A 72,089-nucleotide genomic window follows, 5' to 3' on the forward strand; every position below is an offset into this window, starting at 1 on the left:
TGAGATCATATAAAAAACATGGTTTGGATTGAGGTTTTGAAAAAATTTAGAGAGAGAAAAAAGTAATGATTAATGATGATTTTGAGAAAGTAATGATTATTTTTGGTAAAAAAATTTAAAATTATTAATATATGAATAAAATAAAAAAAATAATAATTTAAAATAAAAGATATTTTAGTATTTTATTTAATTAAATTAGTGATTAATGGTTGAAAAATGATTAATTAAAAAATTTATTTTAAATAACTTTTTTAAAAAATTCCAAAAGAACCGTGTCTAAATAATAGAAATGCTTATATTTTTTGTCCTACCCACCTTTCAAATAATTTTTCCCAAATTACCCACATTTTCATTTACATTCCCAAACTACCTACCTTTCTTTCTTTAAATCATTAATCAACCTTTTAATTACACATCTTTTACATTAAATTCACTAATTACTTTATTTTATAAATAAAAAATATATATATAATTAAAATTAAACATTATAAATATAATTCAAATAAATATTATAAATTAAAATAAAATATTATATTATTTATTAAAATAAAATAAAATATATATTATATAAATATTAAAATAATACATATATTACATAAATATTAAAATAACACGTATATTTTAAAGTTATTATAATTTATTTTATTTTAAGTTTTTTTAAATTAATACTTTTATAAATATTTTAAGATTTAGTTTATTTTATTTTATTTAAGGTTTATTTTATTTATTTAATTTTAGTTTAGAATATTTATTTTGATATTTAATTTAGTATGTTTAGTTTTAATTATATATATTATATTTATAAAATTAAGTAGAAATAAAATATATATGTTGTTTTAATATTTAACGTAGTATATGTGTTATTTTAATATTTATATAATATAATATATTTTATTTTAATATATAATATTAAAGGGTTAGGTGATATTTTTGTTTTAGTTTATAATATTTATTTGTATTATTTAATTTATAATGCTTTTTTTAATTATATATATTATAATTATAAAAATAAGTAAAAATAAAATATATGTGTTATTTTAATATTTATGTAATATATTTTATTTAATATATATTATTAATTTTAATTATATATATTTGTATTTATAAAATAAAGTAATTAGTGAATTTAATTTGAAAGATGTGTAATTAAAAGGTTGATTAATGATTTAGAGAGAGAAAAGTAGATAGTTCGAGAATGTAATTGAAAAGGTGGATAATTTGGGAAAAATTATTTGAAAATTGAGTAAAACAGGAAAGGTTCCCGAATCCGTCTCTCAGATTCATACTCACCCAAATCTGTCAAATTCACAGTTCACACTTACCAAGTCTGTGCAACCTATACCATCATCATTGCCTATCTGTATCTACTCTATATATGCAATATATTTTTTCTTTATCGATATTATTAACTATATATTATCTTACATATATATATATATATTTGTTTTTCGGTTTAGAGAGAAATAACAAAACAAAATTAAATAATCCCAAATATATACAAACAGGTAAAAATAAATAATAATAAAATAAATGACTATATAGATATTGTAATAGATATGATCATCAGTTTCTAGTTTCTTATGCTCGGATTTACAAATAATAGTTATAAATAAATCAAATAAAACCCGGTGGACAACGCGGGCACGCACATGAACGAGGTTGATTTAGTCTCGATCTTCGTTTTCATCGCGATAGTAATTAGATAAGCTCCTAAGAGTATATGCAGCGCATAAAAGGGCCGATCATTACTTTTTTTAATTCTATGCGTTGTATGTAAAAGCAAAAGGAGGGCAGTGCCCTCTATGCCGGACATGCCCAATTCTTATTTTTTAATTATTATATAATATAATATACTATATAATATATGAATATTAGTTATACATTTAATTAATAAATATATATTTTAAATAAATTAATATATTTTTTTATTAACATTATAATATACGTGGCGTCAATTTTTTTTTTTTTTTTATTTAAGGGCCTCAACTTCTCAAATTTTCCTATAATATAGTAATATTAATTATATATTTAATTATGAAAATGTTTTTAATATTATAATATATTTTAAATTATAAAAATATTTTATATTTTATTATTTTTAAAAATGTAATTTTATAATAATTTTTAAAATGTTTAATTTTATAATACTTAAAATAGTATAAATAAAAATAACATTTTAATTATTCGGAGAAAATTTCGGAAACATTGTAGTGTTTTGACAAAGTACAACATGTGTCCGCTTTCCTGAGGTGAAAGATTGTTTTGACAAAATAAATGGGCAGAGGTCTTGTGCGCTGGACATACTTTAAGAACCATATTGATTTTGGTTTTTTGAAACTTAGCCATTGGTAGACGGTTTTGACTGATTCAAAGTCAAGAATGAAAGTGATCATTCTCCCCTGCGAAAATAGGGATGAATCATTCATATTTCGGCGACTTCAAAACAGCCAAAAACCATTATTGGCTTTTGAACGATCCAGGCCACTTGAAGCAATCAACGAACTTAGCTTCCTTAAGTAATTTCGAGAGCAGAGAATCCAATTTCCACCTTCAAATCGGAAAATTTCATAAATCCGTTATTTTTGAAGTTGAAAACTTCTAAAATTTTCAAATATTCGTTTGAGACTTTAAAGCATGGAACCAAGTATTCTAACGGCTTTCCTAAGGTCAAAAAGCGTTTCCCAATCCACATTCACGTAAAAAAAATAAGGAGAATTAATATTTAATTTCAGCAATTTATTATATCGTTAGTCATTCGAATCAAAAACCAGTTTGGTATTCGAAGAAACAAAACAAAAAACAACTATAGAATCAGTTATCAATCCGAGTCACAAATGAAGCTTGACGTAGGTCGGTGATGGTTTCTCAAAGTAACCTTGTTTGACGTTCACTTTTCCAAACTAACCTAGTTTGTTCATTCATTCCCAACTAACCTAGTTTACTATTCAAATTCAGTTTTTTTTTTTACATTTAAAATTCATTATATATAAACTAAATTATTTATATTTTGATATATATTTTAAATTATTATTTATATAAATTAAATTATTTATATTTTGATATATATTTTAAATTATTAATTTTATAAATTTGATTATTTATATTTTGATATATAATTTAAATTTGATTATTTTTTTTATAAATTTCATCCCTATATATATATTTATATTTCAATTATTATTTATATAGTGTAATAAATATTCCCTTTAACATTCTAATAAATAATGGATAAATACTAATAAATTTAAAATATTTTAACCATAACAATATAATAATTAAATATTCATAAAAACGATTACAATCATCATTTATCTAAATTATTGACGATTTTGCTCAGGACAGCGTTGACTACGTCTCGTATAACCTTCTTGGCCACACCTCCCACAAATGATGATCCTTCGTGGGTTATCCATTTCGGTTCGAATACGTTGGCTTTGACCTCGTTAGTTTTTTTTTCTCAAATTTTCATTGGGAACAAGATTACCATATTTCTCCCAATCTTGTGCTAATGGGAACGTCTAATATAATTTATTAGGTATGGGGTGAAAATCATACTGCCACATCTCAGAAAGTGTTGTTAAATTGTGATATATATCGATGTATTTAACCCAATCGAGATCGCACACTATACAACCAACAACTATATGTGAACATGGTGATATCGGCACCATTTTCCACAAGAACAAAAACCTTTACATAGGTCAACGATATGTTTGTTGCCACCTTTCCAAAAACCATTATTTGTTCTGTAACGTGTAGTGTAGTCACCTCAAAGATTCTATTTTGCTCATTGTATGGAATAATTGTGTGTGCTGATGCCTTGCTTTCAATATTTTCAAATAATTTTCTTGACACATTGCAATAAGTATGCCCATTTTGAAGATCATTCAAAGTTTGAGTACACCTTTCTATAACAAATTTTACAGAGATAATATATATATTCAAATAATCAAATTTAAATTATATATCAAAATATAAATAATCAAATTTATAAAAATAATAATTTAAAATATATATCAAAATATAATTAATTTAGTTTATATAAATAATAATTTAAAATATATATAATTTAATTTATATATAATGAATTTTAAATGTAAAAAAAAGTTTGAATAGTAAACTAGGTTAGTTTGAGAATGAATGAAGAAATTATGTTAATTTGGGAAAATGAACATCAAACAAGGTTATTTTGGAAAACCATCCCTCTTTCCTCCCTCTATGATTTTTTTTTTCATAATTTGTGACTTGTTTAGTTTCGGGAGTCTGAACCAATTCCCAAAGTAACCTTATTTCTCGTTCAATTTTCTAAATTAACCTAATTTCTAGTTCAATTTCTTAAATTAACTTATTTTTTTATTCATTATTAAACTAACCTACCTACTATTCAAACTCAGTTTTTATTTATTTATTTATATTTAAACTTATTGTTATTATATATCTAAATTATTATTATTATTAAAATATTTAAATTATTATTTTAAAAAAAATTGATTATTTATATTTTAATATATATATTTAAATTAATATTTTAAATTAATATTTTTATAAATTTAATTATTTATATTTTAATATATATTTACTTTTAATTATTATTTATATAACCTTTTGTTTTTATTTTAAAATTTTTAATTCAATATTATAAAAATGAGAATTGTTTAAATATAATGACAAAATCATTATAAAAAAACACGATCATTTAAAGTGTCACCAAATAAATTGGGAAATAACGAGATTTAACATTTGAGGAATAATAATAAAAATATAAGTAAAATTTTTTTATCAACAAACAAACCTAACATAAAATATAGTGTTAACGATTTCAGATATGCTAAAAAAAATCAATATTGGACACTATCAATCGGGAGAAATATGATAATTTTATTCCACTAACGAAGTCAAAGTCAGTGTATTTGAATTGAGATAGATAACTCATGAAAGAGCATAATTTGTGAGAGGTATGACCAAGAAGATTATACAAAACATAGCCAAAGATGTATTAGTAAAATTGTCAATAATTTAGTGAAGAATGATTGTAATTATTTTTATAAATTATTATATATAATTATAGTTAGAATATATTAGTATTTATCAATTATTTATGAGGAGGTTAGAGTTAATATTTATAATATTATATTATATAAATAATAAATTAAATGTAAATATATATATTAAAATTAAAATTTATAAAATTTATAAAAATAATAATTAAAAATATAAATAATAATATAATATAAATAATCTAATTTATAAAATTTTAATTTAAATATTTTAATAAAAAATTAATTTAAATATATATATATATTTAATAATAAGTTTAAATATAATAAAAATAAATTAATTAATTAAATTAAAATATGAAAACTGAGTTTGAATAGTAAAATATATTAATTTAAGAACGAAGAAACAAAGTAGGTTAGTTTAAAAAGTTGAATGTTAATTAGAGTTAGTTTGAGAATTGATTCTTGGGAGTCTAGAGGTGTATTGCGCTTAGACCTCAATACAAAATAAATTAATTTATTTATATATTTAAAATTATAAATATTATGGTGCAAAATATTCTCTACACCATTATTAATATATAATATTTAAAAAAAAAACATTATCCCTCCTAAAAAAGAGATAAGATTCGCAAAGAGAATATCTGGACTTATACTCTATAAGTCTTCTTGTATTTATCATTTACTTTCTCGAAAAAAAAATGTTTTAGATAATCTTCTCAACCATCTTTCAGATGGTACATTAGTCTTATTTGTCAAAGCTAGACCTTTTGTCAAGGCATTAATTTTTTTTCAATGTCACAACATAGCCTGAATGAGGATTGTTAACTTTAAACCAAGATTATACATTTGAAAACATACATTAACAAAATGTTTCTTTTCATTGTGTTTAATTTTTTGATAAGGTGAATGATTTTCTACATTGACTGCATTTATATGTTATATTAGGAAATATTATAAGATAAGAATTTCTGAGTTATAACTTATTAATAGAAGATGTGTTTATGCAAATTGTAGTCATAAATTATCTCTTTAGTATATATATTTCTTGCTCCTAGTTTGAAAAAAGACAACAATAATAAGGAAAAAAATTATAATGATATATATAAGAAGCTCTTTCTTACTATTATTTCACACATATTTGTTCTTCTCTCCAACCAAATTATTTAATTTAAAGTTCACTACGGGAATCATCATCAAGATCCTCATCCGGTTACTCCAAGAGCACTGCTAGATCTTTGATAAACTTTTATGATAATCGGATTACAAACCGCATCCCTTCTTTAAGCTTTTCATCATAATCCTCATTCTCTATCAATTGTTTATCATCCAATCACGCAAGAGTCTCATTAACCACTACTTCAATATTCTATTTCTCATCGCTTTTAAACTTGTATATACGTTTTCAAATTGTTACAAGTAACGATTCTTTCTTTCACCTTCTTGTCTTCATCTGCAAACTCCTTCGCTTCCCTAACCACCATTAGTCTGGCTCAACTAACCCTTGTCGTGACTCGTGATGGTAATTTTTTCTGATTTCTCAAAAGTCTTATCCTCAACTTTCAACTCTTTTCTCTTCAATTGTACTTTGTTGATCTAAGATTATTTATATGAAGAAAATATTTAGGTGGAGAAGAGCATAAAAAATATGGTTGGTTTAATAGAGGTACGCTTCAACTTTCTCTTCATTGCCCTCTGTTGCAGTCTCAATCGTTTTTGAAGTATTGATTTCTTCCTCTTGTACATTAAAGAATCATAAGCTGTGTAATTAACTTGAGATTCATGACAGATTAAGCTTGGGAATGGAAAGAGGCGTCGGAGGTCGATTTTTGAGGATTTCTCTGCTGTTGTTGAAAAGATTAAAAGAAGATGAACCATTCGTAGGGGGAGGCTAGATAGGTAGAATATCAAACACTTCTTGAAACCTCTTGATCTAAGAGACTATTTATATAAATAAAATATTTGAGTGAAAAAGAAGATAAAAATCTTTGTACCATAAGTTCAGTTCATGTTGTTACAGGTTTTCATAATTAATATTTAATATTAAATTCAATTAAATTAATGAGAATTTATTAAATTTATTTTATAATACAATAACAAATTCTTGAATTAATATTTAATAATAAATTCAATTAATTCAGATAATTTTTTAGATTATATATGGTAATGATTATATATATATAATAAGGAAAAAATAATTAAGAAAAAAGAGTACGAAAGGAGAGAGAAAATACTAAGAGCATCCCCATCGGTAGGTACAAATCTGATGTGGACAAAATTTGTACCTGGGTACACTAATGGAGAGATGGGTACAAATGAGGAGAGAGAAAATTGAGTAGTAAAGTTTTGCTACTGGGTACAAATAAGAAAAAGTCAAAAAAAGTGGTCCCCACCCCCATTTTTTTATGAAAAAAAATTAAACATTTAAAAATTTTAAAAAATAAACCGTTTTATTTAATTTTTTATTTAAAAAATTGAACGTTTTTTAAAATATGACCGTTTTTTTAAAATTTTCAAAATATGACCGTTATATTATTTTTTTATACATATGATTATTTTTTTATTATTTAAATAAAATCTATAAATAGAGGTTAATACACTATCTAATTTATCTCATATTCCCTTCAAGAAATCCAAACATTCATGCCCAAAATTTATTATTTCATCCGAGCCATCAAATGAATCCTCACATATTCACCCCTCCTTACATGTATTCTGCCGAAATGTATCAACATCCATATATGCCATCTCCGATCTATGGAATGAGTCCTCCTAGAGCACCTGGGATGACTTTCATATCGTCTCCACCGGGTATTGATGCAATTAATCTAGATGCGAGTGAAGATACTGATGATGGAGAAAATGTGTCGGGTCCAAAGAGTCGTACTTATGCTGCAAGGTACACAGGTCCAGAAAATGAGATCCTTGCACAAAGTTGGGTGAATATTAGCGAAGATGCAGAAATCGGTAATGCTCAGAGATTGGATGCCATGTGGAAGAGGATTGCCGATATTTATAATAAAGAACGACCAGCAAACTGCCCAGTGAGACGTTGGGACCTTTTAAAAACGCATTTTTACACGCTGCAAAGGTTTGTGAGTGCCTTTAACGGATTGTACAATCAGATGAAGAGGGATTGGGGAAGTGGCCAAAGTGATGTTGACATACTCATGCATGCAATGAAAGAGTGGGCACAAACGCACAACAACTCTGCGTTTACTCACTTGGGCATGTGGAATATACTTAAGGAAAGTCCTAAGTGGATTAACCAGCAGGATCGTGATTATTGTGGCAGGAAGAAGACAAAAACATCTGCTCAAGGAGGATACATGTCTTCTTCTAATCCGGAAGATGCCGATGAAGAACGCGTACGTCCGATCGGGCAGAAAGCAGCGAAGAGTAAGGGTAAGGGTAAGATGAATCATCCCTCGAAGGATATCATGTACGAGGAGATGAAACAAAGCATCGACAAAAACATGGAGGAATACAAAAGGATAGCAAATGAGAAATTGAAGGAACAAATAAAATACAACAAAAAATGGGAGTATGATGTTATCATGAAGGATACCACGGGGATGTCGGCAATGCAATTAGCAGTACATCAAAAACTTTGTGACGAAATTGCAAAGAATTGGGGTGTTTGAAATTCTGTTGTAGTATTTGAAATTTTATTGTAGGGTTTAAAATTTTGTTGTAGTATTCGAAATTCTATTGTAGTGAAATTTCGTTATAAACTAGCCGTTATAAACTAGCCGTTATAAACTAGCCGTTATAAACTAGCCGTTGATGTATCATTATATATTAAAGTAGTTATCTCACACTTCTTCACAATACTTAAATCAATCTTCTTATACCATTTTCTCCTCATAGTAAAGACCACCCCAAACACAATGTCTTCAAATCCCAACCACAATGCCAACACCAATGTTGATAGTGATGAAGAGTTGTGGAATGATGACTCAGATGATCAAATGTTTTTCGAAATTCTTCAACAACAACAAATGCTTCTTCAACACATAGGGAGCTCTTCCAGTGTAACATATATTTGTAAATATATCAAGTATTTAAATTTATATAAATTTATTTATATAAATTTATAATTTATTTTGTGTGTATTTCAAAAATATTTAAAGAAAAAAAAAGCAAATATTTATTGGTAATCACTAAAAATCTACAAACTCAAATTATAAAATTAAAATAATTATTTTGATTATTTAAAGTAGATGATTCTAAGCTTAAATTTTAAGTATCATTATTTATTTATTTATTTATTTATTTATTTATTTATTTATATATATATATATATATAAAAATTTTAATAATAAAATAATATTAATAATTTTTCTCTAATAAATTCAAACATTATTAATAAGAAATTATTAATAAGAATGAGAATAGAAATAATTATACTCCTAAGTCTTAACCAAACACTGTCATTTTATCTATCGTATTCTTAATTTGAGTGGTAATTGTGAAATCCATTTCTATAATACTCTTCCTTCTCATTCAAATTATATTTTCATACTTATTTAAAATTTTCATTTTCCTCTCTTTTAATTTTTTTTATTAAATAATTTAAATATTATACATTAAAATAAAATATATTACATCAAAATAAATTATATCAAAACTAAATGTATTGCATTAAAAATAAAAAATAACTTATTTTATTTTAATTAAGAGAATCCTTTTTGTTGCACTGTTAATAATATAAACACAATAGAAATATTTAAAATATAACTATTGTTATTGAAATTTAATTAATTTTGAATTGATTTTGATTTATAAAAATTGAGTTTAATTTAAATTTAATAGTAACATATATTTGTAAATATATCAAGTATTTAAATTTATATAAATTTATTTATATAAATTTATAATTTATTTTGTGTGTATTTCAAAAATATTTAAAGAAAAAAAAAGCAAATATTTATTGGTAATCACTAAAAATCTACAAACTCAAATTATAAAATTAAAATAATTATTTTGATTATTTAAAGTAGATGATTCTAAGCTTAAATTTTAAGTATCATTATTTATTTATTTATTTATTTATTTATTTATTTATTTATTTATTTATATATATATATAAAAATTTTAATAATAAAATAATATTAATAATTTTTCTCTAATAAATTCAAACATTATTAATAAGAAATTATTAATAAGAATGAGAATAGAAATAATTATACTCCTAAGTCTTAACCAAACACTGTCATTTTATCTATCGTATTCTTAATTTGAGTGGTAATTGTGAAATCCATTTCTATAATACTCTTCCTTCTCATTCAAATTATATTTTCATACTTATTTAAAATTTTCATTTTCCTCTCTTTTAATTTTTTTTATTAAATAATTTAAATATTATACATTAAAATAAAATATATTACATCAAAATAAATTATATCAAAACTAAATGTATTGCATTAAAAATAAAAAATAACTTATTTTATTTTAATTAAGAGAATCCTTTTTGTTGCACTGTTAATAATATAAACACAATAGAAATATTTAAAATATAACTATTGTTATTGAAATTTAATTAATTTTGAATTGATTTTGATTTATAAAAATTGAGTTTAATTTAAATTTAATAGTAACATATATTTGTAAATATATCAAGTATTTAAATTTATATAAATTTATTTATATAAATTTATAATTTATTTTGTGTGTATTTCAAAAATATTTAAAGAAAAAAAAAGCAAATATTTATTGGTAATCACTAAAAATCTACAAACTCAAATTATAAAATTAAAATAATTATTTTGATTATTTAAAGTAGATGATTCTAAGCTTAAATTTTAAGTATCATTATTTATTTATTTATTTATTTATTTATTTATTTATTTATTTATATATATATATATAAAAATTTTAATAATAAAATAATATTAATAATTTTTCTCTAATAAATTCAAACATTATTAATAAGAAATTATTAATAAGAATGAGAATAGAAATAATTATACTCCTAAGTCTTAACCAAACACTGTCATTTTATCTATCGTATTCTTAATTTGAGTGGTAATTGTGAAATCCATTTCTATAATACTCTTCCTTCTCATTCAAATTATATTTTCATACTTATTTAAAATTTTCATTTTCCTCTCTTTTAATTTTTTTTATTAAATAATTTAAATATTATACATTAAAATAAAATATATTACATCAAAATAAATTATATCAAAACTAAATGTATTGCATTAAAATAAAAAATAACTTATTTTATTTTAATTAAGAGAATCCTTTTTGTTGCACTGTTAATAATATAAACACAATAGAAATATTTAAAATATAACTATTGTTATTGAAATTTAATTAATTTTGAATTGATTTTGATTTATAAAAATTGAGTTTAATTTAAATTTAATAGTAACATATATTTGTAAATATATCAAGTATTTAAATTTATATAAATTTATTTATATAAATTTATAATTTATTTTGTGTGTATTTCAAAAATATTTAAAGAAAAAAAAAGCAAATATTTATTGGTAATCACTAAAAATCTACAAACTCAAATTATAAAATTAAAATAATTATTTTGATTATTTAAAGTAGATGATTCTAAGCTTAAATTTTAAGTATCATTATTTATTTATTTATTTATTTATTTATTTATTTATTTATTTATATATATATATATAAAAATTTTAATAATAAAATAATATTAATAATTTTTCTCTAATAAATTCAAACATTATTAATAAGAAATTATTAATAAGAATGAGAATAGAAATAATTATACTCCTAAGTCTTAACCAAACACTGTCATTTTATCTATCGTATTCTTAATTTGAGTGGTAATTGTGAAATCCATTTCTATAATACTCTTCCTTCTCATTCAAATTATATTTTCATACTTATTTAAAATTTTCATTTTCCTCTCTTTTAATTTTTTTTATTAAATAATTTAAATATTATACATTAAAATAAAATATATTACATCAAAATAAATTATATCAAAACTAAATGTATTGCATTAAAAATAAAAAATAACTTATTTTATTTTAATTAAGAGAATCCTTTTTGTTGCACTGTTAATAATATAAACACAATAGAAATATTTAAAATATAACTATTGTTATTGAAATTTAATTAATTTTGAATTGATTTTGATTTATAAAAATTGAGTTTAATTTAAATTTAATAGTAACATATATTTGTAAATATATCAAGTATTTAAATTTATATAAATTTATTTATATAAATTTATAATTTATTTTGTGTGTATTTCAAAAATATTTAAAGAAAAAAAAAGCAAATATTTATTGGTAATCACTAAAAATCTACAAACTCAAATTATAAAATTAAAATAATTATTTTGATTATTTAAAGTAGATGATTCTAAGCTTAAATTTTAAGTATCATTATTTATTTATTTATTTATTTATTTATTTATTTATTTATTTATATATATATATATATAAAAATTTTAATAATAAATAATATTAATAATTTTTCTCTAATAAATTCAAACATTATTAATAAGAAATTATTAATAAGAATGAGAATAGAAATAATTATACTCCTAAGTCTTAACCAAACACTGTCATTTTATCTATCGTATTCTTAATTTGAGTGGTAATTGTGAAATCCATTTCTATAATACTCTTCCTTCTCATTCAAATTATATTTTCATACTTATTTAAAATTTTCATTTTCCTCTCTTTTAATTTTTTTTATTAAATAATTTAAATATTATACATTAAAATAAAATATATTACATCAAAATAAATTATATCAAAACTAAATGTATTGCATTAAAAATAAAAAATAACTTATTTTATTTTAATTAAGAGAATCCTTTTTGTTGCACTGTTAATAATATAAACACAATAGAAATATTTAAAATATAACTATTGTTATTGAAATTTAATTAATTTTGAATTGATTTTGATTTATAAAAATTGAGTTTAATTTAAATTTAATAGTAACATATATTTGTAAATATATCAAGTATTTAAATTTATATAAATTTATTTATATAAATTTATAATTTATTTTGTGTGTATTTCAAAAATATTTAAAGAAAAAAAAAGCAAATATTTATTGGTAATCACTAAAAATCTACAAACTCAAATTATAAAATTAAAATAATTATTTTGATTATTTAAAGTAGATGATTCTAAGCTTAAATTTTAAGTATCATTATTTATTTATTTATTTATTTATTTATTTATTTATTTATTTATATATATATATATATAAAAATTTTAATAATAAAATAATATTAATAATTTTTCTCTAATAAATTCAAACATTATTAATAAGAAATTATTAATAAGAATGAGAATAGAAATAATTATACTCCTAAGTCTTAACCAAACACTGTCATTTTATCTATCGTATTCTTAATTTGAGTGGTAATTGTGAAATCCATTTCTATAATACTCTTCCTTCTCATTCAAATTATATTTTCATACTTATTTAAAATTTTCATTTTCCTCTCTTTTAATTTTTTTTATTAAATAATTTAAATATTATACATTAAAATAAAATATATTACATCAAAATAAATTATATCAAAACTAAATGTATTGCATTAAAAATAAAAAATAACTTATTTTATTTTAATTAAGAGAATCCTTTTTGTTGCACTGTTAATAATATAAACACAATAGAAATATTTAAAATATAACTATTGTTATTGAAATTTAATTAATTTTGAATTGATTTTGATTTATAAAAATTGAGTTTAATTTAAATTTAATAGTAACATATATTTGTAAATATATCAAGTATTTAAATTTATATAAATTTATTTATATAAATTTATAATTTATTTTGTGTGTATTTCAAAAATATTTAAAGAAAAAAAAAGCAAATATTTATTGGTAATCACTAAAAATCTACAAACTCAAATTATAAAATTAAAATAATTATTTTGATTATTTTCGAATAAATAAGTTAAAATAATTAACCCCTAAACCAAAACCTAATTAAACAATTAATTGTAATAATTAAATTTTAATTAATTAAAAATAACGGTAAAATAAAATAAATAAAATAATTTAAGATAAATGTTATACCCATTTTATCTCAAATTAATTTTAGAAAAATTAAAGAGATTCAAATAAATAATTTAAGATAACTATTGTATCACTTTCATCCCAAATAAATTATTTATTGAACCCATAAATATACAAATTGACAAAAATAAATGCCATATTTATTTTTAAATATTCTGTGTATTTTATATATTTAAAAATAAAGTCAAAAGGGTAAAAGAAAAATCAATTTCAAATAAACCCTTAAGGTTTAAAAAAAATCGTAATCGAGTGTAGCCGAAACCGCGGCCTTCAAATGAGTGTTGGATTCTCATCCAACAACACTTAGGAGTTGCCCGCGTCGCCCGCTGTAGCAGAAGATGATGCACGCGCGAAGCATCGGATCATCAAATGACCGCTCTAATATCGTCTCCTCCAACGTAGACGGAACGCTCTGCGTTCGCCAAATCTGCCTGAAACAACGTTGTTTCGCTTGGATTTTTGTCTTCAACGCAATCGCCGGATGGATAATCATCTGTAACCATCTTTGATTTTTCAAAGATGGAACTCCACCGATAATCCACCATTTCGGCTAATTCAAAAGCTAAAATGACCACCCTACCACAGTGATCATTTCGCCTACGATCATAGGCTTTATTATGCCCTAATTGAGCAAGTTAAATCAAGAACATTCAAAACACCATTACGAGTGTTTGACTGATGAAAGCCAACTATCCCCTCTTCTAGCCTAGCGGCAACAAGAGGTGGATATTAACCTTAAAGTTCTGGGTTCGAGACTATCAGACGACAATTTCTATGTTTGGTTAGATGGTTAAGTGTGTTTGCGAGATACATACTTAATCCGTTATCCCATTTTTATCCCCTCTTCTAATCTAGCGGCAACAAGAAGTAGATATTCTCATCCTAAGATTTTGGGTTCAAACCCATCAGACGACAAATTTTGCACTTGGTTAAGTGTGTTTACGGGCTACATGTTTAATCCGTTGTCCCATTTTTTTTAATTAAAGGCATATTTATCCTCATACGACTTCGAGAGGCTATGAATAACATTTCTTGATAATTCTGAAGCCAAGAGATCTCATCTCAAACCTCAAATTGAAATTTATAAGAAATCTGACATTGAAGCTCAAAGCTTCTGGAATTTTCAAAATTTTGTTCCAAACCTTAAAACTCGGATCTAGGCATCCCAAAAGCTTCCATAATCTCTAAGATGTGATCTACAATTCTTGGTATACTTTCAATCTTCATTTAATTGAAATTTCTAGTTTGAAATTGAAATTTTTATATTTTAGTTTTCATAAATTTGTATACTGCTTGGTTGTTGAATTTTTTTGATTGGAAACCGATCTTAGGATCGTTTACAAGTTTTATGTGAAAACTAGAATTGATCAATCGATCTAAAACGAAAAAACTTAAATTTAAATTTAGAAAAATCAAAATTGGGTTTTCGGTTTTTGAGTTAATCCTTAAAAACAACAGCCCAAAAAGCTTTCCAAACATTTTCTAATGATGTTGGGCGTCTATTTGGATCATGTTTGATCCATCTCGATCATGTTTGATTAAAAATCAAAACTTTCAAAATAATTGAAATTTTTTGTTTTTGAGTTGGTCTAAATAAACAGACAGTGTTCATGTTTTGGTATCAATAAATCATATGGAGTATAAAAAAGATATTAGCAAGATCCTTACACTTCATTACAACTTAAAAACCAAAAACACGATTTTAGTCCCTAAACTGTTTTAAACGAATTGAACATCACCTATGTCAAATGATACATTATGATGATGTTCATAGTGTTCATGGGAGCTTTGTGAAGCTCCCAAGCCCTTGGATCAAAAGATTCGGGTCTTAAGCAAAATTGCCTGCAATATTGATGTTTTTCAGGACCGAGAGATTTGACCAGGACTGAGTGGTCCGACCGAGAAATTTAAGTTAGGACCAAGGGGTCCGATGAGGCTTTTCATCTAGGACCGAGAGGTCCGATCAATGTTTTTACATCGACCGAGAAATCAAATCTATGACTGAGGAGTCTCGCACCTCACCGAGAACTCCCGAACCCAAAACCGGTGATTTCCACACCTTGATCGAGGACTTCTACACCCCGACCGAGAACTATTGACCTAGGATCGGAGATTTCCGCACCTCGACCGTGAATCCTAACCTAAGAACGAGGGCATTTTAGTCCCAACCGATAAAATCGAACCCAAGATTGAAGACACCGATCCTAAGTCATGTTTGGTTCCAATTAAAAAAATTCTAGAATTATTTTTGTAATTTTGAAACCCAAATTATTTTCTAAAAATTCAAAAAAAAATAAAAAATTATTTCAAATTATTTTTAGGATATTTTCATAAAAAATATTTTGATAAAGGCCTATCTGAGATTTATTTTTAAATCATAATGCATTTTAAACTAATGTTCTTTAAGTATTTTTCTCCCTAATTAGCATTTAAGTATTGTTGTTATAATTTTTAAATACACGAAAAGTTGTGCATGTTTAAAACGGAGAATAATTGATTGATTAAAACGTTATAGAACCAATTTTCAAAAGCCAAAATTTATAAAGTAAAACGTTTTAAAATGGGTATGAAGCGCGAAAGCCCTTTTTTCAAGTATTACCAAACTTCGAACTAAACGAAACTATGGTAAAAAATATGTTTGTACACGTAAACCTTTTATTGATTTTTAAAAACCAATTACCGATTTTATTTAAAATAAATAATTTTTTAAATTAAGTATATTTAATTATTTAAACACAAAATTTTAAAAATCAAATTTTAATTTAATTATAATAAATCTAAAAATTATTTAGATTTGAACTCAAATTAATTATTTTATAATTAATTTTAAATATAATTTACTGAATAAGGGTTTCTACAATATTGCACCACAACCAATTATAAATAGACAACATAATTTCTAGAAAATAAATTAAATATTAAGTTTCAGATCAAATTTATTCGTCAAATTATATAAAGTTTTATTGTGATGCAATATTACTTAGTACTAGGGTGGAAATACCTAAAAAATATTAGTCATTTTTAAAGGCATTAAGATTTAAAAATAAACACCAAACGAGCCTTTATCGAAATATTTTTGTGGAAATATCCCAAAAATATTTAAAACGCATTTTCTATTTTTTCCGGATTTTTAGAAAATAATTTGGAGTCCCAAAACTACAAAAATAATTTTGTATTTTAAAAAGTGAAACCAAACAAGTCTTAAGAATGGAGTCCTAGATCAGGAGTTCATTTTTATCGGTCGAGGTCAAAAGACTCTCGGTCTGGATCAAGGAACCTCTCGGTCGAGGTTTGGGATCTTCGGTCTAAGAACCAAAGTCCCTCGGTTGATGTGCTAAGGACTCTTGGTCCTTGCTTGATCTTATCGGTCTAGGTGTAAAATCCTATTGGTCCTGGGTTAGCACGGGTCTAAGTTTCTCGGTCGAGGTGTATAAACCTCTCGGTCTAGGACTAGCTCTAGGCTAGGTCCTTCGGTCCTGGGTTTGGGATCCCTCGGTCCTAAGCTTGATATTCTCAGTCCCATATTTAGAACTCTCGGGCCTAAGGTTAGGGAGTCTCGGTCCCGAGGGTAGGATTCTCGGTCCTAGGGTTAGGGAGTCTCGGTCTCGAAGGTAGGATTCTTGGTCCTAAGGTTACAACCCTCAGTCCTATGGTTAGGGAGTCTTAGTCTCAAGGTTAGGACTCTCGGTCATAGGGATAGGACTCTCGGTCCTAGGTGAAAATTCTCGGTCGGATATCTCGGTCCTAACTCAAAAACATCGGTCCAAGGTTAATTTTTTTGGTCATAAGATTCGGTCCGGACCAAGGATCCTCAGTCGGATCTCTCGGTCCTCAAGAACATCAATATTCATTTTTTTAATTCGTGTTTTAGCTTTAATTCTTTTATCCAAGATCTTGAGTAGCTTCACAAAGCTTCCATGAACAACATCATCTCAAGGTATCAATCGATCTGGATGATGATAAATTTGTTCAAAACAATTTGTGATCAAAATTTGAGTTTTTGATTTTAAAATTGTTTTGAAGTGAAAGGAGATATTTAATATCTTCTTATATCACACATACTTGATTGGTACCAAAATAAGAACAATGGTGGTTCATTTTAACCAATTTAAAAAATCAAAAATTTCATTTTATTTTGAACATTTTAATTTTGATCAAACATAATCAGGATGGAGCAAACATGATCTAAACAATTGATCAACATGTTTACAATCATGTTGGGAAGCTTTTTAAGTTGTGGTCAACATAATTAATTCAAGAACAGCAAACTCATTTTATTTTTATTTTAAAATTCAAATTTGAGATATTATTATTTAGATCGATTGATTGGTTCTATCCTATTTAGATAGTTCCTAAATGATATTTTGAATGATTTACCTCCATAAAATCTAATTTTGAGTTCAAACTTGACTAAAATGAGAAAAAAATATTTAAAATTTTTTATGATTATACTCTTTTAAAATTATTCAGTAAGAGTTTAACATTAAATAAATAAGAAATTATGTTAAATGTTCTCATTGTTTAATTATATGATATTTTATTATTTTTTTATTAAATAAAAATTAAAACACCATACATATTAAAATAATTAGTGACAAAAAAAAAATGTAATCATTATCTAGATGTAATTGATCATTATCTATATGTAATTGTTCATTCTCTAAAATAATTGATCATTATCTGTATCAATAATTTAATAAATAAATACCCATCTTTGAATAATGTGATAATTACTAATTTAGAAAGTGGTCTTTAAAATTATTGTCATGATTATCCACTAATAGATTGCTATTAAGTTTATTTTTTGGATTGCTATAAGTATTTGTGGTATTTGAAGGGTATTGAAAATAAAATTTAGAGTAATAAAAAAGTGCATTTCTCTATTTTTGAATCCAAAAATATGATGAAAATAGTGACCTTATTCTTATGTCTAATACTAACGATTTTCAATAGCTCTGCTATACAGACACCCCACACACCCCAGACACCGTGGACACCCCTTACCCTGCTGAAGCCGCCTACCCTGCCGAAGCCGCCTACGCCGCCAACTCCGCCTACGCCGCCAACTCCGCCTACGCCTCCAACGCCGCCAACGCCGCCTACCCCGCCTACACCGCCAACTCCGCCTACTCCGCCTACGCCGCCAACTCCGCCTACTCCGCCTACTCCTCCTACGCCGCCAACTCCGCCTACGCCCCATACACCTCACACACCCCATACTCCGCCTACGCCCCATACACCTCACACACCCCACACACCCCATACACCCCACACACCCCACACACCCCACACACCCCACACACCCCACACACCCCACACACCCCATACACCGTGGAGACCCCGTACCCTGCCGACGCCGCCTACTCCGCCTACGCCTCCTACACCGCCAACGCCCCCTACGCCGCCTACTCCCCCTACTCCCCCTACGCCGCCTACTCCCCCTACGCCGCCCACGCCGCCCACTCCCCCTACGCCGCCTACTAATGTAATGGTCCTATACTTACTCTACCTTTTGTTAGAAAATTCTTCAAAAAAATGTTTTAATACCAAAGATAATTGTTATTTTAAATGCATTGTGGTTTATTGTGCCCAATATGGTTCAATTAAAAAAACATTTTTTAGATTAATAATTTATATTTCAGTAATTTTTAAAATTTTGAGAAGATGTCCTAAACTATATGATCTAATTGCAGGTTAACTAAATTTTACCAAGTGCCAAAATGGTTGTCAAACAAGTTGTGGCAAATGAAGATTTCAGACTTATTTATTTAGATATTTGGTTCAATATTTGTGCTTCTTTATTTGTAACAGAATATATGGATTGAACAAGAAAATAAAATTATTACATTGATGTGATATTGAGATTTATTATTCATTTTAGTGTTATTATTAACTTTTTATTGTTTCATTTAATATTTATCTATTAAATAATTAAAATACCTTAAAATGGAACAAAAATACAAAATAATTATAATTATATATACAATTAATTATTATTTAAGATAATTGATAATTACTTCTAACATTAATTTGAAAGTTAAAAAAATATAATCCAGATGTGAGAAGAAAGTTAAATTACATTAACTCAAAAAGTTAAGATTACATAAATAATATGCTTTGAAATTAGTGTCATAAATAATAATTAGCATGTATCCGTGCATTTGCATGAGTAATAATATAAAAACCGTGAAAAAAATATTACGGTAAAATTTTATGGGCAGGTGAACCCACAATCCGACCCAAGTATCCATTTACTTTCACATATATCCAAATTAACCACAACTCTCAACCCGGCAATCCGGACACTTTAAAAATTAAACATCATTATATATATATATATAGATTAGTTAGTTAAAAAGTTGAACTTATATGGTTAAAATGTCACGTGTTTATCAAATTTTGGGTTGAATTTAAAATATAAAGTGTTATTAACCTAGTTGTGTTAAAAGGTTGTACTTATTTTGTTAGGTTGTAAGTTCGAATCATACATATAGCATTTTTAATTTTATTTTTAACCGTTTTAAGTTTATGGACGGGTCAACCCACAATCCGACCCAAGTATCCATTTACTCTCACATATATCCAAATTAACCACAGCTCTCGACCCGGTAATCCGGACACTTTAAAAATTAAGCATCATTATATATATATATAGATATGGCGGGTCACCCACAATCCGGCCCAAGTATTCATTTACTCTCACATATATCCAAATTAACCACAACTCTCGACCCGGCAATCCGGATACTTTAAAAATTAAGTATCATTATATATATATATATATATTATATATATATATATTATATATATATATATATAGATTAGTAGGCTTGTTTTCATATAGTTTAATTACATGTTAATTTAGAATACATTAATTAAAACAACCAATCATAAATTTAACATAAAAGTTTACAATTAAAAAATAATTAAATACTTTGATTCATGGGTTTTAAGTCAAATAAATTTATTTATTTTTATTGGAATTTTGATTTGTTTTTTTTCTATGAAATACTTTTATATCTAGTCAAGATTTGAAGTATCTCACCTCTTCTAAAAATTATGCAATCTATTCATCTAACATTTACAAACAAAATAAACATGAAAAAAAAAATTAACATTCATTGATAGAAAAATATATAAATAAGATTCATCATCTAACTCCCATAAATAACATATTCATCCAAATATTTAAATTTATAAAAATTTGATAAGATAGTTATGATAAAAAAAAATATATCATGAACTTATATAAAAACATATAAATCTTAAAAAATAATTCACATTTATCTTTAAAACATATAGAAGCATCACAATATTTAATAAAATATGAAATTAAAAAAAAAAACTTAATAAATTTATTTTAAAAAATAATAAGTCAATAAAATTATTATTATTTTAATAGAAAATTAGACAAATGTTAGAAAATATTTAAAAATAATATAAATAAATAAAAAATATGTTGTATTTGATATTTACAATAAAAGGGCATATTGGAAAATATACCAAAACCCCGATTATCATTCCTCAAAGAAACTCATCAAAATAAACCACAGTTTTCCCTTCATAACTCTAAAGAAATTCAAGGGCAGTCTTGTTTTTTCACCAATACTTTAAAGGGCATATTGGAGAATTACACCAAACTGATTATCTTATATTCCTTGTCAAATAGGTTTCTTTCTTACGAAACCATTCCTCAAACAACCTCATCAAAGTAAACACGTTTTTCCTTCACAAATACAAGACAAATTCAAAGGACAATCTTGTCTTTTCACCAACAATTCAAATGGCATATTAGACGATACATAAAAATCCCGATTATCTCCTATTCCTTATCAAATAGGTTTCTTTCTTAATAAACCATTCCTCAAACAACCTCATCAAAATAAACATGGTTTTTTCCCTTCATAACTCCAAGGAAATTCAAAGGGCAGTCTTATCTTTTCACCAACAATTCAAAGGGCATATCAGACAATACACACACAAAAAAAAAACAACCCATAGAAAAGGTTTCTTCCAAAGGCTTCACTTCAGGTCCTCACATTTCCAAAAGAATTAATCAAGTCTTTCTCTAGACTTGAAACAATATGCTTCACCGGATAAATCTTGTAATCACTTAAAGAATCAAAAAACAGTGAAAATAAAAAAGGAAAATTTACTTACAGTTGAAAAACACTAAAATACCCATAATAGGTTTTGTGCAAAAACACCTTGTTTTAGCTGCTGACTGTCATCAAGCATTATATATGGCAGTTCAACTGATCTCTGTTGCTCATAGGATTTCAAGGTTATTGGTGGTTCAAGGCGAACTGAACTTGAAAACTGACCATCATCATCATCTAAGCCAACATAAAACCATGTAAATACCTAAACTTCTGAGGAATTCTGAACAATCGAAATAAGTGGAGTTTTGTAGAATATACAGCTGCATTTCGTTTTATGTGTATTTTCGATTTCATAAATTCTTCGGATTTTTCAATTTTTAAGGTTGCCCAAGAAATAACAAGGAAAAACATGTTTATCAATATCCCCAATTGTGACCATATGGCAACTATGATCCCTTTAACAAGTAAAAATGAAAAAGAACAAAAAACACAAATCTCCCATTCAATTTCCTTTCTCTTCTTCGTCTTCCTCTTGTGGGAAACGCAGGTGTTTCCCTTGAGGAGTCGGCAAACCCTTCAACTTCAATACACCTTCAGCCACAGCCTCTTTTTCTTCCTTCACCAGCTCATCCTCACTGTCGTATACAAATCTGGTGTGCATTCCGCCTACCTTCATCTTGCTTATCCCTTTGCACAGCTCGTCGAGAAGCTCTTCTTCGTAGTAATCATCTTCTTCTTCTTCTTCTTCATCATCCCTAATGCTTGCGTTCACTTGAAGAGACCAAACAGAAGAATTGTCATCCTCTGATGTTGATGATGGAGTCTTGATTCCTGTTTCTGATGATGAATAACCTTCTGCTTTGTCTGAAAATTCAGAAAGCAATGATCTACTAACTATGTCAGAACCATCCTGCTTCTTTCCTTCATCAAATATCTCACTCACCCACTGTGTAAACAACAGAAGAAGAAAAATCAATCAAGTTTTGTACTGGGTAAAAAAGAAACTTTATTTCAAAAGAACCCAGATCAAACCTTAGAGATCTTGGAATTTTCTTTGACAGGTGAAATCGTGACTGAACCAAAGCAAGCATCTTTGAAGCTGTCCTGATCTAAAAGGCGTGGAACTTGAGGGGTATTGGCTGGAGCTACAATACCCGAAGAAGTAGAGTTCATGACGAATCCATGGAAATTAAGTGAGATCTTAGTTATCTCCGCTTCTTCTTCCACTTTCTGCAAAAGGGTCTTAACTTGACCTCTCAATAAAGCTTCACCAGATCCAGGAGTTCTAATTTCCCAACATCGATTGACGTTCCTCTTCCTAGACATATCAGAAGACGGAGTTTTTAAGCTTCCGGCAGCAAGACCCACAATGGGAGAATCATTTGTTATGTCGAACAGCCCAGTTTTCTTTTGTTTCGATTCTTCAAATTTCTCTGAGAAAAAGAAAAGAAGGAAGACATTGAGTTAGTCGCTGGTTCAAAAGAGAATCAAGGAATCAGTTAAGTAATTATCAGATCTGAATACTAACTTGTTCCAGACAAGGCGGAGGCGGCGGCTTTGGTATGCGATCTTGTGGACATTCTTACAGATGATGGAGTTTCCATGAGAATTTTTGACAAAAAGAAAATGTAATAGAAAATATGAAGAAGAAAAGAATAGAAGATTGGAGGAATTGATTGAAGCACAGAAAACTGGTAGAGAGATAGTTGAGAGAAGGGTTTATAAGGAAGACGATTCAAACTGTGATGTTACCGTTATAAGGAGCGGCGTGGCTGTTGACAAAAAAACTAGCCGTTGGGAGTCGTTTATTGTAAGAAAAATGGCAACTCAGAGCCAGAGCTATCGTATCGGCCCATTATTTTTGGAATAAACAAATCGGCCTTTTAAACAATTTTTTTTTCCTTTGTGTTGTTGCTGGACCTCACTCACCATTTTAGATTAAAAAAAAATTAGTTTATGATTTTTTAGATAAACATGCCAGTTTTTAAGTACCTAAAAATTAATTTAATAACTAAAAATTATTAATTGCATTTATTTTTAAAGTGAATCCAATTAAATTTTTTTTTTGATAAGTCTCTTTTTTTTATTAAAGTAATAGAAAAAAAATGAGACAATACACATAAAAGAAAATAAAAAAAAAACAAAAAAAAAAACTGATGTAGTATAAGATCTTTGAAAAGATCCCATCAAGAATAAAAAATGTCCAGCACCAAGAGTTTTTACATAGACTCATAAAAGCTTTAAGGAGAGAAAACTCGAATAAACTCGTACGCGAAGAGACTTTCTCTGCATAGTCTTATGATTACACTCCAACCAAAATAATATACCCGACAATTGTCATAATAGTGGTCCAGAATTATCAAGAGCAATGACAGATTTATGTACAAGGCTACTCGGGTTGTCTAAAATATTATATATATGTCAATAACGATGAAAAATATCGTCGTTACGGATAGTTTTTTGTCACTAAAAGGGAATAACAATGGTAAACTATGTTTATTTTGTTTATTTGCTAACCCTGATAGATTTTGTAAAAAGTTTTTAGCCCAGATATATTTTAAATTCTGAATATGTTTATTTTGTTTATTTGCCTAATATATTATCAATCTAACCCTGATAAATTTTGTGAAATTTTTTTAACCCGGATAAATTTTAAATTCTGGATTTGTCATATCCTATAATCATGATAATCATTTTATAAATCTTGAAATTTGTATATGGAACTTTCCATGTGAGTGCAAAAGTCTATTAAAAAATAAACTCACGATAAATCATGGTTCTCAATCATCTCAGCATCCTCAATTATCTTGAACTATGGGTTATTTGAACTTGATTTAGTTAATAGGTTTTCCAGTTGTAATTAAATTTAAAAGAAGTATGTTTAATAAGACTAAAATTTATATTTAATGGATATTAAATGTCAAATAACTTCAACTTGTAAAATATATTGAATCCCAAATAAATAAATACACTTTATATTTAAATTAATTTAATAAAATGTAAAAATATTTTGAAAAATGTATTTAAACTATTTTACTAATCAACAATGAAGAAACTTGAGGTGCCAAATTTATATGCAATGTCAAGAAGGATAGTAACAAAATCATTTTTTACCTTAATTATATTGACATAATTTCATTAATTTTAAATTATAAAATTATCTTTGTTACACTATAACTTAATTAGCTCCATTAAGTCATTCTTAACTTATCAAATTAATGGTAAACTTTTGATGTTTTTCAACTTGGAACTTCTGTAAAATTTATAAAAATTTAAAAGACAATCAAACAAACTTAATCAAATTATAAATATTGGTTATTTAAAAACTAGTATTTTGATAGGATAACCATTTCAATTACTTGTGAAAATTATCAAAGTAAAAAGTGAAGTAATTTTACTTTTATTTGGTATAAAAGATGTGATTAAAATAAATGAATTTCTTTTTAATGTAAGAAGTGAATAAGAAATTTGATTTTTTTATAAATATTTAGATCAAGTTATAAAAAAATTAAACAACTTTTTCTAACAAATATGACTAATCATATTTAAAAAATAAAATTTAAAAAATCAATTCAAAGAGTAAAAAAAAGCTTATAGTTAATTAAATAAGCTCAATTAAAAAAAAAAAAATCAAATGTAGTCAATCATTTTGATTGATGAGAATAAAAATAAATCAATTGTATAGGAAAATATACTAAACTAGTCCCCAAAGTTTATAGTTAAATATTTATAAGCCCTTAAATTTAAAATACTCATTTTAAATTTTTTTTCTTGTTTTTAATTAAGATGTTATTAATGTAAATTAAACTCGAGAATTGAACTTGCAATTTTTTATTATTTAGTGACAACTTTTGCACTTCAACTATCTTAATTAATATAGAAGAAAGAAGAAGAACAATTCACATCATATGATCATAAGGGATCAAGTTAAGGGCACTTGCGAGCTCCATCATGAGTGGTTTGGCTGAAGTAACAAGGGCAGGATTCATAATTACCATAAGTACCCGGAGGAACACAACCGCACCTTATACAACAAGTCCCACAAGCCCTCTTGCAAAGGTTGGGTCTTGATGAATCTTTACATCTTTCTCCACAAGCCCAATCACAATCTTCATCATCAACATATATCAAGCAGTTTTATTTACCACACATGATCATTAATAACCCAATAATAAAAACTGAAAAACAAACAAATCCATTTTATTTACCTATGGATTGATTATTAGGAACAGGGGAGAGATCCACAATGGTTTGATCTGTTTCCAAGAGTTCATCCATCTGCATAAACACATTCATTCATGATGATCAGATGCAGGTTTCTTGATGATGAAGGGGTTATGAAAAACTATAGTCACCTGGATTTTACTGGCTTGAGTCAGTTGAGTGTGATGATCATGGATAAGAAGAATATAGAGAGACATGAGACATAGGATAAACAGGGAAGACGATGGTACTGATGAGGCCATGGAAAAAAATATTACAGGTTTAATAATGGGTTCAAAGTTTGTTTCTTGGATTTTGAAGAGAATATGATTTGGAATGGATAAGTTGTAATGTGTATCTATGAGAGAGAGAGATGATGGATGATATGATTTATATGAGGAATTTGATGAGAATTCATTTTAAATGTATAGAAATGGATTTATTTTAATATAATTTAGAGTAGTTTTATATATTTTTTCAAATTGAAAATGTCAAATATTTTAAATTTATTTAATATATATTTTAAATGTTCAGGTATATTACAAATGAAAAATATCCGGTAAGTTTAAGCACAACATCAAAATATTACATTAAAAAAACGGTACTAAATAAGTTATCGAGATCGTAAATCTTCGATAAGAACGATTAACCTCCCAGACTCTACTAACTTTTCTGAACGAATTTTATAAATCGTTATAGTAATAGAATTATTTTTAGAATTAAAAGAGAACTAATATGACACCCACAAACATGTTTCCCGTTTAAACTCAAAACACTTTCAGATGAAATCGATCATGTCATAATAATGGTATTATGAATGATACGCTTCGGACGACTATGATCGTTGAAAGTTCGACAATTTTTTTCCAACCAAATAGTCCACCAAAAACTAATTGGGATGATAACCAAAATATGTAGGTTTGTCATATCAGTCGCATTAATTAAAAAATTATTAACAACTACCCAAATACATCACTCAATGAATCTTAGTAACACTCCAAATACTAGTCACACCCTTCCATAGTGTAAAAAACTCTAAATATAGTCACTCATCCACAATATAAAAGTAAGTGAGTTGTCGATTTAATCTCTTCGTGACACATACGACAAACCATAATATAACATTTGTCATGCACATATCACCTATTAGAATTTCACCGCAAATAACGCTTCATCTAAAAAACGAGATATTTGATGGAATTTTTAACTCTCAAAGTTTTTCCCAACAAAAATTATATGAAATCATCTTAGCGAACAATTTGTAGCCATACCTCCAATGAAAACTATTCATATGTTGACAACACATAACGTCTTGTTCAGACGATGACACCTGTTTGCGTCCTACCAAAACTAAAACTTAATATAACAAAGTCTCTATAATTATAATATCTTTCTATACCTAATTCGATTAACAAAACTACTAGATTATTTATTTAATTGTGACATTTTTATATATAACACTAAAATTTAAAAACTATTTATTATACATTAATTATTATATATCAACAAATTTAATAATACAAGTTGAATACAGTTTTCTTCGACTTTAAATGTTTGAAATAACCTCATTATTAAACTAATTCAATTATCTCCAATTAGATTATATCAATTTATTAATTTTTGTCCACACTCAAATTCATGTAGTTGCAGATCTAGTTATAAACTAATTAAATTAAATTTTTTCACCCAATTAATATGTTTGCAAAATATTTAATGATTTAAAAATATCAAATATTAATTTACAAAGTATTTTGTATAACAAACTACTAAAACAATCATATAATAATTTAGATAAATATTATTTAGAAATAATAATGGTTACAAATACAAAAAAAAAAAAAATCACACTTAAATTTATAAAAATAGTAATATATCAGTTTTATTTTAACTTTTTTTTAAATGGAAAGAAATAATTAATATATTCAATTTGTAAATGCATGATGATCAAAGTGGGTGACAGCTTTCATTAGCATTTCCCTAGGAAGAAAAAAGTCCAAACTCTTTAATTTCTATGGTTGGCATTTAAATTTGGATTCCAAACAATTTCTTTTTTCCTTTTATTTATTTTTTATAACTCATTCTTTTTTGAAATATATTAGGTAACTCAATTGAACATTAGTCTAATTGATCTAAGATTTTGAATTTAGTTTTCAATTAAACATCTTATATTAGTTTTGTAGGTCTTGGTGATGTCTATACATTTTAACTTAATAAAAAAATAAATTATATATATTTTTTAATTTATTAAAGTATGACTATTTATATATAAGATATTTTTGTGAGTTAAAAATAATGTATATAGTAAAATATAAAAATAATAATAAATTTATCATTTTGAGTTACAATATTTTGTTTTTCACTTTTTTAAATCAATCAAATTTAAAATTCAAATGCATGTTATCAACTTGCAAGCTCTCTAAGAAAATTTTGATAAATTAGAAATATTTGCTTGTTTTTATGTATTTTGTAAAGTGGAAAGAGTTTGGTTATACTTTTATCCTTTTATTGTGTTTTTAATCTAACTATATCTTCTTTCATGTCTATGCATTAAATAATGTTTTTTTTTTTTTTCAATTTTCTTTTAAAAAGTTTAGGACAAACATTGAGTCATTGAGATAAAGCCTGTGAGAAACATAGAATGGAAACACAAAACACTACAAATACATTTTAACCTTTTTGGGATAAAAAAAAATAGAAAGAAGAAAAAGGCAACCAAAAGCATTAAAAAAAAAAAAAAAAAAAAAAAAAAAGAAAGAAAGAAAAGGAAACCATGATTGAGAAAAAAGAAAAAAGAAGAAGGAAGTGCATATGTTATTGTTTGAATTTAAGTTATTCAAATAATTTTTTTGAGTTAGATATTATAAAATTTTTAATTATTGGGTGATAAAGTTTAAAGAATATTAATAATATGTAATAAAAATAATAATTTAATAAATATATATTAATATTTTATTTGATGATAAAATAAGTAAAAAATAATGAATTATTTAAAAATATTTAAATAATCCAAACTCCAACTATGTCAAACTAAACAATAAAAAAAATTGTATTATGCAAATATCTTCAAAAACATAAAAATATAAGCTGAAGATTGATTATTGACATATTGTCTATCTTAACTTACAATTCTAATTGTTCTATGTTTGAAAATATTTAAAATTAAAGCTGAACTATATTTTTAAAATATATATTTAACTAAGATATCTAAATAAGTATTTTCGATTTTTTTTTTATTAGATATTTTCCCATTAAACTTTAGAATCGGAGTTTTAGATTATTAGAGGGTCAAATGTTTCTTTTCAAAAATTTTGGGAGTTGTTTTTGTTTATATTTTAATAGAAAGGAAACATCCCATGTTATCTATTTGACAGATTTCACGTCAAGGTTGGGTACTATCAATTATCAATTTTGGGCATACTTTAATATTATTATTATTATTATTATTATTATTATATATATATATATATATATATATATATATATATATATTCAAAACTCACATCTTTTACTATATTTGTTTTTAATCATTTAATTCATTAAATAAAAATAAAATATTATTATTTTATTTTTAAAAAATTTAAATTTTAAATACAGAAAAAATTATTATAATTAAAAAAGAAAAACTAAAAAAAACTTGCTTCTTCATTTTTTTTTTCTTTAAAAAAACCCAATAAAAGCTCTATCAAATAACTAACATCAAACCGTCTCATAAATGTTATTTTGAAATAACCTTGTTTACAGGGACGGATCCAGGATTCGGCGGTGGGGTGAGCTTAAATTTTTTTTAAGGTGAGTTAAAGTAAAAAACGATTTTTTTTTTTTTTGAAGAAAACAGGTAAATAAATGTAAGTTTTATCATTTTTTTTAATAATTAAATAAATAAAATAGTGAATTCTATTGAATTTTTTTAATAATTAAGAGGTAATGTCACATTTTAACAGTAAAAAAAATAAATTTCAAGGTGCGCTTCAGTCCACCGAGCCCCTATATGTATTCGTCCCTGATGGTCTAATAACCCAATATGGATATTTGAGTATAGTATTAAATAATATAACATTCCATCATAAATCATTTCATTAATCAATCCTATAATTTAACTAATCAACTCAACTATATTTATTTTATCTATATATTTAAAACTATATGAGATTTTGGTGTTGTCAGTTTCATGTGAGAATGAAAGTGTGAACAAATTATTGCAGTGGGTATTGGGCCCATTAGGAGCTTGTGGCTCTGCACCTGTCTGTCTGGGCCAAACCATCCTCTTCCGGCCCACCTCGTCTCAATATGGGCCAGCCCAATTTGACAACCGACGCTATTTTTTTCTTTGAGAAAACAATAGTTGAGAAACTTATTGAGCCTTTCTTTTATCCATTTTGTTTTTATCAAAGTGGTGAAAAATAAATAAAAAATATTTGACAAGATTGTAATATATATAGGCATGTTCTATCAATTTGAAAAAAATTAATGGTTTTTTTAGTTTTAAATCCATTTGTGTATGACATAATTTAAATTTTGTGATAGCTTGTCAATTTTGAAAACTGAGTTAACATTATATGACTTATTAAATACAATTAGAACAATTCGTTTGCATTCATTTAGAATATTCCTAATAAAACATATAAAAGCAAATAAATTATGATTCCATCTAGACTTTTTCATCTTGGTCTTAAAGCTTATTTAGAACTTTTCAAAAGTGAGTCACACATTCTATAATACTTTTCAATTTTATATTTGATGACTCTTCAATGAAACATAAATGGATTTATCAATCATACTTTATTGTTCATGAACTTTTTGGAAATTTTGTTGGAAAGAGTTTTTCTTTTAATGACATTTTCCTCTTGCATTGGGTTTACGGCGAATCCAAAAATTCGAGTTGGGGTCGGCTTAAAAAATATTTAGGGTGAACTTTAAAAAAATAATAGAAAAATTATAAATCAAACAAGTAAATAAACGTAAGTTTTTCTTAATTTTTTTTATGAATTATATAAACAAATAGTGAACTAAATTGAAAAAAAATCAAAAAATTAAAGAATTATGTCATATATTATTGTAATTTTTTTTCGGGATGGGCTGAGCCCTTAATCTAACCATTTTCTCAAACTAACAAATTGTTTTTTAAGACGAATAAAATCTTGTTCTTATCCAAATTTGGTTAGGTTTTCATTTGAGACTCTTTATTTTAAAATCATTCTTACAAAGAAATAAACATTTCGAACATTTGTACACCTTCTATCATTTTTATATCAATAATTATTCTTATCAGATTATGTGCAAATTGTTGAAGAACATTAGAAGTGTTCTTTACAAAAAAAATTATTTCATCTTAGTCATTGTATTCAAGCATAAAAACATATGCTAAGAATATGGAGTAATAATAAGTTAAAATCCAATAAAAAAAACTTTATTAATATCTATTTTTAAGCCTAGCAGAGTATTTTATTTATTTATAAATTTTAAAAATAAACTATTATTTATATATATTTAAGTCATTATATATTGCGGATTTGAGAGATACTTCTTTACTTTATTTTTTAAATAAAATAGATTTAACTATTAGGACAATGCCAACCCTAATTAGTATTTAGGGCTAACCTAATTAGCATTTACTAAGTTAGCTTGTTTCTAACCTCTTTTTATTTATTTATTTATTTTTATTTTTTTGTGATCTTCGGTTGGTTCAATGTTGGGATTTTTTATTTATTGTTATTATTTTTTAAACTTTTTTATGAAATGAATTTGGTTAAAAACAATATAATTTGAGGACAAGATCTGGTGAAACAAACAAATGAATACAATATTGATAAATAATGGAAAAATCCATCTTTGCAAAAAGATCTTTGATATATGTTTATCATTTTTAAACGAAATAATGATAACACACCTCATTATTACAAATTGTGTTGCATTAATGTATCTATTTGTTATTTCTAAAAAAGATAATTCGATGGATTTATATAATTAACATGATTAAATGTTAAACTTCATTATTGTGTGGTGGTTGTAATCATGAGGATGGGGAGTGGTGTTTTTTATATTTTACATATTTTTCTATTCCCCATTACTTTTTATTTTATTTTATATATATATATATATATTAAAAAATAATTTGTTATTTGCAACCATCTAAAAAAAGTTATACAAACTTTATACATTATATAATGGTACATCCTCAATCAAAATGATTTTATAGTTAAAAAACACTCCAAATATAACGAAATTAATTATTCAAGGAGTCATAATACAGAAAAATTTACTAAGATTTTAAAAAAAATATCAATGTTCATATAACCATATATATTATTTCTATCATAATATTATAAAATGCAATATTTCAAATTTAAAGCGAAGATTTTTTATTTAATCTATACAAAATTAATTTTCTAATAATTATTTATCATAAATCACATCACTTATTTCATTAATTAAAATATTCTTTATTTTAAATTATTATTTTTTAATTTTATTTATATATATAATACATTTTATAATCTTTTTACTAAATATAATTATCATTTCTTCAATATTATAACCATTATTATTTTTTTCTCTCTTTTAAAGTTATTCAAATAACCCTGTTTCAATAAGTCCTAACTAATATACCGAGTTATGTAATGATGTCATGCTCATCTCATCATTTCATCATTGATATAAAGGGATGGACGAAGTTTCACTTGTCCAAATTACACATGGAAAGTGGACCCATGAAAGCTAACTCCCATTCATATAAGATACACTTGTTGAATATTTTTTTAGCAAATTAAACTAAAAAACAAATATTTTTGAAAATATAGTTTCTATTTTTATGAACTCTATACACTCTGCATGATAGTTTATTTTGAAAAAAACTAGCCAATCAAAACAAAAAATTATTAACGCAGTCTAAATTTAGTGGAGATAAAAAAAATTAAATACATACTTGTTTACAAATAAAATCATTGTAGCAACTTAGATAATTATACTATATAATAGAATCTAAATGGCTAACTTAATTAGATTTAGGGTTGTTTGATTTGATTTAAGATTGTATTAACCTTCAAGTGGTTATGTAATATACAGAATTAACAATATTGGAAGTGGTTATGCAATGAGGGTAGGTTTTCTTTATTAATTTCTTATATTGAATAAATTTTCATCTAAGAAAATATATTCTTATAAATATATTAACTAAACTCTCATTCATCTCGTGCATTTGATAATATATATACAAAATATTATTTATCAATAAAAATTTTAGATAAAATTAATATTATTTAAATTTAATTAATTTAAAATTTATTATAGTTCATAAAAATTAAGTTTAATATAAACTTAATGTTAACATATATTTTTCCCCTCGCCACACACTTAACCTTTTAATTGATCATTATCTTGTGACTCACACCTTTTTATATGTCTCTTTTATTCCCTCAGAAAACCACCCATCAAGTCTTAGTCGACATCAATTGACGACACACCTCTTATCTTTAATCAAACTCAACCACTAACCCCCAATTGACTCTCATCTTGTGACTCACAAGTTTTCATATGCCTCTTTATCATTCGGCAAACCACCCACTGACCCTAATCTTGTAACTCACATTTTTTCATATGTCTCTTTATCTCCTCGACAAACCACTTACTGACCATAATCTTGTGACTCAGATTTTTTCATATGCCTCTTTATCCTCGACAAACCACTCACCAATCTTAGTCGACCCCTCTTTTACTCCCACTTCAACAAATCAACAACCAATCCCAATTGATCACAGACTTCTTATCCAACGTCAAACTAACCACTCACCCCCAATTAACCATCGTCTTGTGACTCACATTTTTCATATGTCTCTTTATCTCATCGGCCGATAAACCACCCACCACCCGACCTTTATCTCGTGATCTTACACTTTCGAATGCTCGTCAAACCAACCACTAATTTCGACATCATACTCGACAAATCACTCACCACCCGACCTCCATCTTGTGACCTTACACTTTCAAATTCCCGCCAAACCAACCACTAATTCTGACCTCACACTCGACAAACCACCCACCGCCCGATCTCTATCTCGTGACCTCATACATTCAAATGCTCGCCAAACTAACCACTAATTCCGACCTCACACTTGACAAACCACCCAACACCCGATCTCTATCTCGTGACCTCACACTTTCAAATGCTCGCCAAACCAACCACTAATTCTGACCTCAAACTCGACAAACCACCCACCACTCGACCTCCATCTTGTGACCTCACACTTTCAAATGTTCAACAAACCAACCACTAATTCAGATCTCACACTTTCAAATGCCTCGTATCTTTTGTTTAAAAGTTGTGTTGGGATTTGAACCCTAGTTTTAAGCATGAAATGTGAACACTTTAATCGCTAGACCTCTTAAGATTGTTAAAATAATTTTATTATTTTGTATATGTATATATATTTTGTATTTAATATTTATTACCAATTAGTTAATTTTTATATTAACATAAAAATATTTATATTCATAAAAAAATATTATATATATATATATAATGATTGAAAAAATGTATGATAAAAGATAAAATGTATTTATATAATATTAATGATGAAAAATAATATATATATATATATATCTATATTATATAAAAGGTAACTGCATTTAAATATATATATATATTATATATATATATATATATATAAATTATTGATAAAAAAAATATATTTTATATGATTAATGAAAGAGAAAATAGTTATTATTATTTATCATTTATAATTTATATATATATATATATTATAGTGTTATTATATATATAATTAGTTAAAAAGTTGAATTTATTGTTAAAATGTTCCACGTTCATCAAATTTGATGTTAAATTTAAAATATAAAGTTTTATTAGCCTAGTTGGTTAAAGGATTGTACTTGTTTTATTAGGTTGAAAGTTTGAAATATATCTATAGCATATTTAATTTTATTTTTATCCGTTTTAAGTTTATGGGCGGGTCAACCTATAATCCGAGCCAAATATATATTTACTTTCACATATATATCCAAATTAACCACATGTCTCGACCCGACAATCCAGACACTTTAATTTGAAGTTAAACATCATTAATTATATATATATATATATATAAATTCTAAAATAGATTGATTTCTTAATTAGTTTAAAACTACCTTAAAAAAATAATTTCCTATTAAAAATAAATAAATTGTACCAAATATCTCTCATAAAATGCACTTTCATTTCATAATTTATTAGCAATATGTTTTTAATTATTAAATCTAGTTAATTTAAAGATTTTAATAACTTAGTTAGCCTAATTAAAAAAAAATTATGTTTATCTTATATTTGATATCAAAGATTTGTTGACTTAGAAATTGGTTTATTTATGGGCAAAAGAGAAGACAATTGTAACTTTTTAATAAATTATTTGGAAATTTGAATTAAAAACTAAATTGAAAATATTTTTAAAATGAATTATATAATTATATTAAATTAATAAAAAATTAAAATAATAGAAAAATAGATTAAAGATATAATGAATAAAAAAAATTAATTATATAAATAATAAATATATAGAGAATGTATACCATTATTTTTTTCAATAAATATGAAGATTAATAATCTAAAAATAATTTTTCATCTTCATTAATTTTATTTTTTAGTTGGTGACTCTTTATATTATTTCATAACCCGTTTGCATGATTTAGGAGTTAATAGATTCTTTAACTCGATACGTTTAGTCTCATAAAGTGGGTCATGCATCGTGGTACAAAGACCCACTAATTTAGAGCTTTTTAAATTTAAGAGTTATTATATATATTAGCATGAATCCAATTCATTTGTACGGATAAGAACATATATTTAAAATATTATTTATCTATAAATATTTTAGATAAAATTAATATTATTCAAATTTAATTAATTTAAAATTGGTTTTAGTTTGTAAAAATTAAGTTTAATTTTAAACTTAATGTTAACATATATTTTATTCTCTCGACACCCCACTTGACCCCTCAATTCATCTTGTGACTCACACTTTTTTATATGTCTTTTTTTATTCCCATGGGAACCACCCACAAATCTTAGTCGACCTCAATTGATGACACATCTCTTATCTCTCATCAAACTCAACCACCAATCTTAATTCCAACCTCACACTCGACAAACCACCCATCACCCATCTGACCTCCATCTCTTGACCTCATATTTTTAAATATTTGCCAAACCAACCACTAATTTTAACATCACACTTGACAAACCACCCACCACTCGACCTTCATCTCGTAACATCACACTTTCAAATGCTCGCCAGACTAACCACTAATTCCAACCTCACACTCGATAAATCACCCACCACCCGACCTCCATCTCACGACCTCACACTTTTAAATGTTCGTCAAACTAACAACTAATTCCGACCTCACACTCACTAAACCACTAATCACTCGACCTCCATCTCGTGACCTCACACTTTCAAATGCTCGCCAAACCAACCACTAATTTCAACCTCACACTCGACAAAGCACCCACCACCCGATCTCCATTTTGTGACCTCACACTTTCAAATGCTCGCCAAACCAACAACTAATTCTGACCTCACACTCGACAAACCACCCACCACTCGACCTCCTTCTTGTGACCTCACACTTTAAAATGCTCACAAAACCAACCACTAATTCCGACCTCACAATCGACAAACCACCCACCACCCGACCTCCATCTCGTGACCTCACACTTTCAAATCACTAATTCTGACCTCACACTTTTAGATGTTTCGTATTCTTTGTTTAAAAGTTGCGTCACTATATATTATAGTTAATAATGCATACTTGAAAATCTAAATTTGCATGTATTGGGATTCGAACCCTAGTCTTAATCATGAAATGTGAACACTTTAACCGTTAGACTATTTGAGATTGTTGAAATAATTTTATTATTTTGTATATATATATATATTTTATAATTTATATTTATTACCAATTATTTAATTTTTATATTAACTAAAAAAATTTATTTATGCTAATAAAGAATATATATATATATATATATATATATATATATATATATATATATATATATATATATATATATATATATATATATATATATATATATATATATGATATATGATATATGATGAGAAAAAAAATGTATAATAAAAGATAAAATGTATTTATATAAAATTAATGATGAAAAATAATATATATATATATATATATATATAAATAAAAACGTAACTACATTTAATATATATATATATATATATTATATAAATTATTAATAAAAAATATATATTTTATGATTAGTGAGAATATATATATATATATAGAGAGAGAAATGATTAGGTGAGGGAATTTGGTGAGGGAATTTGGTGAGGGAATGACGTGGCATAATCTTATTCGTTGAAAAAATCAAATAATTTCTCTTTTTTCTCTCTTTCCTCCCACTTTTACATTTTTCAACCAATGAAGGAAGGTGTTGACACGTCATTCCCTCACCAAATTCCCTCACCAAATTCCCTCCCTCTATCACTCCTCATATATATATATAAAATTAAAAATATTTTTAAAATCTAATATATAATTATATAAACTTATTCAAAAAAGATAAAATAATGAAACAATAGATCAAAGATATATTGAATAAAAGAAAATTATTTATATAATTAATAAATATATAAAGAATATATAACATTATTTTTTTAATAAATTATTTAGAAATTTTTATTAAAAACTAAGGTATAATTATTTTTATAATCTAATATATAATTATGTTAAATTAAAAAGAGTTAAAATAACAGTGTATATAGTAAATGTGTAGAAAAAATAAAAATATATTTTAACCAAAATTTAAAAAAAATATTTTAAAATCAATTTAATAAATACTAAGATTAATAATTTAAGAATAAATTTTCATCTTCTTTAATTTAATTTTAGGTTGTGACTTTTCATATTATTTTATAACCCGTTTGTATTCGCGAGTTAATAAATCATGTAATCCGATTCGTTTTGTCTCATAAAATGGGTCGTACTGTATAGTGTGATGACCTGATAATCTAGAACTTTTTAAACTTAAGTATTATTATTATTATAATTATATATATATATATATAATAAATTATTGTTAAAATTGATAGACTAATAAAATGAAATTAATAATTAAATATCACAATTAAATAAGCATTAAATCTTTATTTTCTTATCCATAGTTGGCACATTTGGTTTATTACATATGCATACAAAATTATCATAATACCTATATATATTGTTAACACACTCGGGTAAACAATGATTTTTACAACTGCTATTCTTAAAACATGCGCCTTTGAAAATAGCGCTCTTGTTAAAACAAACCCTTGTCACTACTTTATCATTCTTTGTAAAAATAAATAACCATGCATGTTTTTATTATTAATGATATTATTAAATTTAGATTAATCATAAATAAAGATAAAATTATAAACTTACGAAAAATGAGAAGAGCTAACACCAACACAAGATTGATGAATGTTCATGGTGTTTGATATGACAACTTAAAGTTAATTTATTAAAAAAACTAGAGAGTATTTATATTCATTTAAAAGACTATGAATTTAAAAAATAATTTGTAAAATGAAATATTGGCTAGCAAACAAATAGTTGTTTAGAGTAATTAATATTATAGAAAGAAATTTATGTAAATAAAAAAATATTATATAAATCTCTTTTAAAAGAAAGAAAAACTATTTAGATATTTATTTAAAAAAATTCTAAAATAATCATTTAAAATTAATAAAATAATAAATTATATCAATATTTTTTAAAGGTAAGTTTTATGCAGATTTTTACCTTCTAAATAAATATTTCTTAAATAATTATTAAAATTTATGAAATGTAGATATTTAAAATTTAGAAAAGGTGTTTAAAGAAATTGATATTTATAAAATGGAAAAATTAAAGTTTAGACATCCATATTAATAATAAGCTTGTTTCTTGTGTTATTTTATTAAAATATTAAAATTATTAAAATTTTTAACTAAAATAATTTGATATTATTTTATTTTATATTTTATTAATTTAGGAAACTAGCATTATCTTGTAAACACTTATACTTACATTTTATGTTATGTTTTGTGGTTAAAAATTAATATTGTGTTATCTATTAAATTCTAAAATATATTGATTTCTTAATTATTTTAAAACTACTCTAAAAAAATAATTTCCTATTATAAATAAATAAATTGTACCAAATATCACTCATAAAATACACTTTCATTTCATGATTTATTAGCAAAATGTTTTTAATTATTAAATCTAGTTAATTTAAAGATTTTAATAATTTAGTTAGTTTAACTAAAAAAAATTATGTTTGTTTTATATTTGATATCTAAGTTGTTGACTTAGAAATTGGTTTATTTATGGGCGAAAGAGAAGACAATTGTAGCTTCCAACGATAAATTATTTGAAAATTTGAATTATAAATTAAATTAAAAATATTTTTTAAATTAATTATATAATTATATTAATAAAAAAAAGTTAAAATAATAGAAAAATAGATTAAAGATATAATGAATAAAAGAAAACTAATTATATAAATAATAAATATAGAGAATGTATACCATTATTATTTTTTAATAAATATAAAGATTAATAATCTAAAAATGACTTTTCATCTTCATTAAATTAATTTTTTAGTTGGTTACTTTTCATATTATTTCATAACTCGTTTGTATGATTGGCGAGTTAATAGATTTTTTAACTCGATAAGTTTTGTCTCATAAAGTAGGTTGTGCACTATGGTACTAAGACCCACTAATTTAGAGCTTTTTAAATTTAAGCTTTATTAAATATGCTAGCAGCATGAATCCAATACATTTGCGCGGATATGAATATATATATATTTAAAATATTATTTATCTATAATTATTTTAGATAAAATTAAAATTAATTTTAGTTTTTAAAAATTAAGTTTAATTTTAAACTTAATGTTAACATATATTTTATTCTCTCGACACCTCACTTAATCCCTCAATTGATCATCATCTTTTGACTCACACTTTTTTATATGTATTTTTTATCTCATTAAAACCACCCACCAATCTTAGTCGACCTCAATTGATGACACATCTCTTATCTCTCGTCAAACTCAACCACCAATCTTAATTTCAACCTCATACTCGACAAACCACCCACCTGACCTCCATCTCGTGACCTCACACTTTTAAATGATTGTCAAATTAACCACTAATTTCAACATCATACTTGACAAATCACCCACCACTCTACCTCCATCTCAAGACCTCACACTTTCAAATACTCGTCAAACCAAAAACTAATTCCGACCTCACACTCGAAAAACCACCCACCACCCGATATCCTTCTCGTGACCTCACACTTTCAAATGCTCGTCAAACCAACCACTAATTTTGACCTCACACTTTCAGATGCCTCGTATTCTTTGTTTAAAAGTTGTGTTACCATATATTATAGTCAATAATGCATTCTTGAAAATCTAAATTTGCATGTATTAGAGATCGAACTCTAGTCTTAAGCATGAAATGTGAACACTTTAACCATTAGATCATTTGAGATTGTTGAAATAATTTTATTATTTTGTATTTTATATTTATTACCAATTAGTTAAATTTATATTAATTAAAAAATTATTTATACTAATAAAGAAAATATTATATATATATATATATAATGAGAGAAAAAATATATAATAAAAAATAAAATGTATTTATATAAAATTAATGATGAAATATAATATATATATATATATTATATTAATTATTAATATAATATATATTTTATTATCGGTGAGAATATATATATATATATATATATATATATATATATATATATATATATATATATTTAATTAAAAAAAAGAGAGAAGGACATGGGGGAGAAAAAATACGTGATGAAGAACAATTGTTTCATAAATATAAGTGAATCTAAAATGAAGAACAATTTATTAAGTCGTTGTTCGTTATTTTTTGAATTTTTTTTCTTGATTTTGAATCTTCTTGTTCTGGATCTGGATTGAAATGTCTGATGTGGGTGGGGTTTAAGTCTTCCAATCCTCATAGCCTTATTGAGAGATGAACATAAACTTTTTGTCTAATGAGAGAAACATAATATGTAGACTATCTATATAGGTTGGGACCTAGCCCTAATATTCATTTATTATTCGGTCCATCAACCAAATAGTAAATGATATTTTTTTTTCTTCTATACAAATATATCTCCATATTTATTAGAGATGTCTAAATAAGCCCATAATCTTTATATTTTAATACATCATTTTAATTGAGCTTAATTTTTATATGATAACAACTAATACCTAATTACTAAATAATATATACCCAAATATTGAAAAATATTAAAAATAATTACAACAATCTACCCTTAATATGAATATTGATATCTTCGTTCTAATAAGATTTACCATGTTTGGATTGCAGCATATGTATTTTTTAATACAAACTTCAATATTAAATAAAGAGTCAATTATAATACCTCTGAATTATGTGATGATATTAGGTTATAAAAATGCAACATGTCAACAAAAATATGCCATGTGGTTTTTTTTGGGTAATATTAATTAGAAAAATATAATAGATATTGCACATAGATATTGAATAATTCCAAGACAAAGCTATTGACCCCTATGATAATAATGCAATAATAATGGTCAAATTAATTAATAATTTATTTCCAAATTTGAATGGTTATTCCTCTAATGCGGATTGATCAATTCATCCCTAACAAATTAGTCTAGAACTCTTCGCATGCGAAAATATAATAATTAATTTACACAAATTTGTACAATGTTTTAACCATATAATATTGTTACTTATTTCTCAACATAGATAGCTACTACTGATTATTTACTTATAATATCAGTTTTTAATTTTATCGAAGGAATCATAATTTTTTTGACAACTAACCCGTACTAACAACCCGAGGTTGTTCTAAGAAGATAGTATATATATAACCCGTATAGGATCACTTTAACTACACTTACACAATTTTTTATATTATTTAACCAATTAAGTCAAATATGTTTTTATTTTTGTTAATTTTAAAATCACCGATAACTAAAACAAATTAAAAAAGTCATATCTCCCAATGATTGATTCCATACTTGGTAGTTGGTACTCTAAAATAAAGATAAGATAATTAAGATCGAGTTTAACTTAATGGCATCTTTGAGTTTTCAAAAAAAAAAAAGGTTATATTCAAAATTAATATAATTCGGTTATATTAAATTTAATATTAGAACTGATCTACCTATAACAAATCTCATTGATTTGAATATAGATTCGATTAGTAGATTAATTCGGATATATATATATATATATATATATATATATATATATATATATATATATATATATATATTTATATTTATATTTATATTTATATTTATATTTACGAACTATTGTCTCATCAAAGAATAACATTTTTTTTTTAAATTCTAACTATTCTTAGCATGATATTGAGAAATCAAATCTCATAATTATTATTCAACAAATATGAAATGTATGCTGGATATTCGTTTATAGGTCAAATCGGATCTAAGAAAAATAATTGACAACAATTTTATTAACATTCATCACGTCGTACATAAAATATCTAAAACTTCTATCAAGATCACGAATCTAATTTACTAGTAAACATTTATTAAGTTCATACATAAAATAATTTAAAGCTTTTATCATGACCACGAATATATTGTACCGTCACTCGGGTATATTTGTACATGAATAAATAAATTTAATATCATCAACTAATTATCAATATTTTATAATTTATATAGAAATATAATATGATTTAGTTAGTAATAATAAAATTATTATCATTAATATTTGTTAAGAATAATTACTAAAAAAAATAATTTGTATGTCAATTTGATAAGGTAAGACAATACATTTTCAACAATGGAAGTTTTGAAATATGTTTATTTTGTTATTTATACTTATTATCTCTAATCAAATAAGTTTAAATAATTAGTTAGATTAGAGATGGTTTAATTAATTAATTTACATTTAATTTTTACAGATTACACGACTAGTTTTAGTTGATCATCATAATATATATTTTTTAAAATAATGACACCTCACAAGTCATAACCATAACTCTCCTCTTCTATTCACAACATTTCTAGTGAGAATCTAACTCGTGACATTTTGGTATCTTAAACTAACTTTTTCCACTGACCACTATGGGGTGGTTGATCATTCCTAATAAGTACCAACCGACAATTAAGATAATTTAAGTGACTTTTTTTTAGTTTAATAATGTAACATTTAAAAAATCGACCATTTGGAAATGTTTTTGACTCGATTGTTATTGTCTCATAACTTATATTCCTTTCGAATTTCAAGTAAGATGAAAAACCAAAATGAGAAACACAATTGGAGTACGTTTTGATCGTTGATTTCACTAAACCTCTTTACCTATCATCTTTTTGAATCTCGTAAAACTGGAGGAGAAAACAAATTTATAAGAAGTTGACTTTCCTAAATGAGATGTCCTAAATGAGATGAGTAAACAAAAATAAGATTTAATGAAATTAATAGATTATGTTTGTTTTTTAGAGTCACCACACATTTACATATCGAGAAATTAGAAAAAAAATTGTTTTTGACTGTATTTAAAACACGACAAAGAGATTATTATTGAAAAAGAGGTCCACGACCATCGCATATATCCACCAAACCACCATAGTCGGCTGCCAGCAATACAAGACACCAGCCAGGGACCGAACCCATACAAGAGCCTAGTCCCTAGGCTCAGCCCGCGCAGAAGCCAGGCCCAAGACCCACACAAAGGGTCAACCAGGTGCACGGTCAACACATATAACTTACTCATGTCTTCCGCCCGTTGACCAATCTTCCCCCCATTTGTTCGTGTCCAGATCCACTACCAGTGGGTTAGCCAATTTGGCCCGATGGCTCTAAGGCCTGTTAACTTTGTTTTTTTATATATATATATTTTTTAATTCTCTGCATTTGAATGTTTTATTTGTTTTTTTAAATCTAAAAAAATTAGAAAATACCTAAAAAATATATTTTCAGAAAAAAAAATATTGATAAGGACTCGATTGGATTGGATTTTATTTTATTTAAAACAAAATTTTAATTATTATTTTTCAGGTACTCATCGCTCATATGTACTTACTTTTTTTTTTCTTCTTCATTTTAATATCTTAGGATAATGAGATAATTTAGATGCATGTTTTAGGAACAAATTGATACAAAACCTAGATAAACTTTAGGTACATACTCTAGATTTGAAAAAATAAATAAGGTGCATACTCAAAGGTTTAGAGTAGATACTGCAATTTAACGGACACATAAGACATAGCGCCACGCCGAGTACTTTCTCACATGAACCTAGATACTAAACCAATAATTGATTATTTTTTTTTTGTCAACTCGCAAGACTAACCTTAGCAAAATTAATTAGAAAATAATTTCATTTAGTCCAATCTATTACTTTACTTATCTACTCTAAACCTTTGAGTATGCACCTTATTTATTTAGTCCAGTAATTGATTTATATTTTTTGAGTTTTATTGGAAAATAGTATGGAAATTAATTATTTTAGAATTATATTGATACGACATTTTTCAAAAATAACTATTTATTTTAATCCAGTACAATGAGCTCGTATAAAAATATTTTTTAAAAAAATCCGTTGACTTCACATAGTTTTCGAACTAATTATTTATTTTATTCTCGTGCGAGACTGTATAAGAATAATTTTTAAATTAATTCGTTAGATCAAAATTATTTAAAATTATAAATTAGGGGATAAAAACTTTATAAATATATTTTTGTGTTTCTTACCACAAATAAAATAAAACATATATACTAAAAATGATTTTTTAAAAATTCTTAGAACATGAGGTAAACGTGCAACTTATTGTGATGGATGAGATAAATGTATGTATTTCTATTAATTTTTTAAAGTCTGCTAACCTAATAATAATAATTCATCAGATTAGAATTCATCAAATTAATTAGTATGGGTGAGTTCAGTTGACTATTGACCAATTATACTTTTCATCAAAGTTTAAAGGCTGGTATACTTTAAATATTGGTTAATTTTTTTTATAATAAGTATAAGACTTAGTATTTTAATAATGAAATTACAACTCACTGCTCACTTCATAATGATTTCATATATATCTATATATATCAAATGGACCCATTAATAATAATACAACCACAACCAAACTTCTTTATGATTTGATAATAGATTGCCCAAAATCAGTATAACAAAATTATTTGAAATTTGTTTTCCAATGTTTATCCCTCCTTGTTCTGTTTGGTTTCACTTGGAGTCACTAGTTTTTCTATAAAAAAAATAAGAATTTGATTTTAGATCTGAATTTTAGATACTAAGATTTTTAATATATTTTTAAAATTTGAGAGGATTTATATTGTTTTTTAAATAGAAATTTTATCTGTCTTCCTACAGACACCCTTCTTCCTCTTTGACCATCATAACTCGGACCCAACTCTTTCTTCCCTGCTTCCTTCATCATCCTTCCTATCTGCTTCACTCTTTCCTCTTCAATGGATTACATTATTACAATTTCTCTCACAACTATATATAATGCAAGTTCATCTACTTCTCTTGAATCTTAATGATTGATTTTGGCCTTGAAATTAAGAAATAGAGAGAGAAATAAAGTTACAGTCTTTTGACAAAATCAAGATCATGGGTGCTTGTTTTTCAGCCACCAAGATCACTGGTTCAAACAGCAACAACCACAGGAAAGAAGAAGTGAAGCCGGCGCCGGAGAATAAGAAGAAGAAATCAGATCAGGGCAAGTCAAGGAAACCAACACTTAACATAATCCCTTGTGGGAAAACAACGGATTTCGGTTATTTTAAGGACTTTGATGACAAGTATGTTCTTGGTAAATTGTTGGGACATGGACAATTTGGGTATACTTATGTTGCTCAAGATAAATCCAATGGAGATCGTGTTGCAGTGAAGAGAATTGATAAGAGAAAGGTAAAGATTCAATCTTTTCCATCAGATCTTGAAACAAGCATTTTGTGTGACCTGTTTGATGGGTTTAATTGCAGATGATTCTTCCTGTTGCGGTTGAAGATGTTAAGAGAGAAGTGAGAATATTGAAAGCATTGACTGGACATGAAAATGTGGTTCAATTCTATAACGCATTTGAAGATGATAATTATGTTTATATTGCCATGGAGTAAGTCATTTTTTATTTGAAATTTTTAACATTTAAAGTGGTATAACAAATTAGTATAAACCCGGGTAAAATATATATTGTATTCTTTGATTTGTTCAATTTATGACCTAAATTTTGTTGGGTTTATTGATTTTTCTCTATTTTAGGCTATGTGAGGGTGGTGAATTGTTGGACAGGATTTTAGCCAAGTAAGAGTTAGACTCTTTTTTTGGGATAAATTTTGTAATGAGAAAGATATAGAAATTTGTAACTTGTCCATTTATGTTTTTTTGTTTTGGAAATTAGGAAAGATAGTCGATATTCGGAAAAAGATGCGGCGGTTGTTGTTCGACAGATGGTTAAGGTTGCTGCCCAATGCCACTTGCTTGGTTTGGTTCATAGAGACATGAAACCAGAGGTATGAATACTAACCAATATTGAGAAGCAGAGAAATAGGAGTAATACCAATAAGATGTTCTATATATAACCTTCAAATATTGTAGCATATTGATTGATATTTGATTAAGGCGGATCCTAGTGTAAGGTTCTAACCATAGCTACTTCTATTTCGTTTTTAGTGAGAATCGAATGTTGCTAGTTCAAAACTCTAATAGATACTTATGCAAACATACGGATTAACACTTACCACTTTAAGACCACAAGTCATCTGTTTAGTTGTTCACATGTGTTCAAATTTAACAAGAATCTTTCCGCATTCCAAACTATCATCAAATTCTTCTCTTAAACATAAAGTCCACATGTTTGAAGGGAAGTTACAAAGAAAGATCATCCTAATTCAATTGTAAAGAGTATTTCTAAGAAACGGTCTCGGTTCGGATTCAATTTCCACTAAGAACATCATATAATAGATCTTTGTGCTATTTTTTCTAAAATAGTGAGACAGAAAAGTAAGCTAATTAATGTCTAAAACTGAGAATTAGTTTTATAGTTATTGCAATCAAGTTTATATTTATTTCTAATGATCATAGTCCTCATCTTATAGAGATTATGAGGCATGACATTAATGCCTCTTTCTCTTTGACCTATTTCAACCTTCATTTCCCATTTCAAGCCACTTTCATGAAAAACTGTGAAAAATGCAAAATTTTATTAATACAAACTTTAACCTAGACTACGGTTCATAATTGTGCCCCTGTAGAATTTTCTCTTCGTATCTTCAAAAGTGGATTCACCTCTAAAGGCAACAGATTTCGGTCTTTCCGACGTCATTAGACCAGGTAAAGTGAATATTCAATTTAGTCTATTGCCAAATTTAATATTGTGTAAGCAAGTTATTCAAAAGAAAATTAATTCCATCAATTTACAAAGTCTAACTATTCATTCACCAATTAAAAGTTTTCAAATTTGTAACAGGAAAGAAATTTCGCGACATTGTGGGTAGTGCTTATTACGTTGCTCCGGAGGTTCTAAAACGAAAATCGGGGCCTGAATCCGATGTTTGGAGTATCGGAGTCATCACATATATATTGTTGAGTGGGAAGAGACCTTTTTGGGATAAAACAGAAGATGGTATATTTAAGGAGGTAAAAATATTGATATCGGTTTTACTTAGTCCAAGTTCAAATCAATTCAAACCGAATGTTTAGTTAGTTTTCGGGTAAGATTTTAGGTCTTGAGAAACAAGCCAGACTTTCGACGTAAACCATGGCCGTCAATAAGCAACGATGCAAAAGATTTCGTTCAAAAGCTGCTCGTGAAAGATCCTCGGGCAAGACTAACCGCGGCTCAAGCCTTGTGTAAGTTCATTTCACTTAAATTGACGTTTAAACAATAACAAATCATCTATAGAAAATATAAGAAATTTACCACAGAATAAAAATAAATGAAACAATAAGAGAAACTTTGATGGGATGTTTAAGGATATGATCCAATACCAACCGATATTTGATAACAACCATTATTACCTTTAAAACCGATTTATTGATAGACCTAATTTACAATGTTTTGGTTTAAATCTTCTATTAGCACATCCATGGGTTAGAGAAGGCGGGAACGCTTCTGAGATTCCTCTCGATATCTTGGTTCTATCAAATATGCGCCAATTTGTGAAGTACAGCCGTTTAAAGCAATTTGCTCTTCGGGTAATTGAAAGTCATCTTTTTAGGTCATTACTAGGTAGTTTGCCTTGCTTTCTTTGGTGTAATCTCATCATGCTAAAATGTACTTTGTTTTGAAGTCTTTAGCTACTACACTTGATGAAGAGGAGATGGCTGATCTTAAAGATCAATTTGATGCAATTGATGTTGATAAGAATGGATCTATAAGCCTCGAAGAAATGCGCCAGGCACTTGCAAAAGATCTTCCTTGGAGGCTAAAAGAATCGAAAGTTCACGAGATTCTACAAGCGGTAAGCCTAAAACGAAAAAGCTCGCTAAATTCGCTTTTCTTTATGGAGGTAAATATCATTAGTTTTTTGTTTGATGGATTCAAAAGATCGATAGCAACACAGATGGACTAGTTGATTTTAAGGAGTTTGTTGCTGCCACTCTTCATGTTCACCAAATGGAAGAACACAGCTTGGAGAAATGGGAGAAGAGGTCGCAGGCTGCGTTCAATAAATTCGACATGGATGGAGACGGATACATTACGTCCGAAGAACTTAGAGTGGTACGTTGTTCATGCGATCTTTGTGCTTTATTCGATATTTATAAACATTTTTTTATTGTTATTGCAGCACACTGGACTAAAAGGGTCGATAGACCCACTTCTTGATGAAGCTGATATAGACAAAGATGGGAAAATAAGTCTGTTGGAGTTTCGACGACTTCTAAGAAACGCAAGCATGAGTTCAACAATAAACATGAAAACAGCAGTTCCTCAAAAGGAACCGGAAATTACACCCTTGGGAAAGACAGACCAGAATGGAAATCCATGACAAAATGCAATCTTTTTGTCAAAGGAAAAGCTTGTAAAATAAGAGAATCGTGACAAGTGCTGCTTATATATATTTTGCAAAAGAAAGAATGTTATGTCATTCAATAAATTTTTAAGTACCACAGACTTATCTTAATAAATAAATCTCATTTTAGCAACATTTTCACAACCTTTTTACTTTTTCGATATCGACACAAGAACTGATTTGCATTCACAAGTTATGTTAAAAGAGTAAAATATTGCAAACTCTAGTTGAACAATTAATTACCCGAGGCTTCTGAATTGTTAGTAGCTTCCGGAAGATGTCCTACACTATTCGATGAGCTATCCTCAAATCTACTTGAGGAAGAGTGCCTATCCGAGACATTTTTCTCCTTCCTTTGAGATTGTTTTCCTTTACTTTTACCCGACGTCGTCATATCCTGAAAGAAGGAAGATGTAACTTATTAGTGGGGTTAGTTTTTTTAAGATTAGGGTTTATATATAGAATGAGGCAACCAGAACAGCCAACCACATAATCGAACTTGAGTCGGCCGTCTCAAGTCCAAACCCTTTTCATTTGAGCTACTATGGGTGGGTGGAGTTAGGTTTCTAAATAGTAAAGAGGTTCTAAATATAAGGAAGATGTAACTTAATAGTAGGGTTAGACTTTTTTTCCTTTTTCTTAGATTAGGGTTTATTTCCAGAATGAGGCGAGCATTACATCCACCTCCATTGCCCCCATTTCAATCAAGGTACCGAGAATTGAACTTGAGTCAGCCTCTTAAACCCAAACTATTTCCACTTGAACTACTCTAGGTGGGTAGAGTTAGATTATTAGTTAGGATTCTAAATAGTAAAGAGTAATTTTATTGATGAATGATGAAATTGTCCTCAACAGATAAAAAAGCTCTAAAACTACCTAATTGGACCTGATTTTGCAAAGACATTCCCTTTGTAATATTAAGATTTAATCAAGAGGAGAAGAAAAAAGAAGAAAGGAAGAGAAAGAGAAATTTAATATTACCCTTAAGTTTAAGGGATTGTTAGTTGGTTAGAATAGGTGGCATTGTCGGATTATAAATAAGGTGACCTAGCTAAAGGATTAATCAATTAATGAAATAATAGAGTTTACACTTTTCTTAGCTATGTAAGTTCTCTCGCATAAGTGCTTAGGCTATTTCTGATCTCTCTTTTTGAATTTACTCTTCTTTATTCCAAAACCATAACTTAAACCTAAGAAGGTGTAATAATAATAGATTACTAAGCATTTCAATCATGATTAAAGAACTCACCGAATGGGATGCAGATCCGGGTGTCTTCAGTTCAAGTTCCGTAGCCACATCAATGGAATCATCAGTTTTTGTCTTATGATCTTGTTTGTTCGGAACATGGGAAGTGGATGCTTTAGGCATTAAATGCTCATTCAGAGGATTGTTTCTGTTTGGATAGGGAATAAAATTCGAACAAGGATTAGGAATGGCACCATAGTTCTGATTTCCAAAGAAATGAAAAGGCTGAAGTGATGGGTGCATTGTAATAGGGGCTTGAGGTACAGGAACCGGGTATGAATAAGATGGTGCAACTACGACAGGAGAATCCATGGCTGTCCATGGGTACATCGATCTCACTCTTTGCTGGTACTGTCTATTGAGATTATCAACATCCGATTTCAGAGATGCCTTCTCATCTCTGAGTTCGTTCTTCTCCTGTGTAAGCTAAAACAAAAAAGAGTGTTATTGGGAGATGTTTAAACAAACAAGTTCAATAGTCAAGGACTGATTATACCTCACGAGATTCTTCAGTAAGTGAAGCATGCTCGGTTTTAAGTCTATTAACTTCATCCACTAAATCCTTTAGCAATTGGATTGTATCAGTCAGAATTGTTGCTTTGTCATTCTTAGGTCTATCCGGGTCTGCATATCAATTCTGTGGCATGAAAATCTAAAATTAAGAAGAAACTGAAAACAACAACAACAACAACTGAGTTCAAGTAGTTCGAACGAGATTTGAACAGTTATAAATCAAAGAAGTGTCATTATTTTTATTATTATCTGATGTTTCAGTCATAGAAGACAAGCAAGGCTGCAATTCTATATTATGATAACTATCAATCAGATTTAAAACCCTAAAACAATAATTGAGATTCTCTTACCTATAGTATTTCCTAGCTCAAGAAAGTGCTCGTTTTGCTTATCTCTCCTCAACTTTTCTCTGTCTGCCTTCTGAACCTTTCTAGCAACAATTGGATTTTTTACCTCCGTATCAATCCTTTTTCTGTAAAGGAAACGCAGAAGCAAATTACACAAATATAGACCTAATTATAGTAATAGAGTTCACAATCTTCCAAAATCAAGTGCATGTAAGAAGAATAGATCAATTAGCAACTCCTAGAGAAATTGGTGAATCTACGGAGGTGATTGTGATTGTAATTGAAAGATGATACCTCGGAGAAGGATCAAGTGAGGTAGGAGAGACAGAACTAGACTCAAACTGATGTGAGAAATCATTGTTTTCCCGTTGATCCATATCCGTATTGATTCTGAATTCCTTGTAGTATAACTTAATCGAAATATTGTGAAAGAGAGAAAGAGAAGGTGGAGGAGACACGATAAGGCATGAACACGAACTTGTGCTCTCCACGAGCCACGAGGATAATGCACCAACATCATGTGACCTTCTTCTTATTACTTGTGGGCCGAGGCCCGCAATGATCGCACAAAGCCCACTTGCATATATTTTTATTCTTATTTTCAAAAATATAAATAATTTTTTTATTAATTCGACAAAATTAATCATTAAAATTGTTTTTTTTTTTTTTTTGGTAGAATTACAAAATTATAAATTTTTATTTTTCAAAAAGATTATATTTCATTAGATAAGTTAAGACTACTTATAACTATACATTCTGAGTTTGAAAGTAAAATTAGACTATTAATTTGGAGCATTGATCATAATAAAGTTGGAAATGTGAAAGTGATAATCTAAATGCTTTTAAGATAATAGAGTTTGAAATTGATTTTAAATTGTAAAACAAATTAGGTTTAAACTTTTTTATTACATCAATTTGTTGGAATATTGTTAAACACATATGGACAAATTTTAGAAGGAAAAAATTATTTTTGTGTTTGAATGGTCATTTCGAGAATATGTGGGGTTCCATTTCTTCTATGGAGTGCGACTAATCCTCATGGGTTAAATACATAGCTCCCAAACACACTTAACCATTTAATCAGGCGCAAAACTCGCCTCCTAACGCGCTCAAACCCAGGACCTCAGGAAGGCTGGAGATATCCACATCTTGTTGTCGTTAGGCTAGAAGAGGGGATTTGTGTATTTTTTTTAAAGTGTATCAATATGATACAAATGATAGTCGTTTAAGTAAAACGACAAAAACAATACAAAAACACGAGTGTTCATCACCGAACACACCAAAAACATAATAAAATTAACTATTTGAGAATAATAATAAAAACATCAAACAAAAATGCTCATCAACAAACAAACCTAATATAAAATTTAACATTAACTAGTTAAATTAGTGTATGTTAAATTGCACCTAAAAGAAGTCACAAACGAAACACAATTGCACTGTGTTAAGAAAAAAATGTCACATATTTTGGATCAACCTTGTTCCTTCAATGATTTCACTTTTTTTTGTATGATAGTTCATTTGATTTGATCGTATTATAAAAAAAAAAATGAAATTTCGAGACAAGATTACAATATGTGGGGTAAAAATAAAAATATCAACCGAAAACCCTTTAAAGATAGTTAGCTCTAGTTCTATCAGCATAAGTGGATACCAATCATGGTCATCATAAGATGGTTATACAATTTTGAGAAAAAATAAATTGATAAATGACTTTTAGTCCATACAAACAGTGTTATCTCAAAAGAGAACAATTGAAGGAGTACAGTGTGAAATATCAAATTCTAAATCAGTGTTACTGCTGAAATATGTTAGTTTATTTTTATTTTATTTTTAATTTTGAAAAGTTTATACAACTTCTATAGTAATGTATGTTTTTAGTGAAAATTGAACAACTTTTAAATAAATTGTATATCCATATCATTAATAAAAATCAGCCAAACAAACAATCTTGAAAATTAAGTCAAATATACAAATCCATAAACTATACACCATCAATTACGCGTTACTTTGATCAGAATTGATTGAACCAATTTGAATTTGTCGTATATCCTTAACAATTTTAAAGAATATTAATTACAAATACCCTAACCTTTAGCTATTAATTAATCTCTAAAAAATATTTAGAAGATCTTTGATATCTTTCAATGGCCAGAACTAAATCTAATGAATATGCGGAGGCAAATGATGTTTTTTTGCTTATATTAATTAATGTCCACTATATATTAGTTAATTAATCAATACTAATAATTAATAATGAATAATAAAAATACTATATTCCAAAATCTATCATCTTTATCCATGGGCCCATGATTCATCCCCACTTGTTGCTTGGATCTCACTTTCTTTGAGTGTGAAATGAGAAAGCTTGCATGATGTGACTTGAGCCTTGTTTGATTTTACATATTATCTTTTGTAATTATGGTGTTTTTACCATCTTTTTTATCACAACCTATACAAAAATATATTATTTAAAATATCAAAGGTTTCACCTAGGACCGGTCTTGGGTAAGTTCGACAAGCTCAGAGACTAGAGCAACCCACGTCTCTCAGGGTAATCCATTTAATAAAAATAACATTTAGTTAAATTTATTAAATGTTTAGCCTAAAATCGTGTATTTTAATGTTTTAGGTAGGATGAAAAATTATAATTTTTATTTATTTATGAGTTTTAATCTTATAAAAAACAATTTTTTAACTGAAATTAGGGCATTATTTTTTTTCTTCACTTTTTTTTACATTACGATGGGACAAGTAAATTCTCGAAACCGGCATTGGTCTCACATTCAATTATTCTTAAGAATATTATGATTTAAACATATGGACATGAACATATAACTTCCTTAAAGAATAAATCCTGATAAAAAACTAATAAGGTGATTTCAATATACATATTTATTTTTTAAGCCATATTATATATTATGTAACAAATGTAGTTTAAGTTAGGTTCAAAACACTCTACAATACCAAACAAGTGTAATAATCTTTTTCTCTACTCCATATCCACATTATGGTTTTTTTTTGCTATAACATTATTATATGGCTTATTTGAAAAGAAATAAATTTTCATTTAAAATTAATGAGAAAGTTGATTATTTAAATTATAGCATTAAAATATTTTACATATTTAAAAAATTTCAGAAATATTAAAAAAACGTGTTAGATGAGATGTTACAAATAAGATTTTATTTTTGTTAAATGTTTAAATCAATCTCAAACTATTAACATATAATATATATTTGTTATAAAGTTAGCCTCGCATTCCACTATCACGAATTTTATTTTAATTTAAAGGTTCTAAATGGAATATAGTCTAAAATACAACTTGGGATCTGCTTTCAATTTACCATGCTCTCATGTTTCCCTTTTGAGAAGGGAACATGGGAGAATGGTAAATTAAGAGTAAAAGATCTATTCCCTAAAATTCTATTTCTTATTAAATGGTTAGCAAAATAACCTATAGCTAAAGAGAAATTAATACAAGTCTAAATGAACATAAGGTGGTCACACCACATCACCATACCTCCACCACCTTCAAAAATACTTCAAAAACAAAATCATGATCCACCCAAAACTAACTTCCACTAAGGTCATTATAATAATATTTTTATTGTATTCCTTATAAAAGTGTAAAATATATAAAGATATTTTGCTTGTTTTTTTATACCACTCAACTTATAAAGAAAATTCATAACCATCTAACTAAGTTTTTTTTTGTTTGTTAAATTTAATATTAAAAGATTATATAATTTATATTATTTTTGAAAAGTATTTAAAATAATAAGAATAATATAACTTATACAGGCCTTCCAACTATACCCAAACCTCCGGGCTGGTCGGCTGGACCTGGTTGTAAAATAAAATATTTAAAAACACTATTCCAAAATATACCAAGTTATCAAATAAGCCTTAACTTTCCATAAATGCTAATTTCTTTTAATTTATATTTATTTTTGTTGTCATCCTAAGGACAAATAAAAATAATCTATTATTGGACAATGTAATTGCAATATGTTATCTAATGGGGTACTAAAAATATCCCCAAAAGACAAACAAACAAAACAATAAATAAAGCAATGGTTGAAAATTCAAGTGGAAAGTGATTGATTAAATTTAATATTTATTCATTGAGATAATTGTCTCTAATGAGTGCATATCAATAAAGCATGCAATATTTGAGGAGTCCGACTCACCTCAATATGTAATGTCTTTATTAATTAATTGTGTTTTCTATCTAATGAGATTTGAACAAACACTTATATAAACTACTTTTTATTTATTAGGTTGATAATAACAAAAAATTCTAAAATTTGAATTATTTTTTGAAAATAAATATATATCAACTATAAATGTAATGTTTGTGTAGGTCGTATTGCTATTTTTTTTTTTTAAAAAAAAATCGATATAATGTCATTAAATAAAAAGACCCAAAAGGGTAAAGGATTACAAGAGTTCAAGATTAAGGCAATACAAGGCTTTGCCAAAAATGAATGAACCAACAAGATAAAAAATATCATAATGAGAACAAAGGTGAATGACACAAACAACGAATTTTAGAGCGCATTGAAATAAGAAGTAAGAGTGAGTTTCTCATATATAATGCTCTCTCTTTGACAAATCAACCAATTTTTTTTACAAGTGGGAATTCGCCTCCACGTTCGAATGAGTGAGTTTCCGTCAAAGATAATTTCATTTCAAACAACCTCCACATCATTTCGAACCCTTGGAAATGTTCTTGCGTTCCTCTCCATCCAAATATAATAAACAATGTTTGCAAAGAAGCAATTGAAGATATTTGAACTAAAGTTATTACCCTTTGTCTTGATAATTGTCATTTCCTTGATATCAGTCCATTCTTTTAGGAAGCTGAGAAGACTCTTGATGTGGAGAGCTTACCCCCAAAGTGAGGAAGCAAATGGGCAGTCTCCAAAGAGATGGTCAACTGTCTCCTCATTTCCCATACAAAGAAGACAATTGTGATCCGAGATATTCATATACTTCTTAATTTGATCGCGCGTGTTAAGTATTTCACAGTGTTAGAGTATAATATAATATATTTGTAAGATATTATCACAATATTATAAATTGTGATAATAAAAATATTATATTATTTAGTTTCCTTATATGTCAATTATAATGTCTATATAATAGACATAATTTATGTAACCATAAATAATAATTCAATACAATATTTCTCTCTTTATTTAACACATAGAACGTCAACCACAAAATGAATTGGTGTTTAGGAATAAATTTCGTGGACCACACTAAATGAGATTATGAAACCACCTCCTCTCTATGGCGGACAATATTTCATGCTAATCTCAAGTCAAACTTGTCTTCATTTTCAACACTCCAAACTCGAAAATTCTCATAATTATTAAAATGACAGGAAGATAGAGTAGTGAGGATACTCGTACCTTTTGGAATTCCCCTTAAAATGTTATTCTATTCCCCATTTTTGACTTGTTGTACAATAATCAATTGACATTTCCGTCTTATTCGAATAAGAGAGAAGACACTATTATGAATAATATGGTAATCCTCGAACTAGAGGTCATGCCAAAACAAAGTTTCGTTTCCATTTTCAATTTGAAGTTTGATCATCTTACCAACACTATCTTTGAGCTTCATAACTTTTTTAAAGGACCATGCCATTTCCATCTTGATCTTGCACGTCCAGATGCTGATTTCCTTTCTAATGAACTTTGAATGAACTCATCTGACCTATAACGAGTCTTGTTTTTCTCTAATGCCTAAAATTGTCGATATGTGAGAGTTTTATTCTAAGTTTTGATATGTTTATGATGCATACTTTATCGTTATTATGGAATTGAGTTATATAAGATAGTGAAACATCGCTAATATGAGTGAATGAGATTGTGACAATTTTTTGGTTAAACATAAATTGGGTCATATTATGTTGGTTATACTCTATCAAAATTTTACATCTACTCTTATATTTAAAGAATTTGATCTATCAAGATATTTGTTTTGATCATTGTTTGAATATACCACCATATATATATATATATATCTAATGTTTCATGCTTAAAATGTTTTAGACTAACTTCCTATTAAAAAAATGTAAAATTAAATTAAGTTGGTATATTTATAAAATTTCTTGTTGAATCATAACATTAAATTTTTTTATTACTATTATTTTAATTTTATTTATTGGTATATAATATATAAGTTTTCAATCATGATTTAGTCTAAATTATAATATTTTGAATAATTAATACAATTTTAATTAATATATAAAGAAATACTATTATTACTTTTTGAAAAATGTCCATATATATTAAAAATAAAAAATATCGTTTAAGTACAATGAGAAATCATTAACATGAAAATAAAAAAATAATAAGAAAAAATATTATTCAATAAGTTATGGAGGTCGTAAATTTTCGAAAAGAACGATTAACTCTCCGATAGACTTTACCGACATTCCTAAACGAATCTTAGAAAATGTAATAATAATAGCATTATAAATAATACGTATCAGACGACTACAATTATTGAAAGATCGACGATTTCTCTCCAACTAGATAGTCCACCAAAAAAATAATTGGGATGGAAACCCAAATATGTAAGTCAGTCATATTAGTTGTATCAATCCAAACTTCTCAGAAACTACCCAAAGACACATGCATCAACTAATTAGTCTCAATAATACTCCACAAAAGACTCAAAATACTAGACACCATCGACAATACAAAAGTAAGCGAGTTGTTGATTCAACCTCTTCGTAACACATACGACTAACCATAATACAACCTTTTTTCATGCACATATCATCCGTAAGAATTCCACCATGAATAACGCTTCATCCAAAAAACAATATATTGGATGAAATTTTTGACTCCTTCCCAACAAAAATTATATGGAATCATTTTAGCAAACAACTTATAGTAACGCCCTACATGGAATCTATCCATATCTTGTCAACGCATAACGTCTTGTTTCAACGAGGACACTTTTTGTGTCTTACCAAAATAAAACTCTAGTATGAGACAAAGACTCCACAATGTTTAATCTCATTCTATATATAATTCGGCTAGCGAAACCACTAGACCGATGATCAAACATGTCATTAATTGTAAAAATTTTACATATAGCAATGGAAGCAAGCTCATGATACGTCGTAGCTATAATTTTGAAGCTACTCTAAATGTTGCCCCAAAACTAATTGAATAACTATCACCCATAATGAATCTAGACTACTCGCGAAAACTTTTCCAAATAGATAAATTACCTTCCAAATGATACACCCGTTGGATAATTAGACATTTTGGTGAACCAACCAGGCCAATCATGACCATACTTACATCTGATTATCGATGCCCAAAGACTATTTGACTCCGTTGAAAATCTACTACACTATTTTGATAAAAAAGGCTTATTAAAATAAATAAGATATTAAATATCTAGATCTCTTTGATCTTTACAGCATTTAACCTTATCCCAACTAACTAGATGACAAAACGATGTCACACTCTTTGGGAGAATGAATAACGACATCATATATGTGGGCATATATGATAACACACTATTATTGAGGATTAGCCGACCCCCTTTCGAGAGTATATTATTTTTCCATTTAGATAGTTACATTCCATTTTAGTGATAATCGGATCCTAATAGATCTTGGATCGTAATTTATCACTCAATGACAAATCAAGATATGTTGATGGAACACTATCAATTCTGAACCCCAACACATTTGTCAACCTCATCCTTCTTCTATTCAAAACAGAATCTGATAAAAAGATGTATGACTTATTAAGATTAACTCGAAGACTAAAACATGCACTGAATAACCATAAAATATTCTGAAGGTGTTTAAAATTCCTATAGATAACCTAAACCATGCAGAACGTGTCATCAATGAAAACCAAATGTGATATGTGTAACCCCCGGGAGATGGTTCTCTTCCATAGCTTAGCACGTGTTTAGATGACACGTGGCAATACGGGGGAAGACCTGATGTGGCTCGAGGTTTGATGCATTTCAACCTTGGTTTGCGTGCCATACATCATTTTTAAAAATAAATCATTATTTTAAAAGATTTTGAAAATACCTGGGAGCTTTAGAAATTAATCATGTAAAAATAATTAATTTTATTAAAATTTATATAATCTAGGGACCAAACAATAATTTGATTAAAACCCGATTTAAATTAATAAAACATAATTAATTTAAGAGACTGTTTATTTGAAAATAGAGTGGCCAAATGATTTTAGAAAAATTAGTAAAAGATACGTGTATAAATGTACTTTATACTAGAGTTTTTATAAGGGGTTCAGTTTTTAGATACGCTCGAAAATGACTTTCAAGCTATGTCCTTCGCGCCCGTCAAATGACGGTTTTATTTTCTAAGTAAAAAGTCTGGATTTTACAAGATTTATAACATTTATTTTCTTTAATTAATAGTCCGAGGTCTTAAACAATGATAAGTTTAGATTACATAAATAATTATACAAAATTATTTAAAAGTGCGTACCTACAATTGCGTTGATATAAAACTAAGTAAAAACCCTTAAAAATATTAGAAAAGTATTAAAATTTAAAAATAAATTCCAAACGGGGCCTTAGTCAAAATATTTGTTTAGGAAATATCTTAAAAATATTTAAATATCATTTTCTGACCTTTCGGGATTATATGAAAATGGATTAGGGTTCCAAAATTACAAAAATAATTTTAGATTTTGAAAAGTGGAACCAAACCGGCCTTAAGATCGAAGTCCTAGGGCTTGGGTCCGTTTTTGCCGATCTAGGCTCGGACGTATTCGATCTAGACCAGGGTGGTCTGAATTGGGGATAGGGAGCATGGGTCCGTGGTTTCGGAGGGCCCAGTCCTAAGTTTAGGAAGTTAGGTCCTAGACTAAGTTTATCGATCTAGTTCTTCGGTCCTAGGTTAAGGGGTCCTCGATCTTAGGCTAAAAAGGATTTTAGTCATAGGTTAGAAAAATCGGTCTTATGCTAAAGAGAGTGCTCGATCCTAGGTTAGAAAACTCGGTCGGATTTCTTGTTCCTAGGCTAAAAACACTAATCCTATAGTTTGGTCCTAACTCAATAATATCAGTCCTTGGTGCCGGTCCTAACTCAAGAACACTGGTCCTTAGTCTCGAACCCAGGTTAGTTTTCTTGGTCAGTTTTCTCGGTCCCGGCTAAATCCTAGATCTTAGGCTAAGAATCTCGGTCCTTTGCCTTAGTCTAAGAGGACTGAGTGTTCTTGAATTGGTAAAAAATTGCAGTTCTTATATCTTTTGATACAGATCATGAAATCGTTATCTGTAAGTTAAAACCAACTCATATGATTATGGGGTTTAAAAACTCTAACCTTAATCACGATCAATTGATCTCTATAAAGATCAATTTCTTAAAACAGTTTTTAGGTCAAATTTTGGGATATTTTGAATTAGGTCATTTTATGGCCTAATTCTTGTTCCAACAATTTTGAAATAATGAACATAGTCGAACACAACCAAAACATGAACATCATAATAGCTCTGTAACAACTTTTGAAATTGAAATTCAAATCCATTTTTTTCAAAATTTCAGTTGGATCAAACATGATCGGGATGTTGATATTATAATTTGGAAATCATCCTAACATGTTTACAAATATGTTAAACAACTATTTCTATCAAAATTCAAGCCAAAATGTTCAAGAACATCAAATTCAAAAAATCCAGAATTTCAAACCAATTTTTCGTTTTAGGTTAATTTGATCAAATCTCTTTCAACATAGAGTTCATAAATCATCTAAGGAGTGATTCTAAACAAAGAAAATACAAAATTAAGCATTAGAACAAATCAACCCGATCAAACTTGATGAAATTCAATTTTTAATCACAAATTGAAATATAGTGGATCTGGAAGCTTATTAACAGTTGGAGAACACTCCAATGAAGTGTTAGAAGCTTTCCTAAATCCTGGATCGAAGCCTTGATCACTGGAGATGATTTTACAAAAATACAGTCTTGCCGAAATTCTTGATTCTTCAACTTGGACTGTAAGAAGTGATTGTCGTTTGATGGATTGAAAGCCTAACACCTAAGAAGTATTTATACCAACTAGGTCGGTCAATCGAAGTTGAATTCAACTTCAATTTTTCTATCGGATTTGTTCTTCTCCATTTCTATTTCAACTTTGGCAGCCTAACTAGGATGTAGGTTTTGAATTCAAAGTATAGGGGAATTAAGGCAAGGAGAAGACATGCACGCGAGTGAAAAAAAGGAAGGATAAGATCGAATATAGGCGGAGATAAAGCTTCTGGAAGAAACATCGGTGTCGATCGCATTTCCTACGATCCCCTGCGTTGACTAAGAAGACAGGTTAAAACGAGGTTGTTTCGTTTAACTGAAACCTTACATTTTGGCGTTCCGTCACGTTTCGTCCGCGTCTTGGCATTTTTGGCTAACGGGGTTGACATTCCGTTAGTTGATCCTATGTGAACCGGGCGTGCGTGCCTCCGCTACAACGGGGTTTGTGGTGTCTTCTTGTGCGCTAAATGAAAATGATCATAAGATTGATTTCCAACCATAAAATACCATAACCAGACAACATACAAGTTTGTTCAATTTGAAATATAAAAAATTCAAATTGGAAATATGAATTAGAGGGTGATTAGAATCTTACCAAGAATTGGAGAACACTCATAGGACCTTAGGGAAGCCTTTGGGATGCACAGATCCAAGTTTTAAGGCCTTATGTAAAGTTTTGAAAAAAATCCGAAAGCTTGAAGCTTTAATAGCAGATTTCTGAATTTCTTTGATTTGAAGCCAGAGAGTTGATCTCTTGGCTTCTAGTTTGTTCAAGGAGACTATTTATAGCCTCCCGAAGTCGGTTGATTCATAAAAGTGGATCGAATTAGCCAAAAACCATTAATGATGCTTTGGTTGTTCTTGAGTCAACTAGCCGGAATAGGGATAATTCATCCTTATTCTTGTAGAAAAAATGATCACCATGATAGGGTGATCATTTCATTTTCCCTTTTGAATTAGTCGGAAAGGTTGACTAACGAGAAAGTTCCATTTTTTGGAAAATCAAAATGGATCGTTCTTGGGAAATTTATTTGACATTGGAGTACAATACGAATGGAAACCAAATCGATGTATATTGTGTAGCACTTTCACACAGGCTACGAATAAATTTCCAGTCAATAATAATCTAAAATCGAAGGCCAATAACAACACTCAAGTAAGCGATATCAATGACTCTAACCAGGCTCAGGTTGAGAGAAATGTGAACAGGTCTGAACTTAACAACAATGAACGCACTGAGGATGATAAGATGGGCAACCAAAAGTAAGAACAGATAAGAGTAAGGAAGAAGATAGGGAAAAGAATGAAGTGGGTAAGGGTACAAGCTAGCCCTACTAACGTTGATCATATTGGTCATGTTCAGGGCACCGGTCCTAGGGATTCTGTTTTCTCAAGAATAGGTCCTGTTCAAAATGTCAGTCTTGGTCAGGGTATCGGTCTTGATAAAGCTGGACATAGACACACCGGTCCTAGAGCTTCTCATAAAGCTACTGTTCCTAGCCATATTGACCATATTAAGTCTGGTCTTAGACTTGTTGATCATGAAACTACTCAAGCTACCGGACTTGCTACTACAGGTCCTGATGAAAAATGTGCAACCATTGCTGATCCTGGCTATATTGATCCTGATACTGGCACAAGTTCTATTATTGTGGATGATACTATTGTTGGTCCTAACTCCACCGATCACAATACTGATCAAAGAACTAGTCTTGATGTAACTACATGTCCTAGTTCCAAAGTTTCTGAAATTCAAAGATCTATGGGACGGGGAATACTTGGCCCATATGAAACAAGCAAAATTGGATCTGAAGGCACTCCAATAGGTCGTGAGTCTACTCTTCACAGTTCTAGGAATGCAAGCAGGAACCGAAAAAATAATGTCATCAAAATTCGAAATGACCTGATCCTTGGGCTCAAAGCCACCTTTCGAGATGATGAACAGGAGAATCTTGGAATAAGTAATAAAGAAGCTCTTGAGAATGGACTGAGAAATCTCGGGTTTTGTGAAATCAAAAGATCAAGTGCAGAAGAAGACAATTTGGTCTTGAATAAGGCAGTGAGCCTTAGTTCTGAAGTAGGCAGAATTAAAACCGATAACAAACATGAATCCAGTAGTGAAGAGGTTCAAAGTCAGAAAAGACCTACTAAAACAGAACAAGATGAAAATCGAAGACAAAGCAGAAAGATCCTAGATCCAGAAGCTACTAAATATATCACAGGAGAAGATGAGATCTACAAGATGTAATCAAACTGTAGCCATTGAGGATAGTGAGGCAAGTGATGCTTATGATTTCTCTGATGAAGAGGTCCAGGACAGTCTGGAAAGTCAGGAACCCAACACTTATATTCATTCATGAATATAGTGACATGGAACATAAGGGGACTCAATGACCCTCTAAAATGTAAAGAAATCAGGAGGATCATTGAGAATCAGAAGATCACTATTATGGGTATTCTTGAGACAAAAGTCAAAAGTCAGAACGTTGAGAAGGTTAGCAAACTGTGTATTGATAGTAGCTGGGAAATCATTCACAACTCAAATGACAAAACAAGCAGAATCTGGGTTATTTGGGATAACAAAGTTGTTGAGGTGATGACTCTCTTTTCGAATGATCAAGCAATCCTGGTGGAGGTCAAAGACATAATCACAAGAACCGTGTTTAATCTTGCTATTGTCTATGGTAGCAACTCAAGCACTAACATAAGACTCCTCTGGAATTGTCTTAGAAACTGGATCGGTATTGATAAATCTTGGGCTGTCCTCGGTGATTACAACGTAACCAGAAACGAATCTGATCGTAGCCCAGAATCTGAAATTACTCGGGATATGATTGACTTTAATGACTGCATCAGAGATATGGGTTGTATATATCGAGTCTACCAATTCTGGGAATTTCTTCACTTGGTCTTCTACGAGATGGAATGAGCAAATTAGAAAAAGTAGAATTGACAAATGTTTGGTAAATGAGAACTGGATTAACCAATTTCCGAGAAGTCAACTTCATGTTTTGAATCCGGGTATATCTGATCACTGCCCGATTAAATTGTTCTGGGAAAAGGAAGAAAGGTTCAAAAGGCCCTTTAAAATTTTCAATTTCTGGATGGATAATGATAAATTCAAGGGTATTCTCGAAAGCGTATGGTCAACAGATGTCAGAGGTTCCAACATGTACAGGGTTTCTGAGAAGCTTAAGCTCCTGAAGAATCATCTCCAAAGGTTTGACAAGAAGAAGTTCAGCAATATCTCCAATAGAGTTCTGGCTGCTATAGAAGAACTGGAAGAGGTTCATAAAAAGTTATTAAGGGATGATAGTGATGAACAACTCAATGAAACAGAAAGATATGCGCTTGAAAACTTCAGGAAGCTGAGTCTACTTGAAGAGAATTTTGTTAGACAGAAATCAAGACAGAGCTGACTTTCGTTGGGTGACAAAAACACAGCTTTCTTCTACAGAAAATGCAAGGCTAGAAACATGAGAAACAATGTGTACAGGCTGAAGAATGATGATGGTGAATATGTTCAGGGTTAAAAGGGTGTCCAAGATCTGGCTATTGATTTCTATAAGAAGCTTATGGGTACAAGAAAGCAGCATCAAAGTCACCTGAATACCTTGTATTAAATTATTGATAGGAAAATCTCTGCAGAAGATAGTCGCGAGTTGATAAGGGTGGTCACAAAGGTTGAGGTTAAAGAAGCTCTGTTTAGTATTGATGGGAATAAAAGTCCGGGTCTTGATGGGTTTAATGCACAGTTCTTCAAAGATAATTGGTCGGTTGTGGGTAAAGATGTTACTGATGGGGTTCTGGAGTTTTTCAAAAATAGGTAGATGTTAAATCAATGGAATACAACGGTCCTAACCTTGATCCCCAAAACTGCGGTACCTGAGAAAGTACAAGATTTCAGACCAATTTCCTCCTGCAATATGATTTATAAAATAATTTCAAAAATCATTTCTAAACGTTTTAAAAATGTTATAGGAAAAATAATAAATCTTAATCAATCTGCATTCATCCCCGGTAGGACAATCTCTCATAATATTCTTCTCATGTAGAGCCTATTAAAAGGCTACGGGAAAAAGAAAATATCCCCGAGAGTGACTTTCAAAATAGATATCAAGAAAGCTTTCGACTCTGTTAGATGGGAAGCCATTCGAGACTTTCTGGTTGTTTCTGCTTTTCCTATGATTTTTATCGATTAGATTATGCAATGCGTTTCATCATCCTGCTTTGTTGTTAGCGTCAATGGAGTCCACAGAGGCTATTTCAAGGGTGAAAACGGGGTAAGGCAAGGGGACCCCCTCTCTTCTTACCTTTTCGTAGCTATCATGGCGATCTTTGAGAGCATCTTCGCGATGTTTCGAAAGAATCGTCCATACATCTTTCACCCATTCTGTGAGGTAGAGGAGGTAACACATTTATACTTTGCTGACGATTTGTTCATTCTAGCGCACGCAGACGTTGATTCCATTAAAACTATTAAGGCTGCACTAACGTTCTTTTCTGAGGTAACAGATTTAACTATGAATGAAAGCAAAAGTGTGGCATTTTATGGAGGCGTGAAGGACAAAACAAAGCAGGACATCTTCAACATCATGGGCATCAAGGAAGGCAGCTTTCCCATAAGGTACTTAGGAATTCCGTTAACTGCGAAGCAGATCGAGATCTCACACTGCAAGCCGCTGATTGAAAAGGTAAAAAATACGATATATGGCTGGGCAGCGAAAAAACTTTCTTATGTAGGGAGGATCGAACTTATCAAAACCGTGGTTATGGGCATAGTTGGCTATTGGGCGCAGCAAATGGTCATTCCGAAGAAGGTAATGAAGGAACTCGACACACTGATGAGAAACTTTATCTGGGGTAGTAATGGAAGAGGAGGAAAGAAGGTCAAATGGACCGCTCTCTGCAAACCGAAGGACGAGGGAGGCATCGACTTGAAGAACTGTATCGAGTGGAACAAGACTCTAACCTTCAAGCATCTGTGGGCTTTGGAGCGCAATTAGGAGTCACTATGGATCAAATGGGTGCATACGAGGTTTATGAAACACGAAACCAACATCTGGACCTGCAAAATTCACGAAGGTATGAGCTGGTCTCTAAAAAAGATTCTTAAACTAAGAAGCGATATTGCAGATCTTTATGAAATCCGACTAGGGGACGGGAAAGACACTCTATTCTGGCACGACCCTTGGTTTGAAAACCAGCCTATCATCGACAAGGAGGAGTTTCAAAATACTCGTATCAGAAGGGACTGCGCAAAAGCGAAAATCAGAGACATCAAAGATGGGAATTGGAACTTGCTCTTGAGAAGAATTCTAGAAGGAAAGATGATACTTGATCATATAAGTAACATACAACTACACGACAGACCGGATATTCATGAATGGAAAGATGAGGACAATGGGAAACTGGTATTGAAGAAAATATGGGAGGTAATTCGGGAAAAAGCGCAGAAAGTAGAATGGGCTCCTCTTGTATGGTCAACGAAGATTATCCATCGACACCAGTTCATCCTATGGCTCGCCTTCTGGGAAAGACTCAACACACGTGATCGTATCAGTAAGTATATGAGCATCCCGGACGCGAGCTCTCTTCTATGCATAGGAAATGAAGAAACCATAGATCACCTATTTGATCAGTTTCCCGAGCGAATGGAATGAAATCAAAAAAGCGGCACTACTCAAAGCCAAGAGAAATAGATTTGCAACAAGCGTGTTCAAGTGCGGCTTTGGAGAAGTGGTGTATAAAATTTGGCAAGAACGGAATGCAAGAGTATATGACAGAACCCGCATGAGCATTGACGAGTTATGGAAAGATATTGTATCGGATTGCAGCGCCCTCGCGGGAACGTGGAGAGGAATTCCAAGCACGGAGCAGAACTGGAATATCTGCAGGAACTGGAATTTACCGTTTTTTAAACTCACTAGAATTGAAAACATTGTAAACAGATAATTCATTTACGTTTTTAGCTTTTATTCAGAATGTTACGACTTCAAAATCATTCTATGCCTGTCTAGAATGATCTCTTAAACTCGTGGTTTTTTTTCCCGTTTTTGGGAATTTTTAATGAAATGACGCTAAGTCGTTTTTCCCAAAAATAAAATAAAAATAAAAATGGGTCGTTCTTATCCTTCTAGTGACGCGTTGTTGAAGATGATCGTAGGTGGAAACGACGCTATTTCGAGGGAAAATGCGAACGTGAAGCGTTCCATCCGCGTTTTGTCTAAGCGACGCTGCGTTTGGGCATTTTCGGCGGCGTTGAGGTGCACATTAGTCTATCTTGTGCGGCGCGGGCACGCACTTCTTTCGTTGCAGTAAGGTACGCGACCTACTCCTGGGCGTTGGATGAAGATCCAACGCTCATCTGATGGCTGCTGCTTTGGCTATAGCCATTCTACATAATTTCGGCTACACCTGATTACAAATTTTATTTTTCATTTAAAATTTTAAGGGATTGTTTGAAATTTATTTTTCTTTTAATTTTGATCTTTTTAAATACACAAATTATTAAAATAAATATGGCAAATATTTTACCAATATATTTTATTTATTTTGTATATTTTATTTTAATCCCTTGATTTTTTCTAAATTATTGTAAGATAAATCAGTACAACATTTATCCCAAATAGTTATTATTTTTGACCATTTTCCTTAATTAATTAGACTTTAATTATCACAATAATTAATTTAATTAATTATTTTGATTGAGTTTTGGCATTTAGGTTAATTATTTTGATTTTATTTATTTAAAAATAAATTAAAATAATTATTATAATTTTATAAATTGATGTGTATATTTTTAATGTTTAAAAAAAAAGCATACAAAATATCTTATTCAAATTCTACAAGTTAGTTACTAAATATCAAGTTGAAGTGGTATAAGACTATAAAAATGCACTTAAAAAATATTATTGAACACTCAATAAAAATACGAATAATTTGTGTTATCTCAATATTGTAATTGCTAACCATACAGACAAGTTAACTAAATTGTATTTTTGTAGTAACCTCAATTATTTTCTTATAAAAAAAAATGTATATAGACTGATTTTATTGTTACACAAAGTTGTTAGGATTTTAACATATGCATATGATCCATTATTCAACTATTTAATCAATAAGATAAACTAATTTCTAATGTAACACTAACATGTATTTGTAATTTTATTTTTAAAAATATATAATTTATTTTAAAAGACTCAATTAGAGTACCCATTATGTTTAATGATTATTATTTATTTTTCAAAAGAGTGAATAAGCTGAGTTTAAGGTTAAACCAATATAACCATGGTAGTTTGAACCACATATTTATTTACTTATCTATTTGAACCACATATTTATTTAGCACATACTTATCTATTTGACTAATGAACTAAAATTTCCAAATTTTCAATTAGTTGTTAGCTAATAAATAGAGCTAGTGAGGCCGGTATTAGGTTATGCAAACAATTAATATATATACACTTGAATTATAGAGCTTAAAAAATAAATAATTACCTTAAATTATTTTTATTAATTTTAATGTTAAGTATATATTTCAAATTTAAAAATAAATAAATAAAAGTTACATAAACACTTGTTTACAAATTACATATATTATTTTGACATAATTTTATATGGTTTGTCGGTAGAAGGGCAAAAAATAAACATATATTCAGAATTTATGGTGGTGGTATATCTTGAAGCCATTGTGTTTACAACAAAGTTAAGTATATTTGTACATAAATATTTTAATATTAAGTAAATGTAATTAAATGATAGGTTTTATAATTTTTTATGACTACTTTTAGACCTTTTTATAAAAATAATTTGTTTCATGAATTAAATAAAATAAATCGTTTAAATTTTAAACACAATAAATGATACACATAAATTTATAGAACATGTAAAAGAGAAATTTGTTTAAATCAAGTAGTAAGAGTTGTGCCTAAGAAATCAAATGTCACGGTTTAATTCTTATTAGAAATGTCTTAAGTTGAAGTGAAGACGGTGTAGAATTGTGCTATTTTTTAAAACAAAAATTGAAATCTCGTTTCAACAATTATTGACAAAATATGATGTAAGACAATTTTTTTTAGTATGAGTGCTAAAACCAAAAAATATAAGTGGGAAGTTTCGATTGAAACTTGTATTGATCTATCTAATTAGCTTTATTTTTATTAACTTGTATTGATCTATCTAATTAGCTTTATTTTTATTTTATTTTTATGTATTTTTGATATATTTAACTTGATTTGTAATGTTTTTAATGGACTATATCTACAATAATACCATGAACTAATAAAAATGCTTAGGTTCTTAATAAAAGAAAAATCATATTTCTTTTGTAATATTATAAAAGAATAAAATGAATCAAGTGCAAGTATAATTTACATTAACCAAATTTCAATATTTATTGTACTCCAACAAAGTGTCACATGAGTGGTTAACAAATTGGCAAAAGAAATGATTGGAGAAAGAATTTGGGAGAGGAAATATAAAGGGAAATGAATTGATACAATCTGATTTGTTAAAAATTAACAAATTTTCTCTTTCTTCTCTCTTTTCTTCTCATCATTTATTCATTTTCCAGCTTTTCTTCTCAATTCCCCTATAATTTTTTTGAAATATACTTATTAAATGGTAATGACATTTTAGTCATTTAATATAAACAAAACACTTTTTTTTAAGAAAATAAAGAAAAATAGGAGATTAAACATGCTCCAGGAATTTGGGATAGAATTATTGGACCATTAATTATATTATTAATTTATTTTTTTTATTGTCAATTGTCATGATGAAGACAAACAAAACGGTCTGGACCTCATGAAATTTAGAGCAAACTGACATTAGTTTTTTTTTTAAAAAGGTTAAAGTCAATTTAGTAAGATTGTTTTATTTGTTTATTAGGTTTAAGAAGGTAATACGATCCTTTCTTGGTGGGAATCAAACCCTCACTAGAAAAGATAAAATGGATCTTCAAGTTCGGTTCTTCTTGATTTGGACGGGTTCCACAAAAAATGCTAATCTTACAAACAAAACTAATCCTCTAAAATGAAGATTTTTATTCTATTAGTAAATGTTTCAATTCAATTTTACTTTTTCAAATTTAAATTCCTTTTCTATTGTTTATTTAATTATTGGTAAACAAAATATAATGGAGAGGCAGAAATTGAATCATGTGCCTCTCGTATGCAAAACAAACGCTCTATCATATAAATTCACTCATTTATTATTAGTAAGTCTTTGATAAGAAAATTCGAATCTTAATTTTTCAAAACTAAATCTCTTTCTTTTGTTGATCAAAATAAAATGACCATAAGTTTGTAATGCATAAACAAAAATATAAATATAATTCTCCTCCCAAAAAAATATATATATAATGAAGATGTAGAGAATCAAATCTCGTACCTCTTGCATGCGAAATGAGCACTTTACTATATGAGCTACATACTCATTTATTGTTAGTAAGACACCGATAAACTTCCATCTATTCTTACTTTTTTTCAAAACTAAATCAAGTAAAGTTGATTTAGTTATTGATTCCCTTTGCTTTCAAGAGGTTGAGTAGAATGATTAGTTAAAGCGTAATGATTAGTTGATCACGTTTAAAAAATCAATCTTACTTTTTCAAAGCTATTTTTTTTTTATTCTCTTTGCTTTTAAAAGGTTGAATAGAATAACATAGTAAAGCATAATAATCATACATCGATAAAAGTTAAAAATATAATGGAGATGCAGAGAATCAAACCCTGTGTCTCTCGCATGCATATCAAGCACTCTACCATATGAGCTACATTCCCATTTATTATCTACCATATGAGCTACATTCCCATTTATTATTTGGAAGTCATGACTTCCAATCTTATTTTTTAAAACTAAATCCCTTTCTTTTGTTGATCCCTTCACTTTGAAGAGTTGAATAAAATAACTTAATTGAAGCGTAATGATCATAGGTCTATAATGCATCAATATAAATAAAAATATAATGAAGATATAGAGAATCAAATCTAGGGAGCGCTCTTCCATATGAGCTACATTCTCATTAGTAAGACATCGATAAACTTCAATCCGTTATTACTATTTTTCAAAACTAAATCAACTTATTGATTCCCTTCGCTTTCAAGAGGTTGAATAGAATACTTTGTTAAAGCTTAGTTAAAGTGTATTATTGTAATTCATCGATAAAAATTCGATCTTACTTTTTCAAAAGTAAATCACTTTTTTTTATTCTCTTCGCTTTTAAAAGGTTGAATAGAATAACATAGTTGAAGCGTAAATCTTGCATGCAAAACAAGCGCCCAACCATATTAGCTACATCCTCTTTTATTATTTGTAAGACATCGGATACTTTAATCCGTTCTTACTTTTTTTCAAAATTAAATCAAGAAAAGTTGATTTAGTTATTAATTCCCTTCGCTTTCAAGAGGTTGAATAGAATACTTAGTTAAAGCGTAATAATCATACGTTTGTAATGCATCGATAAAAATAAAAATTTGATCTTACTTTTTCTAAGCTAAAT

At 27.8% G+C, this 72,089-nt stretch overlaps 6 protein-coding genes across 6 annotated transcripts; 3 read left to right on the forward strand and 3 right to left on the reverse strand.

Moving 5' to 3' along the window:
- The first annotated feature begins 7,720 nt into the window (after positions 1 to 7,720).
- LOC124931657 (glutathione S-transferase T3-like) lies at positions 7,721 to 8,641 on the forward strand. The gene has a single exon (XM_047472177.1). It carries the CDS (start codon positions 7,721 to 7,723, stop codon positions 8,639 to 8,641), a length of 921 nt encoding a protein of 306 aa, XP_047328133.1.
- A 246-nt stretch (positions 8,642 to 8,887) lies between these two features.
- On the forward strand, positions 8,888 to 19,516 carry LOC124931663 (larval/pupal cuticle protein H1C-like). The gene is made up of 2 exons (XM_047472189.1): positions 8,888 to 9,031; positions 18,986 to 19,516. Exons 1-2 carry the CDS (start codon positions 8,888 to 8,890, stop codon positions 19,514 to 19,516), a joined length of 675 nt encoding a protein of 224 aa, XP_047328145.1.
- A 3,009-nt stretch (positions 19,517 to 22,525) lies between these two features.
- On the reverse strand, positions 22,526 to 23,837 carry LOC124921658. Its single transcript, XM_047462342.1, has 3 exons — positions 23,663 to 23,837; positions 23,167 to 23,567; positions 22,526 to 23,080 (listed from the first exon to the last, which is right to left on the reverse strand). The coding sequence occupies exons 1-3, from the start codon at positions 23,736 to 23,738 to the stop codon at positions 22,637 to 22,639; spliced, it is 921 nt and encodes a 306-aa protein (XP_047318298.1). The 5' UTR covers positions 23,739 to 23,837; the 3' UTR covers positions 22,526 to 22,636.
- A 2,137-nt stretch (positions 23,838 to 25,974) lies between these two features.
- Positions 25,975 to 26,701, reverse strand: LOC124922270 (gibberellin-regulated protein 11-like). Its single transcript, XM_047463004.1, has 3 exons — positions 26,490 to 26,701; positions 26,343 to 26,412; positions 25,975 to 26,243 (listed from the first exon to the last, which is right to left on the reverse strand). The coding sequence occupies exons 1-3, from the start codon at positions 26,598 to 26,600 to the stop codon at positions 26,062 to 26,064; spliced, it is 363 nt and encodes a 120-aa protein (XP_047318960.1). The 5' UTR covers positions 26,601 to 26,701; the 3' UTR covers positions 25,975 to 26,061.
- A 19,084-nt stretch (positions 26,702 to 45,785) lies between these two features.
- LOC124918850 (calcium-dependent protein kinase 28-like) lies at positions 45,786 to 49,571 on the forward strand. The gene is made up of 11 exons (XM_047458912.1): positions 45,786 to 46,323; positions 46,398 to 46,528; positions 46,675 to 46,716; positions 46,814 to 46,925; positions 47,667 to 47,745; positions 47,882 to 48,051; positions 48,138 to 48,264; positions 48,494 to 48,609; positions 48,705 to 48,875; positions 48,962 to 49,135; positions 49,203 to 49,571. Exons 1-11 carry the CDS (start codon positions 46,024 to 46,026, stop codon positions 49,401 to 49,403), a joined length of 1,623 nt encoding a protein of 540 aa, XP_047314868.1. The 5' UTR covers positions 45,786 to 46,023; the 3' UTR covers positions 49,404 to 49,571.
- LOC124918851 (transcription factor bHLH121-like) lies at positions 49,485 to 52,064 on the reverse strand. Its single transcript, XM_047458914.1, has 5 exons — positions 51,828 to 52,064; positions 51,537 to 51,658; positions 51,170 to 51,297; positions 50,677 to 51,099; positions 49,485 to 49,824 (listed from the first exon to the last, which is right to left on the reverse strand). Exons 1-5 carry the CDS (start codon positions 51,908 to 51,910, stop codon positions 49,663 to 49,665), a joined length of 918 nt encoding a protein of 305 aa, XP_047314870.1. The 5' UTR covers positions 51,911 to 52,064; the 3' UTR covers positions 49,485 to 49,662.
- Positions 52,065 to 72,089: the final 20,025 nt, after the last annotated feature.

Source organism: Impatiens glandulifera, chromosome 1 (assembly GCF_907164915.1).
Source record: "Impatiens glandulifera chromosome 1, dImpGla2.1, whole genome shotgun sequence".
Taxonomy (NCBI): domain Eukaryota; kingdom Viridiplantae; phylum Streptophyta; class Magnoliopsida; order Ericales; family Balsaminaceae; genus Impatiens; species Impatiens glandulifera.

Excerpts from the sequence above, each read along its gene's own strand:
- LOC124921658 (XM_047462342.1), bottom strand. The coding sequence starts at position 23,738 with ATGGAAACTCCATCATCTGTAAGAATGTCCACAAGATCGCATACCAAA. Across the intron at positions 23,568-23,662 it reads CTCCGCCTTGTCTGGAACAA|AGAAATTTGAAGAATCGAAA; the intron begins GTTAGTATTCAG and ends TCTTTTTCTCAG. Across the intron at positions 23,081-23,166 it reads AAAATTCCAAGATCTCTAAG|TGGGTGAGTGAGATATTTGA; the intron begins GTTTGATCTGGG and ends TTGTTTACACAG.
- LOC124922270 (XM_047463004.1), bottom strand. The coding sequence starts at position 26,600 with ATGGCCTCATCAGTACCATCGTCTTCCCTGTTTATCCTATGTCTCATG. Across the intron at positions 26,413-26,489 it reads CTCAAGCCAGTAAAATCCAG|ATGGATGAACTCTTGGAAAC; the intron begins GTGACTATAGTT and ends GTGTTTATGCAG. Across the intron at positions 26,244-26,342 it reads TCCTAATAATCAATCCATAG|ATTGTGATTGGGCTTGTGGA; the intron begins GTAAATAAAATG and ends TTGATGATGAAG.
- LOC124931657 (XM_047472177.1), top strand. The coding sequence starts at position 7,721 with ATGTATCAACATCCATATATGCCATCTCCGATCTATGGAATGAGTCCT.
- LOC124931663 (XM_047472189.1), top strand. The coding sequence starts at position 8,888 with ATGTCTTCAAATCCCAACCACAATGCCAACACCAATGTTGATAGTGAT. Across the intron at positions 9,032-18,985 it reads ACATAGGGAGCTCTTCCAGT|CTCTGCTATACAGACACCCC; the intron begins GTAACATATATT and ends GATTTTCAATAG.
- LOC124918851 (XM_047458914.1), bottom strand. The coding sequence starts at position 51,910 with ATGGATCAACGGGAAAACAATGATTTCTCACATCAGTTTGAGTCTAGT. Across the intron at positions 51,659-51,827 it reads TCACTTGATCCTTCTCCGAG|AAAAAGGATTGATACGGAGG; the intron begins GTATCATCTTTC and ends TTTCCTTTACAG. Across the intron at positions 49,825-50,676 it reads CCGGATCTGCATCCCATTCG|GATATGACGACGTCGGGTAA; the intron begins GTGAGTTCTTTA and ends TCCTTCTTTCAG.
- LOC124918850 (XM_047458912.1), top strand. The coding sequence starts at position 46,024 with ATGGGTGCTTGTTTTTCAGCCACCAAGATCACTGGTTCAAACAGCAAC. Across the intron at positions 46,926-47,666 it reads ATAGAGACATGAAACCAGAG|AATTTTCTCTTCGTATCTTC; the intron begins GTATGAATACTA and ends GTGCCCCTGTAG. Across the intron at positions 48,265-48,493 it reads AACCGCGGCTCAAGCCTTGT|CACATCCATGGGTTAGAGAA; the intron begins GTAAGTTCATTT and ends ATCTTCTATTAG.